This window comes from Ursus maritimus, unplaced genomic scaffold (assembly GCF_017311325.1).
Source record: "Ursus maritimus isolate PB19 unplaced genomic scaffold, ASM1731132v1 scaffold_15, whole genome shotgun sequence".
NCBI lineage: Eukaryota > Metazoa > Chordata > Mammalia > Carnivora > Ursidae > Ursus > Ursus maritimus.
Genome location: NW_024423897.1, coordinates 47,523,758 through 47,595,846, shown reverse-complemented (window position 1 = coordinate 47,595,846; position 72,089 = coordinate 47,523,758).

Genomic DNA, 72,089 nt, shown 5'->3' with positions numbered 1-72,089 from the left:
TCATTGACCATTATAGTTAGTTCGTAATCCAGATTTTATTCCTCTGCTTTATTTGAGGGAAAAAAAAAAAACACCTCAGGGTTTAAATGTTTAAGATTAATGGCAATATTAAGAAATAATAGCCCAATGCTGTTTTTACAAATTTAGGAAACCACATAATGATACTCTCCTCTAAATTCTTATTTTTATTCACACACATCGTTCTGAATGTATTAAGTTGAATTCTACAAACTAATATATAGTAACACACAGCAGTCAGTAACCATAATAATAATAAATTATTGTTAAAATCTAATAACGGTAAAATCTAATAATAACTAGATAAACTTGTAGAAAATGTTGAGAAATTTCTTGAAAAAATATTGAAAAACTATTTCACAAGGGTATTCTTCATGAGTAATGTCTATTCCCTTCACAAAGTAACATGAAACAGAATCATATGTACTTATGACAACAACCAGTTTGTTCATGCAAGCCATGAGTACTTATTTGATAAAAAAACACAACAAAACGAAACATATCACTTGTATATATACACAATGATTTTAATATATTCGGGAAAAAAACAAAAATTAACAACTAAAATTTAGAAGTCTTGATTTCTGCTTTACTTTACTTCTTTAGTTTTACTTGCATACCCCACCCCACGCAACTCTCTTAAAAACACCACCAGGTACCTAGTGTCTCAAGCCAAACACCTAGGAGGAGCCCATCTCCTTTGCTGTCACTGTCCGGGTTTCTGCTGGCTTCACACCCAAACTCTCTCTCCTTCCAACGTACTATACCCCACTTGACCACATTTTATTTCTCCAAAACAACATACGAATCTCATTCCCACCTTGCAGATTCTGCACCCGTGGTTCCTCGTGCTTGTAGCCCTCCTACACCGGATGTGATATCTTTTTATATTTCACATCCAAAGCAACTATCACGGGCACCTGGATGGCTCAGTTAGTTAAGCATAAGGCTCTTGGTTTCTGCTAGGGTCATGAACCCAGGGTTGTCAGATTGAGCCCCAGGCTAGGACTCAGCAGGGAGTCTGCTTCGGTTCTTCTCCATCTCCCTCTTTCTGCCACCCCCATCCCTCTGCTCATGTGATTGCCTAGGGGTGCATATGCGCATGCGCTCTCTTGCCCTCTCGCTCAAATAACTAAATAAATCTTCGAGCAACTATCATTTCCTCAGGGAGATTCCAGTACTATCACAGTTCCATCTCCCGAGCCTGTCTGTGTAGGCCCGCGCTCAGGACTTAACCACCCTAAACATTATGCTATTTTTTAGTCTGTTTACTGTCTCTGCCCCTGACAAGAATGTAATCTTAAATGCAGAAATTTGGGGGCTTCTGTTTGTTTGTTTTTGTTTTTGCTTGTTCGGTTTTTTTTTTGGTAATGACTATTCCCAGAGCTAAGAATATTGACTGACATATATTAGAGTCTCAAAAAATATTTGCTGAATGAATAAATAACACATAGATAAGCATGACAGGATTAAAACGATCTTTAGAAAGGAAGTCAATCAAATACTGACTCTTCTAACTAGCAGTGTGAAATTTGAGAAGACACGTAAACCCACAAGGAATTCAGTTTTGTTTTCAATCAAACAGGGTGAGCGAGTTAGACATTTTCAAGTTTTAATACATTTTCAATATATTATGATGGCCTTTCTTCTTGTGAAAATTATTTATTCCTTTAGCTTCAATATTATTTAATTTTTATTTGATTGGGAGTTTGTGAATTAATGCAAACATCAGTGAGGTGAATTCATGCAAATGGCCTAAAAAAGCTAGAAAATGGTTGATGTTAAGAAACAGCTGAAAGTAGTAATTTGAGTTCTCTTATCACACGATAGCCAGGTGATTAAGACATGTGGTTGTAAATAAATATCACAAAATCACACTGCCCAGATTACGCCAGTGCTGGCTAGTGTTATTTCATTGGGGAAAAAAACACAATTTTTTTTTTTTTGTGGAATACACATAATTATTCAAATTTAATGAAAAACATGGTGCTAATTTGAAGCAGTTCTTTCTCTGAATAGAAGCTGTCAAGTTTATTAAATTTGAATTAATTGGACATTCCTTGGCTTTGTAATGAGATAAGGTACTAATTAGAGCCCTACATTTAACTTGGAAATGTATACCTATTTTGACCTTGGAGATGAGAGAAGAGAAAGTTGATGACAGAAAAGTAATATGATAGCAAATAGAGACATAGAGAGAATAAAAAAGAGAGAGAGAGAACCAAGAGGAGTGAATAGTGAAAGAGAGAGAGAAAGCACTAATAACACTCCTTATTTTTTAATTTTTAATTTTTTTAGCATTTTATTTTGATTGTGTATTTGTGCTTTCCTTGAAGAGAAGATTTAAACAAGGTATACACTGTTCTACGTTTCCATTGTTGGATATTTTGTGCATTCATATTTTTTTTTCCTATTAAAGATTTGGTGAACAGTACAGAGTTTTTACAAAGACTAAAAATACCTTATGGTTGACATTAGCATGCAGCAACACATTTAATGACAAAGAATGAAAGCAATGTTTTGACAGCAAAATTAGTTTTCTATTAATTTTAGGAAACATAATAAATTATTAACCGACAATTTTTGTCTCATATATACCATCCTAAATCAATTAAACTTTTGTTTTTACATTTAGAATTTCATTATCTTTTTCTGAGAAGCATGTAATCATACAATAAATGTCCAGGAACATCTTTAAATTTCAGCAAATGTCAGAGCAGAATAAATTCTAAGTGAAGCGTAAGTCCTTGCTGACAGCTGTGTAAAGAAGCATTTATTTAAATGCAATTTCATATTCCCTGACTTGGAGGTACAATTGAGATTATTCCAAAATGAAGACACCTCTACTTAAAATTTTATATTATAGGATAAATCTTTTTATTTTTTCTCTACCTTAAAAAGGCATTATTTCTGTTTGGGCTTTTGCAAAAAACCAATTTAAGATGATACATTCAATAGTTAAATGTTAAATATTATACTTTTGTTAGTACAAATACCTATGAGTGCAAAATGATCTTCATTGTTTCATATAAATAATTCTCAAGAGAATGTAGTTGATTGAGATAGGCATATGGCTCAAATGACAAGCCTAACTGAACGTAAGCTCATTTTTTAGGCAAACATCAAAATGATACCCTTGGATGACAGCAACATATTTTATTTACAATAAAATATTATATAGTTGGGTTCATCATGTTGACATAGTCTGAATTTTGTAATTGATAATCATATAGCTACTCACGAATATAAATATCTTTTTGTATAAGGATGATGGGAATGTCAGCAAGTTTCCAAGGTAGGATTTCAAAAAATGTTCTGAGAATGTGTAGCCCCACGAAATGTTCTACTTAAAAACAAAACAAAATTACATTTATGTTCAAATAATTTTGGCAAATGCTGCATGGTATGTTCTCTGCTCAGACCTTAAAATGCAAAGTAGTTAATGGAATCTATTTAGTTTTTAACCCACAATTACCACAACTTTATTGACCAAGAAGCTGCTATCATTGTTGTACTTATTGTTTTGTTTGATTTATTTTATTCTGCAACACCTTTTAGCACCTGGTGGAATAGTAGTAGATCCCTGGGAAATGCTGGCCTAACTTTAAGTGAGAAAATGGAAAATTCAAGCTTACCAAGCACAACAGAAGGCAACATAAGAAAGAGAAGTTTCGGGGGTTTTATTTTTATTTTTTTTATCCTTTCTTTATTACTTGACTGAAATGGAAGTTTATTTACATAGTCCCCATAAAAATTACTGGCACGTCCTCATATAAGTGTGAATTAAAAAGACCATTATCTTGGGGCGCCTGGGTGCCTGGGTGGTGCAGCGGTTAAGCGTCTGCCTTCGGCTCAGGGCGTGATCCCAGCGTTATGGGATCGAGCCCCACATCAGGCTCCTCCATTGTGAGCCTGCTTCTTCCTCTCCCACTCCCCCTGCTTGTTCCCTCTCTCACTGGCTGTCTCTATCTCTGTCGAATAAATAAATAAAATCTTTAAAAAAATAAATAAATAAAAATAAATAAAAAGACCATTATCCGAGGGTCCCAGGCAAGAGTATAAAGCAAGAAAATGCATCTACAGTGCCTTTCCACAATCAGACTTTCTGCCTCTTTCCTCAGTTTCCTCTCTACACACTGCCTAGGGACCTTTGAGAAACTCTCGATAGTGCTTTAAGCCGCTTTATTTGGAATAGCACCTCACATTCTATGTCCCTCTCTACTTGTTCATCTCATGAAAACTCACCTGGTCCGTTCTCTTCCTCACGATCCTGCTCTGTTATTATGATTGCTAGCATCCTTTATTAAGGTACATAGCACTTGTTCTGTTATTCCTCTGCTAGAAATGCTCCAATTTTTCCTTTTTTTCTTTTCTTTTTTTTTCTTTTTTTTACCAGAAGATGTGCACATACCTAAAGCTGGAACTTGAAGCCCTCCATGTTTTACAAATGTTCTACTATTTGATTTTTGGGTATCTATAATCAAGTTAAAACCAAAGTACAAGTCGTCTTTTTTTTTTAAGTGTATTTTATTTTTTTAAATTTTTTAATTACTTTTTATTATTATATTCAATTAGCATAACACTGGGTGTTAACCACAACTATGAATCGTTGAACACTACATCAAAGTAAAAGTCTTCTTAATACACTTGTGTGTTTTCTTTTCTCTGTTCTTTGTTGATTCAATTTCAAACCCATATTTACTTCATCAAACACTACCCACACTCCAAGACTCAGTATGGATGTTGGCTCTTCTGTAAGCTCCCCTGTATTCACTACTTCTTTCCAGAACTGTGTTCTATTTTCTTCTATTTTTGTGTTTACCCCCAAATAAATTAAAGTCAATACATTGCTTGTTTTAGACACAATTGCATTTTTAGGGATTTGACTAAACTAAGATTAAAATACCTTAAATTTAATGATGAACCTTAAATTAAAATACCTTAAATTTAATGATAAATTTAATGATGAACTGTGATACGGTCACCAAAGAAGAACGGGGTTCAAATTTGAGGTCTATGTGAAAGATGTGAGGACATCTTTCAGCTTGTCCACCTAAATTTGGCGATACATAGGACTTTCTCAAAAACGGTCTCCAAATTGCACATCCACCTTCATAATATAGAAACTCTATATAGTGCTGGGAACAAAACAGAACATTATATAGGAACAGAGTCAGAGAACTAATTAATGTGGGTACAGTCAATGTGTATAGTCCTCTCTCTTGCTCCTGGTTTGATGTTCTAATCACTTATCTCATTCTACATCTTAATTATAATTTTAATTAACCTTGATAAAGACATGACAAAGCTGGACTCTTGATATACATGATGTGTATGACTGTTATATTCTCTCTAATTTCAAAGCCACTTACTAGTAATTCCTTGTATTAAATAAATGAAGACACCACGAAGACAGTACTGTGTTATTGTGAATTTGTGTCATATTAATATTGCCACATTTTTGTTGTTGTTATTCCATGGCATGTTTGTGTTAGTTTGTTCTCACATAAAGATCTGAATGTGGGGCACTTGGGTGGCTCAATTGGTTAAGCATCTGCCTTAGGCTCAGGTCATGATCGCAGGGTCCTGGAATCCAGTCCATCATTGGGCTCCTTGCTCTGTGGGGAGCCTGCTTCTCCCTCTGCCTCTCTCTTTGTCTCTCATGAATGAACAAAATCTTTACAAAAAATCTGAATGTGGTTGTTGGTAATGAGTGTTGATGGGGAAAGATATATATATAAGAATAATAAAATAAAACCAAGACCCAGGCAGACTTTAAAATTCTTTAGTCCTCTTTTAATCTACAGGTGCTTTTACATAGATAGACCTTGGTTTCCTCTAAGTAGAAGTCAAAGAATATGATCATTTCTGCATTCTCCCAGAGAAAGCACTATGTAGTACGTCGCTGAGGCGAGCCAAAAAGAAGTGATTGCATAAATGCAACAGAGATAGAGTTGAGGTGCACGGTCAGAAACCTAAAGCGCGAGACCTAAAACTGTTTCCTTAATGGGATCTTATCTTTTTGAAGCCCCCACTTCTGTCTGGGAGAGGAAAACTTCATGTTGCTCTTTTACGATATTCCAGTCCCTCTCATTTTAAAAGAGTTTCAGTCAGGTAAATAGTCATCCAACATCAAGTGTCTCTATCTCACTTACTCTCCAAGATTTCTCTCTGAGATTCTTCCTCCCCAGGGTCGTTCTCTACCTCACATGTGTGCGGGCAGCAAAGGGGCAGGCGTGCCTAGTCCCGTCTCCAGGGTTGCCCCTGTGTCTCTATTGCAGACATCTCTCACCTCTCTTCCCATGAGGCTGGCTCTCCTGTCTCCCTTCAGCAGTCTCTACTGCAGACAGCCTAGCAGCCAGTGCTCCACAAAGCCATGGAGGGGAATTTCTTTGTCCCCTGACAAGCCTCTTGGAGCTGTTTGGGATTCCACATGGGAAGCCAGCTGTGGCTTACAGCTGGCTTCCATGTACCCATGGAAACTTGCTGATGCTTGGTATAGATTTCATAGAAGTCCAGGCTGGGTTTTTTGTGCTTTTTTTGTTTTGTTTTTTTCTTCTTCTATTACCACCACCACCACCACCCCCGGGCTTTGTCTTTTGGCCTGGAAATGTTACACATTCTCCAGGTTCTATAGCTTAGCATACTTAACAATCGGTGTTAATTACTTATGTTTAGAATCACATTCTACTGTAAAGATTTTACCTGGAGATTTCACCAACCTGGGACTGGAGAAGGAGGGAATTTTGCCCGGGATTGTCAATAGCTTTCTCAAGCACAATTCCCTAAACGTCCGTCTTCTCCAGACTCAAAGTCCCTTGGATCCCTTGCTCATATACTGTTGTACATAACTTAATATATAAAAATCCATGCTTTGCTGTTCAAGCAGGTAAGAGAAGAGACTCAGCGCTGCAACTTCAAAATTGTAGGACTCTGAGAAATGCCCTGAAATCTCGAAGCTTCATTTCTTTTCTCCTCAGAACACGTTAACACCATGGCATAGTGTCACGGTCAAGATTAAATGGAATTGCTTATATAAAGTGCTAAGCCATGTCCTACACAAATATGCTCAATAAATTTCAACTATTTTAAGCAAGACTCCCTTGTAAATTTACAGCTAAGCTATTAATTAGAGATTCCAAAGTGAGACTGAAGCAAAAAATAACTCTTCAAAGAACACGATGAATTGACAAAAAAGTAGCTTGACAGAGTAATTCTAACTGTTCTGTTTTGGTTTTTATAGTGACCCTTTGAAATTATAATCTTCATAAAGAAATGTGTTTTGCTAACTATCTGAAGTAAATAGAATAATCAAGACAATTTGCAAGACATTTGCCCATGACTTTGATTCCCTTTGTAACATTGTATGTCAAAACATTAAAAGTAAGCTTTTATTTTAATTAACATAAAAATCGAGAAAGAACAGCGTTTGGTACAACAAAGAGTGTTATTAATGGAATAGGTCAAAAAGAAAAGCAGGCTGAAACGATACAACACAGATGATCTTTGTCATATGGTCTGCGTTCAGTCTCAGATGTGAATAAGGACTTAAAAGTAATTCATGTGGTGAATGAAAAGGATCAAGTACTTGAAACAAGCCAAGCATGAGAAAAATTAACATATTTTAAGACAAGCCACAGTCACTAAGATGACATATCTTAAATCCTGTGTTTGTTCACTGGAATATAACTACCCCACACAGCCTGCGGTCTATTCTAATATTAGGCCTCTGGTCTGTAGACCTAAGAATTATGTGAAATGTGCTATTTGTGAGTGTAATTTCAAGACTTATTTTTTCCTTAGTCCTTAACTTTGGTCCTTCATTTATCATTCATATGAATGACACAGTATTTGCCTTTAAGCAACGATATTATACATTTTTAAAAGCCAGCGATTCCATTCTGTTTCACAAGAATGCACTTGGCATTAAATAGTGCATGGGCTGCTTTTTCAGGAATAGTGTTTAGTTTGTTTTATATGCTTGAATTCCAGGACAGTACACAGAGAGTGAGATATGTTTTCTTTCTCAGTTTAAATTAAAAAAAAAAATCATTTCTAACTGACCACATTCTCACCCTTTGGTTTTTGGTATGCATTGCATCCAGACAGAAATCCTTCTTTTCAAAATCCAATAGATATTGTGGCAATAGACTAACACAGTTCTTTTGCATTTATGCATGTGGGATTTTTTTTTTCCTCTAAGACCTATAGTTTGCAACAGCTATTCTAAATACTTTTTGTTGTAATTATTTGCAAGCACTGAGGACTCTATTAAAAAATGTATAACACAGCTATAAGAATTCATTTTTCTTTCACAGTATCCACAATCCTAGTGCTCAAAAATCTTAATTCACTTGAACATTTATAATAGAAAGTTTTATGGAGATGCTTACATAGCTAAATTTATAGAAAGTAAGTCAATTAGTGCCGTTTGAATAACATGCTAATAAAATCAGGTGGCAGTTTCTCTCCTAATTTAGGCCTATTCGTTTTGCTCTGCCAAAAGTTCTCCAGCAAAAGGACTGCACATTTAAAACCAACTAACTACTGTCCAAATATATATCATTCATTTACAAAAAGAAATCCAACCCATTACCCTGCAATGTATAAGAGAGTGGATCAGTTCAAATCCAAGTATGAATCTATAGATTTTAAAATTTTAGGAGAAATGTTCAAATCATCTCCGATGCCTGAAAAAATCACTTAAAGGGGAAAAAACTGTGAGCTTCTAAATAAATCAAAATATCATTGAAAGTCTCCAATGCAAAGCAAATCATTGCCTAGCACTGTCTGCCAATGATCTGATTCTGCCTGGCACAGGGTAGGCAATCTATGCCATTCAAAGTCCAAAGATATACAAATTCTGTCTGTTGGAGGGACAATCAATCTTCCACCAAAAACGGCAATTTTTCCCAAACAAACACATAGATGCAATTTAGCATCTATGAAGACATTTATTTCAGTATTATCTATGTATATGTGCATAAAACTTTGAATTCTTTTTGAACAAGTTGTGACATCTTACCAGATCCCTCATTAAAGAGCGCAGTAAATCTTCACTTGCCAATTATTTAATATTTGTGTGAGAATCAAAAGTTACTGTTAAAAACTATGTCCTTTAATGATTACTTTCTCTGAGCCCAAGCTTCCTTCATCTGTAACTTGGGAATAATAATATCCACACCTCCTGGTGTTCAAAGAACTGAATGCTTGTGAGTTTTACAAAGTTCCTAGTTCCCTGTCAACAGGGACCAGACACTAAAAACTTGTTTGTAATATATGTGTTCTCCCTGATAAATGTCCTTATTCTATCTCTTTCTCCATTAATTCTGTCTTTAAGACTCTTTTCCTGTGTGGCCATTCTGGGCACCTCCTAGAATTGAATACTTCTGTCTCCTTGGTTTCTTTTATAACCTTTATTAAATCACAGTAATTTGTTCAGGTATCTGTCTTTTCAATATATTATATCCCACTTGAGGACTGGCATTTGACAATGCCTCATTTTTTTTCTTTTTATTTGTCCCTTAGTTTATCTACAGTCTGTCATATCGTAGATGTTCAATGAATGGGACTAAAATGGCAATAAATAATGATCAGAGCAAAATAAGTATTTCTCTATCTTCACCCTGTGCTTCCCTAGAAACGGTTGCAAAATTGTGCTTACCTTCCCTCTCCTGTATCTATTAGACTAGATTCCTGAGTTCAACATTTAAACACACTTGTCTTCTCTTTTTTTTTTTTAAGATTTTTTTATTTATTTCACAGAGAGAGAGAGAGAGAGCACTGGGGAAAGGAACAGAGGGAGAGAGAACCTCAAGCAGATTCTGTGCTGCGTGCAGAGCGCGAAGTGAGGCTTAATCTCATGACCCACGTGGTCATGACCTGAGCCGAAACCAAGACTCAGACCTTTAACTGACCGTGCCACCCAAGCACCCTTCTCTTTTCTATCTTAAAAACAAAAATCATCTTTTTGTATTTTTAAAGATTTATTTATTTATTTGAGAGAGAGAGAGAGACAAAGATAGCGAAAGACAGCACAAGGGAGATGAGCGGGCATGAGCAGGGAGGAGAGGGAAAGAAGGGAGAAGCAAGCAGGCTTCCCTCTGAGCAGGGAGCCTGATGTGGGGCTCGATCCCAGGACCCTGGGATCATGATCTGAGCTGAAGGCAGATGCTTAACCGACTGAGCCACCCAGGCGCCCCAAAAAAATCATCTTTCTTAAGACTCACAGTTTGTCTCCTTCCCGCTCTTTACAACCGACCTTCTCCATTGTCCACATTTGCTGTTCATCACTGTTTATATCCTTTGCAATCTGGTTTTTGCTCCCAACAATACAGCAATCCCAGACCATCTGTCATTTCTGTGTTAGCCCTCATTTTAATGGAGTTCACAGCAGCATTTAATACTGCTGCCATTGCGAAACACTCTCCTCTGTTTCCTGAATGCTCTTCTCAAGGATTTCCTCCTACTTCATTAGGAATCTCTTCTCAGTTTTTAGAACTGCTCATTCACGCCACCCATCCTGAAGCACTCGGCACATTCCTAAGATCCTCTTCACGTCCTACTCTTGATGCTCTTCTTAAGGGAGCTCACTCTGGAGTTGTAGCTTGCATTACCCTGTATAATCTCATCCCTGTCACTGGTTCTCAACTTTATCTACACGTTAGAATTATTTGGAATGTTTTTATATCATACTTATACATGGATCCCTTCAAGGCCAATTACATCACAAATCTATTTCACAGGGTAACTATTTTTTTTAAAGATTTATTTTATTTATTTGAGAGAAAGAGAGAGAGAGAGAGCGCATGTGTGCACAAGCAGGGGGAGGGGCAGAGAGAAAGAGAGAATTTCAAGGGGATTCCCTCTGAGTAGGGAGCCAGAGGCAGGGCTTGATCTCACGACCCGGAGATCAGGACCCCAGCAGAAATCAAGTCAGAAGCCCAACCTATTGAGCCACACAGGCACCCCAGTGTAAATCCATTTTTATAAAGTGCATCCAAATGATTCTATTATGCAAACAGATTTGAGAATCTTTAGCCTAAGCGATCAACTACTCTGAAGGCTTGAGTTACCGTTTATATGTTAAAGAGTCCCACTTGTCATTTCTAAATTAAACTATCTCCAATAGTCTTTAAATTTACTATTGGACATCACACTCAATTCTCCAAATTGAAAGTTAACTTAGGGGCGCCTGGGTGGCACAGCGGTTAAGCATCTGCCTTTGGCTCAGGGCGTGATCCTGGCGTTCTGGGATCAAGCCCCACATCAGGCTCTTCCGCTGGGAGCCTGCTTCTTCCTCTCCCACTCCCCCTGCTTGTGTTCCCTCTCTCTCTGGCTGTCTCTCTCTCTGTCAAATAAATAAATAAAATCTTTAAAAAAAAAAAAAAGAAAGTTAACTTAAGCTGCAAATGTGGTAGCACAAAAGATACAGGATTAGAGAAAGAAAATCTGAATGAATCAAATCATCTCATGATGTAAACAGAAAACGAAAATTATGCAGTAAAAAACACATTTGAATTATTTGGTTTTGAAACAGAACATAAAAGTATGCTGTTGTGTTAAAAAAAAAATGTATGATCAAATTAACTATTACTCCCTGTATATCTGGGACAATGGATGAGGTAATATATTCTGACCCATATGGATATACTATTTCATGTAGATTGGACAATTAATTACATGTATAAATGATATTATATTTGCAGATGCATAGTGATAGTTACTTCTTAAAATTAAAGTACAGAGAGCTATGAATATGCATGATGTACTTACATTTTTTGGTAAAAATAGGTCATATTAAACAAATTTTAGAGTTATGAAAAATTAATATTAGCCGTTTCTTCTAACCTCTAAATCATGTATATAAATATAAACATAAACTGCTTTAATAACCACTGCTCCATCCCAAAAAAGGAGCTAATAGACAAAACAAAATTCCTTAGGGCTATAGTGAAGATTTGCAAATGCACTGGGACTTGAATAACACCTATTAGAGAGACAGTGAACGCAGGAACACAGTGGATGAACAAAGGCACACAAATAACAGATCATTAGTGAGCCATTTCTTTTGAAGTCATATTGAATTTTAGGTAGTTCCAATATCTGCATTTTAAAACTTTCTACTTATGAAAGTTTCTGTTTGATTAAACTCTATATATGTGGTCAAAATATACAGAGAACATTAATAGGAACAAAATTGTTCCCGAATTAAACAAATATTTTCTTAAAAATTCTGCAAAATAATCTATAGGGAAAAATGCTGATAAAGAGTAAACCTCGAATTTTAGTCTGCTTATACACTGTAATATTTTCAGAGGAGTTACTAATACTTCGTAAACCTAATATATACATGTTTCAGATGAAATGTGCCATTGAAGCTACAGTAGATTCTGGATATTTTAGTGCAGTAATATTTGTGAAGATCAATATAATTTCTCATAAATAAGAAAATTACAACTAAAACTGAGTTATAAATAATAAAAAAAAAAGTTTTGTTTTAGCAACCCCCAAATCAAAGAGAATTTAAAGTGACAAATAGATTTTTTGTCATAAAAGAAATTTATGTTTTTGTGATACTATATCATAATTGTATTACCTCTTTATAAATGAAATGATTATTTCTAATGGTTTTTTACATTAATTATCAGTTTTTTCCAATGGAGACTTCTTGCTGAAGTAACTGTCTTGGGTAGTACAATTAAATAATCAAAAGGTACATATTTTGAGGATTATCAATACATTATTGAAGTAGAAATGGGCAATCAATTCACAAACAAAATAATAATTTTCTACAGAATTTTCCACCAGATGCTTTGTGAGAAGGTATTATTAATATTGGCATATCATAAAGCTCACAGTCCGCAAAGTACACTTTGGGAATTCTGGCCCAGTGTTACAAAAGTTTGTGCTAAGGCTAAAAATTAGAGTAGAGATAAGGTAAAGATCAAAGACAGAATTTTTTTTTTTTTTTAACATTTGTCTACCCTATGAGAAATTCAGATATAGCAGAAAGAAGATCTGTATCTAATTTGAATAATCCTCCTATTTATTTGTCCTTTTATGTATAATAACATGGTGAGTGTAGAAGAGGAAAACAATTTTTCCTCTACCCTTCCAAGGTTTTGGCTGCGACCTTGCCCCTTGTAATAAAAGATAGATTAATAAGAGAAAAATGAACAGAAGTTTAATAGGTATACCTCCTGTATACATGGTAAAGCCCAGGAAAAACTGAGTAACTCTCCCAAATGGCCCTCCTTCCTGCTGGAAGAGCCATATAGCCGAGCTCCCCTTCCCCAGGTCTCAAGGGCTTATGCTTTGGGTATTTTTAGTAACACATCTAAAGACTTACTATCCCAGTTCAGGGTGTTTGGTGCCTAAATGCATATTGTTTTTAGTTGGCTTCTGAAAACACTCTCAAACTTGCCTTATAAAAATAAAAATGTGAAGTATTTCTGCTGGAAGAGAAGCCTGCAGAGTGTCCAGCCCTTCAATGTTTTCCAGTTACGCTGCAGATTAAGCATGCACCTCCACAGGGGTTCTAGAGAATGAGGACCCCAGGCACTTGCAAGCCCTTCCGCCCAGGAGTTCTGGTCTGCGATGGATGAAGATTGCTTTTGTTTAGTCAAGCCCTTTACATGGCATTCTTATTACCGGAGTTTATTTCCAAACATGACTATTTGACTTGTAAACAAAAGATTCGATCTCCATCATTTCTAGAACTATCCCATATTTAAGTTCGAAAATTTAACTTGGATTCTTTTTTTTTTTTTTTTAATTTATTTATTCAACAGAGATAGAGACAGCCAGCGAGAGAGGGAACACAAGCAGGGGGAGTAGGAGAGGAAGAAGCAGGCTCCTAGCAGAGGAGCCTGATGTGGGGCTCGATCCCATAACACCGGGATCACGCCCTGAGCCGAAGGCAGACACTTAACCGCTGTGCCACCCAGGCACCCCTTAACTTGGATTCTTATTCAAAGGTTATATGCTTCTTCAAATTTAGTCCTAGTAACATTTAAAACTGCAGGACATTTGATATGTTTTGCTCCCAGAATTAACGCAGCCTGTTTCCATCTTCCCCAAATGCACCAACTATACCATCTACGTTGTCTTTTCACCATCCTTAAATGGACTTATTGATTTTTACTCCTTTCAGACTAAGTCATTAGTGACAAGAATAGACGCTTAAAATAATTCTTGCAATAAAAGGTCATTCCTGGGAAACACTTAAGTATATGCTTCCCTTTGACCATGGAGCTTATTACCAAAAGAAAATAAGGCACTAACAAAATTGGCTTTATAAATAGGTATGAGAATTTGTCTCCAGACATATAACCATAATAACACTGATAGGAAATTTATTGTTTATGGATACACATCGAAATGCATGAGATTAAAATATCTTTCCTGTTGTTTTCTTTTAAGATTTATGTATTTATTTGAGAGAGAGAGCATGGGTGAGTGGGGGGAGAGGTAGAGTGAGAGAATCTCAAGCCTACTCTCCACTGAGCTCAGAGCCCCAGGCGGCTCAATCTTATGACCCTGAGATCACGACCTGATGGAAATCCCAAGTCAGACGCTTCACCGACTGAGCCATGCAGGAGCCTCTATCTTTCCTGTTTTAAAGGTAATTCTTTTCTTGTTGTTGATATAAAGCAATTTCATTTCTTCAATTCAAAGGAGGCAAGTGAGATTAAAAGACAAATGCACTCAATATTTTAAGACTGTAACCCATCAGTTGCACTGGTATGACTATACTGGCCTTATGGGCCATTATCTGTTACAGCGTTATGCACCAATTTGTATGACTTCACCCTAAAAGGGTCCATCTCCACCTGGAAGTATTATCTTTTCTAGACAAGCAAGATCTTCTCTGAAAGAATCACTTTGTAGGGGCACGTTGGTAGCTCAGTCAGTTAAGCATCTGCCTTCAGCTCAGGTCATGATCTCAGGGTCCTGGGATTGAGACCCACTTCTCAGTGAGTCAGCAAAGAGTCTGCTCAGCAAAGAGTCTGCTTCTACCTTTTCCTCTGCCTCTGCTCCTCCCCCCTGCTTGTGCTCTCTCTCTCTCTTTCTCTTTCAAATAATAAACAAATACAATCTTTAAAAAAAAATCACTTTGTAAGGCAGGACACAATTTAAAAGTTATAATTAGACAGTTACTTTGAAAAAAACTTTCAAAAATTAGAGTTTGAGTACAGATCAATTATTCCTCATTGGTGGTGGGCATTGAGAATGTCTTTAACGAGAGAGAATTAGAATTATATCTTAATGAAAAGGAGTTTGATCAAATGAATGTGGGTTGAAGGGTACGGAGGAAGTCAGTCACTCCCGTCATAAGGAATAATTTAATTTATAGAATTGTAATTTGTTATGAACAAGGATGTCAAATGAATTACAAAGATGAACGTTTGGGGTCAGATTTTGGAATATCTTAAATACCAGGATAGGAAATGGGTGGAGAAAGAGAAAGGTAGTCTTTGAACACTTTGGGGATGGATAGTGACATAAGGGTTACTACACTTCAAAAGTATTAATCTGACTCCAGTGCTTGAAGAGACATTGGATAGAGGAAAGAAGAGCAGCAGAGAAATGATTCAGAGACTGTTTTCATAACTTAGCCAAGGACTGAAGAGTAATGTCAGTTAATGAGACTAGGAAGCAGACATGTATTCCAGAGAGATGACAAATATAGAATCACAAAAAGCTGATAAATAAGTATTTATGGGGTGATGGAAGACAGTAGTTTAGATTACAGAACTTGATCTAATAATTATAATAAAGATATCTTTTTTTTTTTTTTTTGAGAGAGAGAGAGTGAGTGGGCACAGGGTAGGAAGGGGCAAAAGGAGAGGAGGAGAATCTTAAGCAGACTCCATGCCCAGTGCCTGGTAATCTAGATGGTGGTAGTTGAGATTATAGAACTTGATCTAATAATTAATAAATTTAGCATTTTTTTTTTGAGAGAGAGAACATGCACACAGGGTGGGGAGGGGAGGAAGGAGAGGGAGAGAGAGAACCTTAGGCAGGCTCCACACCCAGCGCGTAGCCCCAGGCAGGAACAGATTTCACCACTGTGAGATTATAACCTGAGCCAAACTCAAGAGTCAGATTATGCTTAACAGAATGAGTCACCCAGGCACCCCAATAAATTTATCATTAAAAGAAACTCTACCAGGGGCACCTGGGTGGCTCAGTCGGGTTAAACATCTGCCTTAGGCTCAGGTCATGATTCTGGAGTCCAGGGATCAAGCCCCACATCTGGCTCCCTGCTCAGCAGGAGACTGCTTCTCCTTCTGCTCCTCCCCCTGCTTGTGTTCTCTCTCACTCTCTCTCTCTCTCTCAAATAAATAAATAAATAAAATCTTGGGAAAAAAAAAGAAGAAGAAAGAAAAGAAACTACCAATCTCCCTCACCCCCAACACACACACACACAAATAACCATCGTCATACACATAAATAGCTCTTCCTACATCTCAATGAAAGACAAAGCCAATTTTCCATCTTTTCAGACTTGAAGCCTTATAGATGTTCCAGGCCCCTCTCACCAACATTAAATCCAGGAGTACATATTGTGATCTCTGACTTAAAAACACACTGAGAATTTGCCATTCTCACAACTGCCATACAATCAATATCCTCATCCTGATAGAGTAGGCAGTTAGCTAGACATTAGCAGGGAACAAGTGTTTTCCAAGTGATGAAAGGGCAGAAGCCAAGCTCCAAACAGCCAGGACAGATCCCACAGGATATGCCTGTGTTCTTCCCTATGACCACTGCCCTATAATAACCTCTAGTTTCACTGTAACACATTTATATTGTGATTTTAACTCTCCTCCTCCAACGCAGTGAATGGTCGCTATGACAGTTCTGAGAAGGACCATATATGGGCCCCAGACTCCTCTCTCTCCTGGTAGGAGGAGTTCTTTAGGGGATTGGCTGCAACCTTATTCAGACACCAGCCTTGCTATGACAAGTAATCTATCCAAACATAAAGAGAAAAGACAACTCTGAGCCTGCCAGCTGTCCCATCTCAAGAGCGTACTTTAAGTTAAACTGCTATAAAACCTTTGCTTGCTGAAGAGTTTGGCTCTGACTTCTTTCTTGGACAAACTCCAGAACTGAGGCCTGGGAATGGGACTTGCCATTGATGATCCTTTCTCACCTGGCTGATGAGTGATAGCTTCCTACCTGGTCTTCTTGATTCCTTCTGTTCCTCTTTGGTTTCCTTATCTTACAGTAGGCAGCATGAACCTTGTTCAAACACCTTCCAGGGCTTCCCATCATATCCCAAATCCCACAGAGCCCCTACAGGACTCTCTCATTACACCTGCCATGCCCCACTACTCTTCCCTTTAGCAAAGGCGGCCTTCTTATTGTTCTTCAAGGATGTCAAGTACCGTATTTCCTCAGGATATTTGCATTTGTTGTTTCATTTGCCAGGTATAATTTTCTCATATATTCACATAGTCATCACCCTTATTTCAGACCTTTACTTTGAGGCCATTTTCCAGTGAGAACTTTTGTGACCTTCTTATTAAAAATTGAAAACTTCATCTTATCACACCCTAAGACTCAGAGCCACTTTCTTTTTCTTTCTCTTATCATTATTTGATATATACATGTTTCAACTTATTTCTTTAATTATTTTTCTGAGGCTTACCACCAAAATAAACAGGATTTTTTATATGTATTGTTCACTACTATATTCCCAGCACCCAGAAGAGTCTCTGGAACACTGCAGAATGTCAGTAAAAATTTGTTCAGCAAACTTAGGTGAATTAAAGTATGTAACCAAGCAATTAAAATATGTAGGAAAAACATTAAAGCACACTTGCAAAAAATATTAATAGCAGTTTTCATTCATATATTACTTTACATCATGAAAGAATATTTTAAAAAGTGATTACATTTACTTTTAATAAACTCCCATCTTAGAAATGAGAAAGCTGAGGCACACTGCTTTACAAGAGCTGTATTAGACCAGGGTGCTTTTTAGAGAAGAAAAATTAGACATAATCACAAAATAATGTTGAGCATATTGAATAAACTAATGCATTACCAACTGTTTCCTTGAACAAAACATATTGCTGGTAAATGACAAAAAAAGGGCCCCCTCCCCATTTAGTGTAGCTCTTCTAAGAAAATGTGTGACTATGAGATTATATAATCTTTTTCCTTCATCTAACCTCTCTCTCACGCATGTTTAGATATGAAATGAGACCACATAGTATAGAGCAACAAACTCATTAACAATGACAGACATCTATTAATTGCTTAATTGCAATGTTCAAAGATAAACATGTAGGCAATCTTTGCCTTGTAGACAATTACATTGTAAGAAAAATACAATCCAAAATGTAGGTCAGCAGGAAGACATCAGAATGAAATCATCAAACTAATTAATGAAAGATGAGTGAGATCTTAGTGCCTATGAGCAATAAAGCAAGACATTTTCTCTTTCCTCATCAGTTTATGCTGGCTGTTAGGGGTGACACTACTTGCCCTGTGTGTAGGAGATCATTTGTTGCCCTTAGAGGAAAGGAAAAACCCTGACTTCAAATAAGCCCCAAAGAGGGAAACTTTTTGTGACCGAAGTAGAGTGAAAGAAACAAGGGAATTTGTATCACACTGAAAAACAGCTTTAAAAAAATTATGAATTCACAACGGAAGATAAGACAATGCAACATGGGTGGAAAAGATGAGACATTGCTAGCCACCACACTATTGAAAACCAACATTTAACTGATTTTAATGATCTAATTGGCTTCATTAAAGGATTCACAAATCAGGCAGTATACTATCTCACAAATAGAGGGAAGCTCTGAGTTGTATAAAATGGGAGATTTCTATAGGAGGAAGTGTCTTCAAGAAAGTTATTAAAAAAAGAAAAGGATAGTTCAGGAAAGAACACCTTCCCTTAGGGGGAAGAGCCTGAGGTCTTATCATGCAGATTACCTCATCTTTCTTTTGAGGATGGAGAGGGCCCATGTGACAGACCATCTCATTGGCACTGACCAGAAAATTCCAGACTGACCAGGCTGAAGCTGCAATTAGACTGGATATTAAACCCCAGGTTTGGAAACTTGGCCTAAGTAACACCACTTTTGGTCTGTGCTTTTCTTTTTTAACAAGACTTAAACACTTTTCTAGGAAAATTAAATCTGACATACTTTCTCAGGCCCTCTTTTGTCCGGAAGAAAGAATGAAAATCATTCGTCCTGGCCCTTCATCCTCAAAAAACAAAAACAAAACAACACACTTCTTACACATACCCTGAAGCTTTTACTTTTTTCTGATATAAGATCCACAAACTATATATATTTTTCCTTAAATTAGTTGAATTATTTTTCAGAAGATATTTGATCTCTACTAATGTCAGATTCTGTTTTGGAGATTTATATTAATATTTTAAAGGAAAATAATATTCACTGAAATTGGCTATCATGTAATTATAGCCAGCATGCAGGGGCACAAGGGCACCAAGCTCCAGGGTCCAAATCAACCAGGTTCGGCCACTCACCTCTGAAAAAATCCAAAGGCGGAGAAATGAGTGGTGGTGAAACAAGAAAGGAATTTATTACAGTGAGGCCAACACTGGAAGACAGCAGACTAGCATCTCAAAGATTGTCTCCAAAGTGCTGACAATACCTCCAGATTTATATAAGGAAACTGTGGATGGGGCAAGGGTGGGGCAAGGATGGGGCAAGGGTGGGGCAAGAGTGGGTACAGGCAGGTGGGCAGTGCAAGTCAAATCCATCCTGGTCTTGGAGTCAGCTATAGGGGGGAAGGTCTTGCTGGCTCAGGACAGTCCTTATTGCTTAAGGGGGTAGTAGTTTCAGTTTCCTTCAGGGGATGCTTTGCCCTTAGGGTCTTCCACCCGAGCCAAGAGACAAGTTGGAAAGAACCCAACTAGAAAGTTTGAGGTTGATGGGGCGCCTGGGTGGCACAGTGGTTAAGCGTCTGCCTTCGGCTCAGGGCGTGATCCCGGCGTTGTGAGATCGAGCCCCACATCAGGCTCCTCCACTATGAGCCTGCTTCTTCCTCTCCCACTCCCCCTGCTTGTGTTCCCTCTCTCGCTGGCTGTCTCTATCTCTGTCGAATAAATAAATAAAATCTTTAAAAAAAAAAAAAGAAAGTTTGAGGTTGAAATGGAGGCAACTGAAGTCCTCTTTCATAATTATCAGAAATGAAGGTACTTAGAAGTTCTGTTTTCATAGACTATGATTTCACACCTTGTGCCATACATAGTAGGATAGAAGTAAGGGTTTGGTAGTGTCATAAAGAGCAAAAAATAAATTCTAAAAGTCATATTGAATTTCTTTTACTCCCATACTATCACTAAACTTTTAGATGTCTATACCAATCAGCACTACTTTGGGGATAAGTTTTTTTGTTTTGTTTTGTTTTGTTTTGTTTTGTTTTGTTTTGTTTTGTTTTACATCCTATTCTGCCTTTCCCAAGACAAAAGATCTTGCAAAATTTTAGTGTAATGTGATTCAAGCTCATATGCAATATACATCCCTGATAAATATGCAGAACTCATTGAATACACTGGAATCTCTGCCTTTTTTTTTTTTTTGCCTTTAATCTTCAGATATACTGGTTTATTTTTTTAAATTGAGAATAATACATGGAAAATCTTTTCATCTTATTGATGAAAGAAAGTGTTTGATCCGGCAGGCATTGGAGTTCAAATGCACAGATAAAAGATAAAACAGCAGATTATTGAAGAGAAGTTCTTGGGCTATTTATTCATAATAAGTAAAGACATGAAAAGGATGTAATATCAGTATATCAAGGATCGAGAATACACAAAGATTACAAGATACAGTGTTTTTGCTGCTCATCTATAAATTTAATGGATGTTATTCTTTCATATGTAACACTCCATTGCAGATGTCCAATTTTCAAAAGATATGTCAGAATACATTTTCTCAAAGCTAGGAAGAAATCATTTTAGATAACTATTAGCATAGAACAAATAGTAGGGCATATTTTCAACTCAATTTCTGATCCTTTAAGAAGAAATGAGCTAGAGCCAATATAATAAGCCTTGAAATTGTGGTACGTAAAAATACATTCTCACATTTTTAGATATAGCACCAGGGACAACAGTTTTCATAGTTTTAAAGAAAGTGCCATAGTTGGCCAAGGTCAAGCAAGCAAGCCTAACATATCCTTCCAATGTAGATCACACAGCTGGGGAGAAGAAACGGTCTGGCTCCAAAGGAAAATTAAGCTCTTATGTAAAGTTTTTGTATTTAGAAAAGTGATTTTCAAAGGGCATGATAAGGACCCACTAAGGTTCTCTTTGCTTACTGATGTCTTCTAATGTTGAGTCTTCTATTAGAAACCAATTTCTTTTTAAGTCGAAACATCTGTCTACTAGTAATACCTCTTACTAGTTAAAGGCAGACCAGACTTTTCACTTTGGTATACACAATGAAAAACAAACAAACAAAAAACAAAGCAAAAAAAAGAAAGATAAGACTCGGTGATTTTTAGTACATACATTTTTTGATATGTTTCATTTAATTTAATCCAGAGAAATCAAAGTCCCAGAGATTTTATTCCTAACAATATTGTTGATAGTTAATTATAAAAACAGAAAAACATTCCGTTTTCCTATGCAAAATGATTTTATATTCTGGTCATCAGGGCCAATGAAATCATTATCTACAATATCACTTTGTAAAGGTACTTGTATTTTGTTAAAATATCCTCCCCAGCTTGGGGTGCCGGGGTGGCACAGTCAGTTAAACATCTGACTCTTGATTTTGGCTCAGGTCATGTCAAGTTGCTCACAATAAGCACAGCTGAGCGTGAAGTCTGCTTGAAAGATTCTTTCTCTTTCTCCCTCTGACCCTCCCCACTGCATTCTAGGGCAAGTGCACACACTTTCTCTCTTTCTATCAAATAAATAAATCTGAAAAAAAGAACCATCCCAAGCTCGCAGATATATACAGACCCAATCATAGATTACGTGTCTTATGCTGCTTTTATGTTATGGGTATTCTTTTTGCATTGATGAATTGGCATTGCCAAATTTCATGACTTCCATGGGTTTACCTATAGAAGGAGATTACTTTAAGAATCTATATGATCATTCATGGGCCCTCTGGAGACAGGCATTTCAAAACTCTGACGGAAGAATAATATATAAGGACATAGCTTAGAATTTGGAAAAGGAAGAAGAAGAAGAAGAAGAAGAAGAAGAAGAAGAAGAAGAAGAAGAAGAAGAAGAAGGAGAAGAAGGAGAAGGAGAAGAAGAAGAAGGAGGAGGAGGAGGAGGAGGAGGAGGAGGAGGGGGAGGAGAAGGAGGAGGAGGAGGAAGAATGAATAGTTTTTAAAACTAAGAACTATCTGCCTGAACCATTCAGAATAGTATTATGCTCAGAGGTACTCTTTCTTTGCAAAATTTTAGCATCTTTATAATGAAAGAAGATAAAAGAACAGGAAAAGGAATTATACTACCTCAAAGGACTTCTAAGTCTTTTCATTTAGGAAAAGCAAAAAAGGAGAGTTTTAAAGATCATTTCTATCAAGATCATTCTATCTTTGCTCAAACGTCAATTTAATGAGACTTGCCCTTACCATCGTATTTAAAGATTGCAACTGTCAACACAAACTTAACCCTGATTACCTCTTTTTTTTTTTGATATGTATGTCCTCTAACATATTATGTGAATTCTTTATATTACTGTGTGTGTGGGATCGTATCTGTGCTGTTTTGCCTCCTTCAACTAGAACGTGAACTCCATAGGGGCAGAGATCTTGTCTGTTATGTTCACTGATGTTCCAACTACTTAGACCCGTGCCTACCACATAGGCCGTAGCCAATAAACATTTACTAAATGAATTAGTGACAAAGTGTACAAAATGCTTTCCTAGCAAATATTTTATTTTCAGTATTAGCAACATCAATAGCAGCCTGTGGTTAATTTAAGGGTTAAAGTGATGTTACAAAGACTGAGCCTTCATCTACAATGTTTCTGAGCCCTTCTTACAGCTATCTGTATAACTAATGTAACATCTGGCTTTCGGGAAATAAAATTTCTACTTGAAGTGCCTGAAGAGATGGAAGCAGAGACCAAAATATTTGGCTTTTTCAGTACACCTAATTATTGCTTCATATCTTTTTACTTTCAATATTGCAAACTTTATGAGATCTATGTTGTCTGGATGATATCACTAGGAAATAGCTCAAACTACTATTTTTGACCAGCTGATACATAAAAATACAACTTTGTCAAATGAAAGATAAGATTTAGTAATGTCAACATATTGTGGTCATGGTATCAAAGTCTATTGTGAAAATGTAGGCGGCAATGACGATGGCTTGCCATCTAGTTATGCCGCCAGTAGGTGGCTATTAGTGAGATACGATCTCTATTTTTTGGTGTTATTTTGCTATGGCACTGCAGTTTATTATGCAGCACTGGAAAGTATGGAATACAGCAAGACCACTAAAGCAAACTTCCCTGAAGGTAAACTGGCAGTGAGAGAGTTAGAAATCAGAATTCCTCACTGCTTTCGTAAAGCTGAAGCTCAGCAGCTTAAGTTAAGTCGAGTAACTAAAATAAGCTTACAGAGCAGCATGTAAACTTATTCAGCCATAGAGAGGGAAAAAAAAAATGTTGGGTACTTATTACATGACTGCCCATATTTTCAAAAATTGACCTGAATTTTCCCCAAATTTTTACAATCATAGTATCATTATTCCCATACCATAGATGGGCAAGTAGAAACTCAGATAGAACAACAGAGACTTTTGAAAAGCTCCAGATTAAGAATATATGGTAAATAGCGGACTTCACTGCACATTAGTGTTCCTTCAACACACATGCTCTTTCTATAGCATCCCAATGCATTCAGCTACCAAAAATACACAGTGAAAATCTATAGTGATCATTCATCCAAGTGGGTAGATGCATATACTTATCTTGATTTAGTAGGACAATTTTTTATATACAATTAGGAACCTATTCTTCCTTATATTGAGCTAATGATCCAATTCATACTTTTGTATTGTTCAGACATTTTTCTTGCAATGCGTCTTCTTATAACATTACATGGAATTAAAAGTTGGATAATACTAAGAAAATTGCTCCATTTATGAACACTAGTAGGAAGGAATCTTTTTATGTAAGCACTCATGGCTTTTTTTTTTTCTCTAAATATACCACCAACCGTAATGAGATTATTTTTCACTTTGATTCTTCTCCCCCAACCCTCCCAATCATTGAAAGAAGGTCAGATACACATAAACAAAAATGTGATTTATCCTGGCCTTGTATGTCTCCAGTGGAATAAATTCATCTGTATTAGCTAGTAAAAGCTTCTGCATTGCTTCTCTATTTAACAATTTAGGTTTCATTTTCCTCTTTTTCTTTCGTCAGCTCCCTCCTAAGTACCCAGATACACGTATGTGTTCAACATCCCAGTTTGCAAACATGTGTTTGCTAGTTTTTCAGAGATTGCTTTTTGGTAAGACAGATATCTGACCTCATCATGTTTTAAGTTATTAATAGGGTGTTACACACATTTCTTTTGTGTTAATTAAAACATATTAATGAATTAAGTGAACTCAAAATTAATAAAGAACAACCATAACTCCCCCTAGAACAAAGTTAATAAGGAAATTACAACACATACACAGCATATTCATTTAAAATCCTATTTAACCTGTCATCCTAATTGTGCACAGTCTTTTATTAGAATGTTCTCTTCTGACTCACCTGAAATCCAGGCTGTCAGTCAGACATTCTTCCTGAAGCTCTGTCCTCACCCTTCGGGCTCTCAGCAACAAAGTCTCTCTGGAATTGCTTAACCAGCAGCAATCAGCCATTACCACCTGAGCAAGGGTGATTCATTTCTGTGACTATGTCCCAGCTCTTCAACGCTCTAATTTGTCTTTTCTGGCACTCTGGATCAGCTGTGCCCCAAGAGTTCCTGCTTCCTTTCATCCTTTCTCCCACAGGGCTGAAGAATGGGAAACGAACTAGACAGGCTTCCCTATCCTGGAAGCTTAAAGAGTCCCCTGCCCACCATGATTAGAACTCCCTAGTTCTTTAAGGTTTTTCAGTGAATTTGCTTTTTTAAAAAATTCATTCTTTTTCAAAAGCACTTTTAGCTTTCTGCTTCCATCAGCTATAAAGTTAAGTTCTTATTTTTTTTAAGTGTAACTGTATTATTTTCATCAGAACTTAAAACAGCTCATCAACTTTGGACACAGAATTTCCAGAAATGTTTTTGAGATAGTTTTAAATCCTCAATAAAGAATACAAATTATAAATAATACATTAAAAAGAAAGGTTTTGAAACTTAACATGTAAGTGGTTAGTGGTACTTTGCTATCCAATTATATAAAGAGCTTTTACTTTTAAATTTCACATTAACTGATTTAAATTGAGAGGATCCTCCTTAGTTGGATTTTTTTTTTCTTTTACACATCTATGTCAAATTTATCTGAACTACATACTATGTTATTCACCCTGCGGATGCACTTTAATCATAGAAGATCACCTATTCATTCTCTCACTTCACTCCTGAACTTTTTAATATATCCCTTAGTAAAGAATCAGAAATTTTGTGCAGAAGAGACTTAGTGGTGGCCTGCTGGTTGGAAGGACAAACATAGGAAGTCAGGTGATTTGGGTGCCATGAAAAAACACATCACACTTTTGACAAAATCGACCAATGGCCTCAGTTGATGCCCTATGAGATGCAGAATCTATTTTCATGAAGTTAAGCTTCTCACAGCTGTTCCTAGGCAACGACTGAGCATGGGTCATTCCTGGGAAAAACTACTGTAAGTGGCAATAGTGGCTCAAGGACTGCCTGATAGCCTTGCTAGAATTTTCTTAAGACCATGTGGCACTTCCTTCCTTTCCTCTCTTCTGCAAGGGGCCAGACCTCCATCATGATCTAAAGGCTCTTCCAGATTTCCTCAATTCATTTCCCTTTTCTCTGAATAAGTGTCCTTCTCATGTAATTCTTTATTAATGCCTACATCTTATAGAATCCAGGCTAATACAAATGAAACTGTCCTCTGTCAAAAATGAGGGAGTGCAGTCTGTCTCTCCCCACAAGAATCTGGCAACTCCACTGGCATTCTCTATGAAAGCAACTATATGCCCTTGATCGTTTCATTTTTTGTTCCCTGGACTTTTCCAAACCTTACTTATCTTCTTTGAAATGTTGCATACATCTGCAAGCAGCATCTCATATGTGAATTTAATACAGCCTGCATGAATGGGAGGTAATTTTCTCTTTCACTTTTAATATCCTTGCTTGAAAAATATGGGTCAGCCGCACAAATCTTAACACTTGTTTGGTTTGACATAAAATCATTTTGTAAGATCCCTTAGTCTGGGACTGATATAGAAGGCTTTGGAAAATGTATATATCTCATTAACTACAATTAAGATTACTTTCTCTGTGTGAAAAAAAAAGAGAAAAATCTACCTTGTGATACATTTTCTTAATTGGAAAACAATATCTTAAGTTAAGGGAAAAATATTTGTAGGTATTTGTAGCTAAATGTTTATGCATCTGAAATTTTACTTAACTATATGTGGACATTCAGTAAGCCTAATAATTCCATATGAATCACTGCTGATGTGTCTTTCATTATAATGTAGTATGCACATAGGAAACTGAGAAAACACAAGAGCAACGGTGGCCCCATGGCATTCTCTATCTTTTGGCATTCAAATAGTGAAACTTGAGTACAACACAGCACAACAGATATGGAGTTAATTTCCTACCCCAAATAGAAAATACACTTTATTTGCAAAATGTGTCCTTTATTGATTTGAAATAGGAACATCAACACATTCAGTTTCTAACCAAACCATTAAAATGTGTTTAAAAAATGAGTTAAGGGATTAAAAACACTCCCTCCAAAATAAATCTCAAATGCATATGGAATAAAAGGTGGTTAGGATGATGTATTTAATGATAAATAAGGTGGACAATTCATTCGTAGTGACTATTTATTAAACATTTTAATAATTTAGATAGTATGTAGATAAAATCAAGATAAACAAGTTTCTTTATCAGATATTGATACATGTTATCAATGGAGTTAAAACCACACAGTATAGGGGTAAAATGGTCATGTCAATAGAACAGAGCAAGAACTAGAGAAATGGATCCAAAGATACCTAGATATATAATATTATATAATAAATATATAACTCAATTTCAGGGAAAATGAGCTAATTTGTAGTGTTAAGATAACAGGCTAGAATTAAGAGAAAATGCAACCATTTACCCAAAGCACTCTGATAAAAATAATTTCAGGAGGATTAAATATGTATATACACACGAAAAGATGGCAGGTTGATGACCTTAAGGAAAGGTTCTAGATATATAATATTATATAATAAATATATAACTCAATTTCAGGGAAAATGAGCTAATTTGTAGTGTTAAGATAACAGGCTAGAATTAAGAGAAAATGCAACCATTTACCCAAAGCACTCTGATAAAAATAATTTCAGGAGGATTAAATATGTATATACACACGAAAAGATGGCAGGTTGATGACCTTAAGGAAAGGTGATCAGCTTAAGAAAAATGATAGATCTTTAAGCATGACTCCACAGGTAGAAAGAAAGAGAATAAGTTATTTAACAGTATATATTAAAAAAATAAAAATTGGAAAGAAAAGGAAGAGCAAGAAAAATGCGATATATGCATTTCAGGTAATTGAGAGAAATAGTGTACTATTATGGCAGACAAGAGGTTAATAGCTTTACAGTTAGAAAGAAAGAAAGAAAGAAAGAAAGAAAGAAAGAAAGAAAGAAAGAAAGAAAGAGAAAGAAAGAAACCCCAAAACACAAATCAGCACAGGCATATGTCAAATACTCAGAAAGAAAAGTGTACAAAGAACAAGAAATAATGATCCCCAAAATTGTTAATTTACACGAAACAGTTGAAGATAAGTGCCTCCTATGTCACAGAAAATGTTCTAGGTACTGGGATAAAAATCGAACACAACAAAATAAATTTCTACCATTGGAGCTTATATTCAAATAGAGAATTCACATAATATAAATTTGTTCTATGAAATACAGGCCAAAAAAGTCAAAGTCATTTATAACCAGAGTAAAAAAATATTTCAAATGACATTTCAGTTATTTCTCATCAAATAGCAAATGATAAAAAAATTATAATTATAGCTAGCATTTTTTATTTAGTAGGGGAACTCAACCTCTACATTGTTGGTAGGAGTTTTATTAGGGTTAAATTTCTGGAAGGCATTAGAAAATGCCTAGAAAGATGTGTAACCTTTGTCCAGGCAATACCACTTACAGGGTCAGAACCTCAGAAAACACTCATCTGTGCCCCAAGCTATATGTTAAGGAATTTACACAGTACTTTTTTTTTTTTTTAAGGTGCAAAGTTGCAAACAACTTAAATGTCCTAAAATATAGTGTTAATTTGAAATGAATGCAGTAAGTTCATATTTTTGTTTTAAATTAAAAGATGGTCACAATATATTTTTAAGTGAAAAAAAAGAGCAGATTTCAATACCATTTAGTGTGATCTCACTTTAATGCATAAACACATATGCAAATAATTATAAAATATTTGCATTTGTTAAGCCTGATGTTACATTGGGAGTGATTTATTAGCCATTTTTAGTGTACATTTATATTGTCTAATCTTTCTATAATTAACATGCTTCACTTAATAAAATCATAAAGGTGTACTTAAGAATTGTGTCTTATGCTGAGACAATCTTGTAATACAAACTAGAGATTAGAATTTGGCTTTCATATGGAATATCAAGCATTTGAAAGCTCTATTTTTATAACATTTGTACGTTTTGAGAGTTCATGTTGTTCTCACACTACAAATAGCTAAAAGAATAATCTTCCTCTTAGCACACATTTTCTTTGTAAACTGTGGCCTTTAAATGCTTAACATTCTCTGAAGTTTGTGCCCCTGTCATTTGCTAAATTATGTGACAAGAATACCAGTGTCTGTTTTAACTACTTTTGTGAGTCAGACTCAGAATCAGCAGGTTTTATTATACATCCATTAAACTTCAACTAGGGATACTTATTAGTCTATTTTAGTAAACACAGTAATAGTTTTCCAATAGTTTTCTCTGAAACATTTCCTAGTTATGTATTTTTAAAAAGTAACCTCAAATCTTTTAAGAGCCATAACACTGAGTCTTTCAATAAAATATCTGCAACTTATTTTTTTTACACTTTTTCATCAAAGTCATCTGTGGCTGGCATGACCCAATAAAATATTCACTTTTACTCTCTTGTAAAGTTCAAATGTATGCTATTATTTATAGCCTTATTTACAGCTTTTGGTAAATATTGTTGGAATATTAAGGAAATCAGGATTCATCTCCTTTAAAAATCCACCCTCTATGTTCTACCAATTTATCATTAATAAACAATAGTTTAAAAAAATACAAGAATTTAGCATGAATGAATGCAATCAATATAAAATTTTGAATTAATGGTATTTCAATTATTGTAACTACAATAAACCACTGGATGAACAACAGAGGACGGATTGGGCAATTAAATGTATAAACCCGGAATTAACAATTCTTTCTCCAGCTTAAAAAGATAAGAGACCTTTGTGGCTAAGGTGCCTCTCTAAAAATAAATTCAAGGTTAATCCTTGCTCTAGATGGATTAAAGGCAGGGCATCATCCTCATGTTGGCACAATTTTCTGAACATGTTTGAAGATTTATAACTGGGAATCCTGCCCTAAGTAAACACACTTGATATGTGAACATGGACTCTTGGCTTTGGTACCTTCTGCTCATCTGTTAGGTTGGCATCATTCCTGCTTACAATTTGGTTGGAATTCTGCGTCAGGGCTTAGGTGCCAAATGGCAAGATTTTAAATAAGACAGTGCATATAATGCCTCCCTGCTCTGGGTGGAATATCCCTTATAACCTGATCCAAGCAATAGAATAAAGCCTGGTTTGATCTTTTATCACAGCAGTTGGGCATGTGTTCAAGATGACACAATTAGCAGATTAAATACGCTAACATCCTACTTCTCTCAATGAAGTTTGTCTTTATAGATATGATTATTTTGAAAGTTACATTGTCACTATTCCCATTGTTATTATTTTATAATTTATATAGCTAAAGCTTTTATATAGACCTACTTAGTGTTATTATTTTTTTAATTAGGAAATATGCAGCAAGAACTACAGAGATTTCACACCGAAGAATTTGAAAACTAAGATACATATTCAAAGACAGAATGCTTTTAAACTGCAATAAAGTATTTAATCATAAATGAAGATATTTCAATATATGAACACACAATGAAATACCATGAGACTTCAAAGTGCATGTGTAGGTAGGGTATATATTTAAAGAAGAATAAAAAGTAAGTATTAATAGAAGAGAATAGAGAAATTGCTTCAAATTTTAGGTCTGCAATTGTCTTCATTAGTATAACTTAGATTACAAATTGTTCATTTATTCATTTTTTTCTTTCTTAAAACAAATATGTCTGACTTATCGATGCTATTGAATCAAAAGAAAAACATTAGCATGAAATTGAATATTTAGTAATGTTTAGTGAGAACCTCCAGAAATGTTTTGTGCTAGTATAACATAGAAGACATAAATTAATATGTTGAACTTAGAACTGAAAAACTGAAACATTAATTAATTACTAAAGATCAACTAATCAGAAAGAAGTCATTTCAAATTTTAAAAAATGCCAAGTGCCATCTTGCATTAAGTACGATATGGTCAAATTCAATGTCCTCAAGTAGATTATTGTTACAACTGGTTTATAAAATATTAAACTAATTATAGATTATACACACATTTATTAGAACCATGAAAACCATGAATGAATATATTGAGGGTGCTTATCCTTGCCAAGAATGTGATTTAATTTGGAAATATTTTGCCATTCATATACTGAAAAAGAGAACTACATTAACATTATTTTATATTAGCTACATAAAACTAACTAATTGAGAAAACAAATATATTAAAAACAAAGACCTAAGTTGGTGTATTTTGGCTTTTTATACTGGAGCTATTTTGCCTAGTTTGTTATTAACCTTCTCAGTGTATAGTTGTTGTTGTTGTTGTTGCTGTTGTTTTCAACTAGCAAAGCCTTTCTAAATTATTTTAAAGTGCACTATTTCAGGTTATTGATGTATGATCAAGCTAGTTTAAATGAGAAAAATTTTAAATATGGCATATAGTATATGCTCAATAAACATTACTAGAATTAATAAATCAGAATAAGAAAAAATACCAGCAAAACATTTATCCAGTGCAAATATAGCTCAAAGACATCGACTGTAAACCAATAATATGAGGAAAATAAATTACTATTTGCATTCATGCCAAAACCAATCATGCATGTTTGATCATCTAAAACTGAGGGAAATATACCAATGTATTCTTCCCTGAAGGTAAATTAGCAAATAAATATCCAGGAATATAACTGAGTTAGACAAAAATCATAAACATTTACATGAACTTCAATGTTTTTGCTTGGTCTATGGATACGATTCCCTTTAGAGGAAGATACATATAACTCATAGTATCATACAAAACAAAAACAAGAGTAAACACACCAGAATACATAGTACACTGCTGCACAATTTCTAATGTTAAATGGGATTGAGGACATGGAAAGGAACTTTTAGGTGAGAAATTACTAGGAGTGAAGACTAATCAAAGATACCGTTGATACAGTGCTAAGGAAGGACTTGAACCAAATACTAAGCTACAAAATTATTCTCCTCTTTCCCTCTTGGTCAAGCTTTCCCAGATAGTAGACCTTAGTCATTTCCTTTTCTCTGGCCCTATATCAACAAGAGGCTTCCAATTGCATGTGAAAGCTATACATTGAAGGTGACTCCATTGCTTTCAACTTGGGTTAGGTGGATGGATACATCATTGACAAGGGATAAACAAGGGAATTTTTGTATTGGGAGAAAAGATAATTAGTTCTTTTTAAGTCACTTTGAGTTGAACATGTCTGTGGGACAGTCAATAGTGATTCCTGGCAAGAAATTAGAAATATAGATCTGAGGAAGAATTACAGATCTGAAGAAGTTTTTGTGTTTTATTTGTTTTTCTCTTGTAATCAACAAACAACTCTATATGCAGTATTATAATTTTTTAGGTTTGGCCCAAAATGTTCCCTTGAACCCAGATGTTCCTTTTTATTTTACATTCTCCACACAGGATTGGGAAAAGATATTGCTGGATTGAATGTAAATTGGATTTTAGTAAGATGTACAAAGCAAAAAAGAAGAGAGCGTGAAGGGAGCTTGGAGTACTATGAGATGGTAATTATAGTACCAGACTATGTGGTTTTAAGGTGGAAATGTGATCAAGGAAAAAATGTCATTTTGTGTCTCAACACTCTGTGCCTATGTCACCTTTCATTGATTCTGAATGCTATCCCCATGGGTAAGGCCATTATCCTCTCTAGTCTAGATTATTGTTTCAGTTGCCTTCTATTCCAACACTTCCAATTGATCTCAGTGTCACTGTGAAAATAAATCCAAATGCATTTAGATTATGTCACTGTCCTCTTTAAAAATCTGCATCATGTCTCTTACCTCACAGATAAATGCCAAAAATTCAACTTTCCTGGTATCATCCCCACCCCCTCATCCCCACTCCCTCTGCTTCCTAGCCTTTCATACTTGTGTATATAATGGTGCTTAAAGGGCTCTCTGTCCTTTGTCTGTCTGCTGAACTCTGACTAATTCAAGACAGATCCTTCTTTATTCTAGTCAGATATAAATGTTTCTTTTCTTTTCTTTTCTTTTCTTTTCTTTTTTTCCAATTTTGGAAGTATTGGTTGAGTATCTACATTGCCACATTCATCATTCACTGCGGCCTCATTCATAATGCAATGAACAGGACGGAGTTACTGCTTTGTACCAATTACTGTGACAGACACTTGAAAAATAATCTTGAGTTAGGCATTACCATTTCCATTTTGCAAATTAGAACACTAAGATCCCAAAAAAGTAAGTGACTTTACAAAGGTGATACAACTCCTATTTGACAGTACTGAAGGCCGAACACAGCTTTGCCAAAGCCTTTCAAGATTCCATTGTCTTGTCCTATTCTCCCAGAATAGAGAAATAAAGCCCATTAAAGTCAGGAGATATTTTTTGTTATTTTTTTAGTATTTTTTTAAAAGATTTATTTATTTATTTTTAGAGAGAGAGAGAAAGAGTGTGCAAGCAGGGGGAGGGGCAGAGGGAGAGAGAGAGAGAGAGAGAGAGAGAAGCAGACTCCTTGTTGAGTGGACAGCCAACAGGGCTCAGTCTCAGAACCCCTGAGATCATGACTCTTGGAAATCAAGAGTCTGTTGCTTAACTCACTGAGCCACCCAGGTTCCTTTTTAAAATATTTCTTATAACAAACAAAATCATCTATTTTTGGGCCTCAATGAATAATTGCTGAATTGATCTAACCAGCTAATCTAATCATCCCCACCTAATGAAAAGAGAAATAATTAGACCTAGAAAGATTTCTATAGATCATCTGGCTCAACTATTTACCTTTAAAGATAATTAAAAATAGAATAGGGGTGCCTGGGTGGCTCAGTCGTTAAGCGTCTGCCTTCGGCTCAGGGCGTGATCCCGGAGTTCTGGGATCAAGCCCCACATCGGGCTCCTTGCTCTGCTGGGAGCCTGCTCTTCTCCCACTCCCCCTGCTTGTGTTCCCTCTCTCACTGGCTGTCTCTCTCTCTGTCAAATAAACAAATAAAATCTTTAAAAAAAAATAGAAAAAAGACATTGTATAAGTATACATAATTTATATATGGAAATACATATTTTAAGGAATGGTTGAGTTACCGTATGGATTTTGTGAAGGAACAGAAAATAAAGAAGAGAGAATGGTTTTCCCTAAGGGACTTAGAGTTAGTCTAGACATTAGAACATGTGTTTTCACATTCTCAATTCAATGTCTTTTAAATAACAAATATTAGACAATAATTATGTATAGCCATCTTGTAACTGTAGTTACACTACATCTACATCCATTTATCTAGATTTTATTCCTGTAGTGATTAACATGTACTATGTAGCTATTTTTTTTAAAGACTTTATTTATTCATTTCGCAGAGAAAGAGAGCATAAGCAGGGGGAGTGGCAGGCAGAAAGAGAGGGAGAAGCAGGCTCACCGCTGAGCAGAGACCCCGACATGCGGCTTCATACCAGGACACTGGGATCATGACTGAGCTGAAGGCAGACACTTAATGAACTGAACCACCCAGTTGCCCCTGTAACTATATTCTAATAAGAATTTTATAATAGTTGCAACAATATGAATGCATAAGTAGAACAATTTTTGGGGAGACCTACTAAACATTAAATGTTCAACAAAGAATAATACATTGGTAGCTATTTAATGACTCAAGGGCACATGGGAATGTTTTCTGAGGATAAACTAGGCAGATATTTAGATAAGGGTCTTTCTAAAATGGAACAAGATTTATAAAATTTATTCAAGGGTATCTGCAGTGACCCAATTAATTTTGGTTGGTAGCTAAGATAAGTTGATGCCTGATCTCCTGTGGAAAGACTTATATAACACAACATTATTTCCGAATATTTAGATACACTGTTTCTTTTCCTAATCCTAGTTTTAGATATATTAAAATTATCAGATCATAGATATATGTTTAGCTGCCAAAATTTGTTTTCCCAAGCTTCATGTCATAGTTAATTATCAATAGTAATTGATTCTTTTTGATAAAAGATGTAAAAATGAATTGTTCCTAGCAATTAAGTCAAAATTAATCTTTCCCAATCCCCTGGCTTATAAAATTGACAATCACTTCTGTACTGTTTCCTAAAACATTCAGACTATAAATCATGTCAGTATCTTTGAATTCTGTATTGAGGTCTAGCCACAATCCCAGCAATGATCAAGCTTTCTGTTTCATTTAATTTTTTATTTCTCTGTATTGAAAATATATTCTGCATTTCTTCCATCTCAGTTGCATTGAGAATTACAGAATTAGAGATTTCCTAATTCTAGGCATCATTCTGCTACTACGGTAGACCATCTTCTCAATATGATGTGTAGGTCGCCCTTCCATTGCCTGGGTTCCAAATGACAAGTTGCCTAGGATGCTCTCTGAACACATTTTCTCAATTTTCCTTTTCTTTGTAAATTATTTGCCTCCCATAGATTTGCTGAATACCCAGTTCAAAATTCCAGCCAAAACAACTTCTTATATCATGATCATCAAAGGAAATGTAAATAATACATTCAACAATTTATTTGATTATTCCAATGGAAATATTGTAGTCTTTGTCAAATTTATCATGTCCAAACTGAATTTATGATCTTCCAGACACACACCTTCTTATCTCCAGTGCTCCTTATCTCATTCCACAAGATAGAAAACCCTAGAATAGTGATTGATAGGTCTCTCTTGCTTACCCATTACAATCACTCAATCACCAACTCTTGCTGATTCAACCAACTAAATATCCCTTGAATCTGTCCACCTTTTTTTTTTTCCTATTCCAATGACATATCCTCATCTAGGTCACATCAACTATTACAATAACATCCTCTAACTAGTTTCCCCACTGTTATTAATGAAACTTGACAATTCGTTGTCCACAAAATGTAGTCCAATCATGCCTCTGACAAGCAGTGGTAGAAAGTTTGGATCCAGACTGCATAACTTGAAATCAAATTCAACCACTTACTTGTCTCATAATATTTGGCTAGTGACTTAACCTCCATGCTACGATCCCCTCCTCTAAAAATAGGATAATCATAATAACATTGACAGGGTTGTTGTAATGAATAAAGGATAACACTTAGAATGGTTTCCAACTCATATTAAGTGCTCAATAAATATTGGCATTATTTCATTGAGTCTATGTATTTTAATTTAATGCCTGCCATGTAGAAGTTATTGAACTAGTACCAATGGCTTAGCAAGTGGTGTAGAATGGTTCCTCCTTCCTCTAGATGACTTGGGATCCCTGGAATTAGCAGAACAGTTGGAGAATGGCTGTAGGTAGTGATTTGCCTAGAAGACCACCCTTGTTATACCTTATAGACCAGATGATTCATGTCCTTAGGCTTTTCTTAAAAATTACCCTTCTTTATCGGTCCCAGGTATATATGGTTTGTACTAACAGTATGAGGCTCAGCTATTACCAGTTTCTTGTGTTTTTTAGGATGCTGATGATTAGCTTGATAGTCCTCATGACCTATATAGTATGGGTTACTGACACAATGGATATAATGCTGTCCTTTAAATGAGAGGAGTAGACTGAGTGATAGTGTAAGCTTGTTCAAGATTGATCTCCTACTGGTTAGCCTCCCAGGAAAATATTTGGCCTCTAGCAAAGCCCTGGAGCAAAATAGGCAATGCCTCTCATTTTAATGCAATCAATCTTAGCCAAGGCTCAAAAATCCCAGGCCCTATAACACAGAAGAGGGGCTTGGGCATCTCCTCATCATGAATGCTGATATAGCCAACACTGCCATTTAGCTTGCCAGATCACGTAACTGTGATCACAAGGATTAGATCCTAGTATTTGATCATACCAAAGGAAAGGTTGGTATTATACCCAATTTCCAATGCTGGGATGTCAGTATAGAGTTAGAGCCAAGCTTCTACTATGTCATATTTCTCTGTTCCATAGCCCTGATCATACCAGAGAAGCCTACATCCCTATTTGTGCAGTTTAACAGTCCTACAGCTCAAGAGAAGGCTCTCTCAGAGTCAGAAATGACTATAAGATCTCTGTATGCTGTCCCAGAAGGGGTCATGGGGATGCACACACCTGCCATTGCTTTATGTTTCCCCTATGAATGTTTCTCTAGCAGACTTCAAGTGAGTGCTGTTTCCCATTTGCCCTTGTTTGCACAACAGGGAGAGAAGGCATTTTACAGTCCATTTTTGAATAGCAAACTCACTGTGGACAGAGCTTATAGGACAATATTCATTCACAACTGTGCATTCCCTTTCCACATACTAGTAACTCCTATACGCTTATATTGTTTATATGGTAATCTTCTTAAGAAAAATATGCATAAAAGAAATGCAAAGTAAAGTAAAAACAAAATTAGGTGATTCTTTATAGCATCCATAATTCTCATCTTGCTAAATATTGGCAAGTAGAAAGGGGATGTATACTCTTTTCTTTTAGGATCACTAATTTAGACCACTTCCCAGCCTTCTGGCTAAGATCAAGTGTAGGATCACTGATTTAGAATTACTCTTAACTTGGTTGTACTTCCTCAATACATCCTTGCTTTGCTTCCATAAGACATAGAATATTCCTTAAGTTAAAAGAGTGTTTCCAACTCTAACTGTACATTACAATCAACGGGGGAACTTTAAAAAGCATTGACGTTTAAGCCCTACTTGTAGAGATTCTGATTTAATTGGTCTGGAGTGGGGCTAGGGCAAAGGTATATTTTTATATTATTCCTTAGATAATTCTACGGTAGAAAAAGGGATGAGAACAGCTGACACAGAGTTTAGGGCTTCAAGAATACAATACAAAACACTTAATAAGCACTTCTTATTATAGAGAATATTGGAAGTTTCTATGGCCTTTCATATTATTAGCATGATAAATCCAGAAAAGGATGTGTAAGAGGTTCAATATTATAAAGTAAGAAGAATTTTGTGCCCCCAAGATGAAATGGAATAGTGAGCTGTGACTTATAATGGAACCACATTTTTTTTTTAATTGGCTGGGGACTATTTCATTAAATATGATCATTGTAATTTCTTTGAAAGAATTATTATTTGTGTTTAAGCAGTTCTTAAGTTCAAGAAATATGACTAGTGTCTAGGACAGAGAAAAGAAATGTAATCTAACTCTAAAAGCCAGAAGAAATTGGCACAAGGCCATACTACCCAATGGAAAACAGAAGTAGTCAGAAAAAGCTTTCTAGCATCTTTTAGATGAGCTCATTGACAAGGAAATGTTTCATATCTGAATTATTTGAGGAGAGTGAATTTATTTTAATGCAGCAGTTCTACTTTTAAATTGAAATTTAAAAAATGTACCTTTTTATACCATTATCATTTGGCTTTGGAGAGGCAGTGCTAAAACTTGATAAATTTTAGCTTTCAAATCTGAGCATCTAACTTTGGCACCAAAAGCAGAGTGTGAGCATTCAGTACTGGCATTAGAGCAAACAAAACCCCAATTCTAGTGCCAACAGCAAGTGTACATTTCAAGCCCTATCCTGGGAGCTGGCACATAATTCCATAAATTCATTGCCCTCCATCTGTGTATTGTCACTCAGCTCTCTAGTCAAGCAATAGATAGAGCTTCAATGACACAGATGATGTCCTATGTTCTCTTATAATTTGTTATTCTTTGGATTTTTCAGAACAAAGGTCATATTCAGTATGGACCTAAAGGAGTGTGCTTTCTTTTACTTTCCCTTTTTCTCATTATGCTTGGCTTCTTCTTTTATCTTGGGAGTAGGCTTTCGCTAGAGTTGGAAATAAATCTTTTTTTTTTCCCCTCCTTCTTCTTAGCTTGCCCTTGACTGCTATGGAAACCAAAAAAGCTATAGAAATCCCAGAAAATTGATTTTTTTTTTCCCCTTGGAAGGAGGTGGGGGACTTACTGAAGGTCTTTAAAACCCTAACATAGGCTTAAATGGCTGAAAAAAAAGAAAAGACATGTAGCCTCTATTGAATTGGCTCCAAATTATTTTGGCTGTTATCCACAGAGGGGAAAAAAAGAGAGAGAGAGAAGCTGGTAACATTTGTCTCTCAAATATCAGTATAAATATCCTACACTAATTGCAACCAGCAAACAGAAAGAAAGAAAATTTAGAAAGAAAAAAGACGTTAACTCAAAAAAAAAGGACAATTCAATTGACAACTTTACAAAGGAGAATTGTTCTGTTTTAAGAAAATGTTAGCTTTCAAAGTCAGACCTCAGCTTCTTTCTTCATTTGTTTCTTTTGCTATGAAATTCTGTGTGACTACGCCATCTTTTCTGATGGTTAGGTGCACTCATGCACCTATTCCACTGTGGAAAGGAGTGCAGTGAGGAAGAATTCCTGGGGGAGATGGATAATCAAAAAAACCTGCTTGTTTTTGTTTTGAGAGTATCCCACCCAGTGCTCCACTTTGCCCTTTTCTGCCACCTGTGAGTTGCCGAGAGGTTCGTGTATTGACTGCTTGTCTGGTTGTTAATGAACAATGTGGTCGTCACTGATTTGGAAATCATTTGGTGTTAGAAGCAAGAAACTGATAAGTGTATTAGAGGAATTCATGAAAAATGAAATATTCTTTTAATATTGAAATTCCAGTTTTTATTAATGCCTTTTATTTCTAGAGATGTATAGGCTTCAAAAATTCCCCCCAATATGTAATTAATGCTATCTCCTTTTTAGGCAAAATGGATAGAAGTTGTATATTTAGATAAATTAGTTGATCATCAATATTATTATCGCCATCATATGTCACAAGCATGCTTCTAATGGATGTGTCTATTAACACATATAATTTATCAACTTATGCCATAATTACTAGTATTACTTTAGAGATTAGGAAACTGAAGCCCAGAGTATTGAACCATCAGCAGATAGAAGAGCTGGGATTCATAACTAGCATTCGGGGACCATCACACGCAGTCTTACCTCTAATGGTGATGTTAAAATAATTGAAATTATTCATTCCTTTGCTCATAAATTATCTACTTGACTAAATGCTATACTAAGTATTGAGTATAAAATGTTGAAAAGTCACATGCGAAGATTATGTAAATTATTGTTATGATAGATATGAGAATGTTATACTCAAATGCGTATTTTCAGATCAGTCTTGTAACTTTGTGGAGAATGTTTTGAGAGGTCAATGAGATTAGCGGGTGTTACAGATTAGAAGACTGTATCATCAGTCCACGATCTAGAAGATGGAAGTAGTGATCAGAAGAGGTTTGTGTTCTGGGGAGTAGATAGGGAGAAGGAAAATTTCTGAAAGATGTAGGGGTGGTGGAGTGAGAGGTGGGCGTGGTGAAGAAAATAGGATCAAGAACAACGACTGAGAATGTTGCTTGAGCAACTGTGCGGTGGGTAGAGCAATTTATAAGTTAGCAGATGAAGTAGATTGTGGATCAGCGGTTCCGTATTGCAGAAGGTTAGCATTTTGAGACATCTTTCCAAGTAGAGCCAGCTTTTAAGTAAGCATGAACACCAGACAGATGGTAAAGCCTATATTCCTATTTGCTAGTCTCAAAAAAATATGGAACAATGGAAGGCAATCTTTGAATTTTGCAAAATGGAAAACGACAAGAACATGTTTTGATGCGTGGTGGATGAAGATGCCTGATTGAAGTACCACAGTTTGTAACTGGGATTCAAGAACATGAGGAATACTCTACTAACCGTGCTTTCTGGAAATGTGTCTGTAATGGAGAATAAAAAAATAAGAACGTAACTAGAGAATGTCAAGATTATGTCTTTCATGTTATCAGATGGAGGAGAAAAAGCATGCTTACATGTTAATGAAAAGAAGATTTCATAAAATGGGGGGGGGGGTTCAGACAACAGAAGATTCCTAATGAAGCGGAGCCTTTGAGAACCAGAAAGGTAATGAGTTCCCAGGACTGAGTTCACACAAGGCATTTGACAGAAGGAATTCACCTCCAGGGTAAGAGAACAATGGGGAAAGGGGCTTGAATGAGAGTACTTTTGAAGCTTTGGTGATAGAAATATGAGAAGGACTTTTATTTTGATCCCAGCTGTCACCTTTCCACTGAACCAAAAATCTGAATCCTACTTTTGAATACTCTACATCAAAAAACAAGATCTGTCTGACTCAGTACTCTGTGACCCCATTACTACACCTAGACTGCCTCAACTCAGGCTCAATTCTTTAGACATCTGCGGAAGAGACAAAGCCAAGTTAATGTCGAATAGATGATTCAGAGGTAACTTTGGAAGGAGGTAAATATCTACTGAGTAAATATCTGTCTATTACAGAATTCAGTAGGGCTGAAAATTATTGATTGGGGTCTCTCACTATCCGAGGTAATTAGGTCTCTGTAGGGAAAGTTCTGCAAAGATCTGAGGATACCCTGGGGCTTGAATTCAATCTAAGGAATTCTCTCTGTTTTACAAAGTAGCACAATGACTGAAACTTCTCACTTATTTTACAGAGGAATCGCTGAAGACACTCCTGAGTTTTCTAGCTCTTTGCAATATTCTTTAGACAAGTTCAGTATAAACCAGCTTTTACAAAACTAAGAATCATCAATGCGGATGATGTTAAACTGAACAAACCTCCAGGGAAAAAAGCGACTATATGAAAAATTAACTTCTGAATGTTCCTTCATAAATCATAGTAAGAATAACAGCAATCAAAATGGCAGTTAATATAAAAATCTATCCAAAGCAAAACTGGTAACGTGTTAATCTGAAATAAGACTCAAATTTCTTTTATTGTTTTATTCTGTTAAATATCCTAAAATTGGGTAAATTTAATTAGTAACATCAGCTTTGAGGTAAACTTCTTGGACTGATTATAATTTAGAATTGCTTTTCTTGGTATTAGCATAAAATGAGTACAATGGGGTTATGTGACTGAGGAACTTAATTTTAAGTTTTGCTTAATTAATCTTAATTTCAGTTGCTATGTGAGACTTGTGGCTACCATATCGGACAGTGCAGGTCAATGTTGGTCTTTGTAGTATCATCAATTACGTAGGTAGGTATTCATATCCTGACCCTCTTTCTCAGCTTTCCTGAGTTTCATTTGTCTCAGTTACTCTGGCTTTATAACTGAATCCAACTCTCTTTACATCTGTTTTATGAAACTCATTTAGCCTTTCCCTTTTGCATTTCCTGAACCCAGGCCCTGGGGACAATCATGCCTATTGTCAGATCTGCTCTTGTTTACCTCATGGGGAACCATTCAGGTTAATCTTATGGTGTTTGGCAAGCAGAGTTGAGATGAGACAGGCAATAAAACTGACAACTGATCATAGTAAGCTAAAGGATTCCACACTGTTATTATTTTCCTAGACTAGTATTACTTAGAAAATTAAATAAAAACTGTTTGCAACATGTTAGAGACCACCCAAAAAACCTAACACTAGTTTATTACTCTTTATTCAAAGGGGACCCCGGTGCTTTGATCTATGTATGTATGTGAATGTGAATGTGAATGCTCTCTACAAACGGAATAGTCTTGTCCTCCAGTAGAGACTGTGTCCTTCATGTCAATTTCCAGAGGCAAAGAATTTGCTAGTTTTTTAGTACATAGACCATAATCTCCTCCTTACTGGATATAAATTAAGGTAATTGTCCTTATACTTCCCTTCCTTCCTCCCTCCCTTCCTCCCTCCCTTCCTCCCTCCCTTCCTTCCTTCCTTCCTTCCTTCCTTCCTTCCTTCCTTCCTTCCTTCTTCTTTTGAGCCAGTCTAGATATTTTAAGATTTCCATGGAAATACACCCAATGAGAAAGCATGATACATGGAGCTGGAAGTTACCCACCTTGTGGAAAGAAGAGAGGGTGTTATGCTGGCTTTAGTGGAAATAGGAATCGACATCAACATCTATAATTGCATTCATAAGTAGCTTGTAAAACTCATACTTCTTAAATTCATTTAACAATATTATCTAAATATCCACTGTGATTCAGCGGGTTGATAGGTACTATGTATAAAATTGTGATTAAAACACGCAAGAACTTATCATCTAATCTAGTGAATCGTATAGTAAACAATTAAAAAAAACAAATTTACACAGAAAAATTATCTTGAAAACATTTTGCTCACTCCCTCCCCCTTCTTCTTTCTTTCCTTTGCTCTCATTTTAGTTTTTTCCTGATTTCCTTTCTTACCTTTTTTTGTTCTATTGAAATGTAGTCAGTGCTCTGTTTAAAAATCTCTGTTTAAATACCTGTTATTCCTTATATCTTAAATCAGTGAAAATGTGGGATGCCTGGGTGGTTCAGTCAGTTAAGCGTTTGTCTTTGGCTCAATTCATGATCCCAGGGTTCTGGGATGGAGTTCCGCGTCGGACTCCTTGCTCAACAGAGAGCCTGCTTCTCCCTCTGCCTGCCGTTCCCCCTGCTTGTGTGCTCTCTCCCTCTCTCTCTCTCTAATAAATAAATAAAATAAAATTTTAAAAAACAGTGAAAATGTGATAAACATTGTGCCTGAGATCACAAACTTTTTTCATCCCTTTGCAGAAAGCTAAGGTACTCCTCAGATAACTTAATTAACAGACAATTGTCCTTATATATTAATATTTTAATTAATTTAAATAAACTAAAGTTAAAAATTCTGTTTCTTAGTTGCACCAGCCACATTTTAAGCATTCAATCAACACACGTGCCTATGACATGCAGCCTTGAAAGGCGCAAGCACTGACTTAGGTAGACATTATGCAATTTAACATATATTATCTTCTTTCACTTTTTCATAGCAATCTTATCAGGTCTGCATCCTTATGTCAATTTTAGAGACAGGAAAGCAATTGTATACAATATCCAATTAGTATTTGCAAAGCCATAAAAATACTGGGAATTAAATCCAAGTGTCTAATTCTAAAAACTTTCTGACATTAGTGACACCAAAACCCATATGCTGTAGAATCTGATAATAAGGTCTTCACTGCAGTTGAACTGAAATCCTAAAACAATCACGGGCAGTTAGTTAGACCATTAGCACAGCAGCAGATCTCTGAATGGATACCACTCTGCTCTCAGAACCTGGGGGTCTTATTTAGCCTAAGGCTGTCCTAGGCAAAATTCAATAAATAAGGAGTTGAGATAACCTTGTAATACACATAAAAACAAACAAAAAAAAACTTTCACAGCTCTTAAGCTTACAGTGTCCGGAAATATTAACCTACAAAGAACTTCCTAGACAAGTGGATGAATGTCAATAATGTTTATTTAAGCAAGTGAGTATGTGGTTATACACTGTAGGCCACAGCTTTGGGACTTTCTGCATAAACTGGCTAGTATTAAATGCTATTAACTCTGGGGGCATGTCTAGTAATTTTACTTAAAAAATTTCAGTGTTGAGGTGCCTGGCTGGCTCAGTCAGTTAGAGCATATGACTCTTGATCTCGGAGTTGTAAGTTCAAGCCCCACATTGGGTATAGAGATTACTTAAAAATAAAATCTTTAAAAAAACATATCCGTGTTGATTTCTTGAGTAAAAACTAAAGAACTGTAAAATATAAATCGCCTCTCAAACATAGGATGGTAGTAACTACTGGGCTAGTTTTCTTATACTTTATGGCTTTTTAAAAAAAATAATTATCATGTATAGATTTCTTTTTAACATTGTTAGATCTCATGATTATAGATGCCGCTGATTTATTCTGTGCTATGTTACATGTTACAAACATATGTCATTTGTTACAAAGCCATACTGTGGTAATTTTAAATGAAGTCATTTCTAATAGAGACAAACATCAATTTCAGTTTATGCTGAGTAGCTACTATATTATCAATATCTATCTATCATCTATCTATATCTATCTATCTATCTATCTATCTATCTATCTATCTATCTATCTATCTCCACAACAGAATATTATGAACACACCAAAAAGCAATAAAACCTTTCTCTCTCATTTCAAGTAATGCTATATACAGCTAGCCCTTGGATAATATGACAGCTGTATAAACCAAATATATACTCAGCAAAAACATGAGTAGATATGTTCATTTAACATATAATTGGAATTAAAACAAAATTAATTGTATGCATAATACAAATTTGAAATGATTATTTTAAAGTGTCTTGAAAATTACTTTCATGCCTGCATTTAGGATTTTATCTTAGAGACCAGAGTCAGCATATACCTGTTAAATCTTAGTGAATAAGAATGCTAAAGTTGGATTTATTAATGGCATTTATAAATGACAAATATGGGAAAATCAGCACTAAATTATCCCTGACTATTGAAAAATCAGTATGAAGAAAGGAGAGAGAAAAAGAGGGAGGGAACCAGCCAGCCCTGGGTGGTGACCCCAATCACTGAGGCAAAATTGGCCTCTTGAATGGATACTGAAGAAAACAAGGTGATATGATGGCGCAATTGCAAAATGTTCCAACATCTGAATTCCAGAAAGTATCTCAAGTGTTTTTATTGTTTTCTTTCTGTGAAAGATGGACTGTGGCTTCTAATGATTGATGGCCAAAGGCACAGAATGGATATCTTTGCAAAATGAGGGAAGAAATAACACAAAGGGAACAGCTGGATCTAAAATGTAGCAGCTCTTAAAAATATATTTGTCAATTTAATAGCATTTTGATGGATGAACCGAAATTGTATCAGAAATTAATCTTTGAACTCATTTTTGCACCACATCTAAGTATTGAGACTTTGGAGTAAGGCAAGTCTGGGTTCAGATTCATTTCCAAGAATCTAAAGTTAAAATACTTTGCGGAGGTATTTAAACATCCTATACTTCACGTCCCTCTTTAAACTGGAATAATAATATCGATCCCAGTAGGCTATTTGATAGATAAATAACACATCCGTTTAAAAATAATTCTTACAGTTATCGTGAAGATTAAAACTATTTACATGTATATTATTAGCTCACTATCGGCACAGAGTAAAACCTTAATACATGTTTATTCATGTTCTTAACTACAGTGTTCAGCACTTAATTTTACCTAATATTGTAGTAGCCTCATTTTTACCCAAAGCATGAAAACAACCTTCAAGACAGAAACTATTGAGTTAGTTGTATCCACTCAAAAATAATCACTATTAGTTGAAAGGTTAAGGGTTTTTTGTTTTTTGTTTTTTTTTTTATCATACTGTTTTTCTTTTGTCTGGATGGTATCATTTCCAGTCCTCCACCCAATTTCTAGTGCTTGGTACAAATTCATCCACTTTCTAAGATAACAGAAATACATTATTTTTAACAAAACTCAAAATGGGATAAAAAGACATAATATTTTAGCTCAGAAAGGCAGAGGGATTATGCTGATTTTCATGTAAATAATTAACTCTGGGCAATTATTCTACATTAGCGAAGATAAATTCTCTATGGCTATATGCCAAAGAGACCTGTTACGGGCTAAATTGTGTTCTTTCAAAATTTCATATGTTAAAGCCCTAACCACCAGGACCTCTAATAGCGACCACATTTGGAGATAGGGCCTTTAAAGAGATGATGACATTAAAATGAGGGCATTAGGACAGTTCCTAAACCTGACTGCTGTCCTTGTAAGAAGAGAAAATTTAGATGCACAAAGGGACACTAGGGATATACACACAGAGAGGAAAAACCATTTGAGGACAGTGAGAGGGTGACAATTTACAAGCTAAGCAGAGAGGCCTCGGAGGAAGCCAAACCTGCTGACACCTTTATCTTGGATGTCCAGCCTCCAAAAACGTGAGAAAATAAATTTCTGTTGTGGAAGCCACCCAGCCTATGGTATTTTCTTCTAGAAACCTCAGCAAACTAACGCATAGCCCATCTGAATAATTACAGCAGATCAGAAGAAGAAAGAGGTGGGACCTGCTGGGGCAGAGCTGCCTGTGTTGGGAGAACAGGAACGTGTTTCTGTGCAGGTGGGAGTAGAGGCTCTAAAGATGGAATTTAAATTCAGTGAATTTAAATAACACCCCTTCTGTCTGCGTGGTGCTCCCAACCCTCCTCCTTCTGTCATGCCTTTTCCACATCATTGGCCCCTTTCAACTTATAATCAGTTTATGTTCATCTTTATTTTTTCCCAATCCCAATAACAGGGAGGGTCTGGATTTATTTTGCTTTTCTAATTCCCTTTTTTCATGATATGTGTTCAGCCTCCAGAAGAGTGCCTGGCACTTAATAGTAGGTCCAAAATATAAGGAACAAATGAGTAGGTCCAGAAAGAAAAGACAAGGTCATGGGAGGTCCTGAAAGGCAGAAATAATTTGATTGAGCTGTATAGTATGGAAGAAACCCTTCCCATTCCACCAAGATAGAATCAACATCAACTGTAACAAAGAGTGGCTTGTCCTGAAGTAAACAATTATTCTGCAAATTATTTCTACTGATTACCTAGCAGAAAGAAAAATTTTACTCTTACTCTTTATGATGTTAAGGATTTAAATGGGAGTTTGTATTAAAGTAATAAAAAAGATATAAAACATAAAAAATAAAATTAAAAATGTATCAATTGAAACATTATTACTTTAATATTTTGCAAGTTTATACATTTCAATATTGAGAACTTAAGCTATGCTAGGATGAAATACATTATTTTGCACGCTCACTGACTTCCAAAATGCATTCCGGATAAGATAACAAAAAAAGCAAACAATTTACTAGAGTCTGACCAAGTAGTCAGCCAATTATTAGAGAGTGTAAAACTGTTTGCAGGCAACATAAAATTTCAGAAAGTGTCTCATCAGAGAAAGGAGACAATACCTTCTGTATCATCAGAGAAGTGAGACTGAAGGGTTTTTTTTTTTACACTAGCAAAGAGGAAGAACTCCTAGGACAAGACCATATAGAAGAGAATAGACTTGGAGTCTTGGAGTCTATGTAGCAAATCGATTGAAGGGTTTTTATTGGAGAACAGTGGTATGAAATGCTGGATAGTCACTGGCCAAGTCAAGGAAGAATAGGAATCATGGTAGACTCTTATTTAAAGGATGCCACTCGTGGTTATTCATTATAAGAAGATCAATATCATTATTGTATGACCAACAGGAAGAGATAGTGTAGAGGAAATAGGTAAGAACATACATCATCCTCACTTACGAGGAAGTGAATGGGAGGAACAGATTTAATGGACAGGATCAGGAACACCTAGTGAGAAAAATAATAACAGCAATGTCCTTGAGTATCATCAAGATCAAGCGATAAAAACAAAACACTTCAAACAGCGCTGGTTCTGCTCTCTTTTTACAATTACATGCCAGGATACTTCTGGGTGGCTCAGTCTGTTAAGCGTCTGCCTTCAGCTCAGGTCATGATCCCAGGGTCCTGGGATTGAGTCTGCCACGCCCCCTGCTTGTGCTCTCTCTCTCTTTGACAAATAAATAAAATCTTAAAAAAATAAATATCAAATCAAATCAAATCACGTTCTAGTCATGTGTGGATGCCCCGTGAGCTATATTATAACCACAGCCTGAACTGTTCTTTTCCCCACTACTATCAACACACTAGCAAGCAGTTTTCTTTCACTTCCCATTCTCCTACAAGCCATTCAATTCTGTCCCCCTCAAAACTACAGTGACCATTTAATTTGCCATGCAAACAGGGACATTTTTATTAATAATTATATGGAGCCAGCAGGTATAAATTGGATTATCCCATCCAAAGTAGAAGGTGTATATGTTGACCTCTCATTCTGGACGGAAGCTGCCATTTGCCTATAAAAACCACTTGTTAAACACACAGATACGGTTAAGTTAATGATATTTCCTCTTCTATATTTGGTTGCATTAATCCTCCCCTACATTACAGCCAATATTCTCAAGTGGACTTGGGTTTTAAATGTTTTATGACAGAAAATATTTTATCCCTGTGATATTTTTGTGTCTAGATATGCTGAGTTAGCGCTGCTGAGTCTATTTAGAAAGATAAAATGTTCAAACCAAAATCGTATCTAAACACCGGCCAGCGAGGTACTTTAAAGATTAAAATTTAACCATTATTTGTAACTACCCATATGTTGTGGAAACATCCTGAGTATACATCAAAGAAAGAATTTTTCCAGCAATGTTTTTCAGAGATTTCAAAGGCTGACAAAAAATCTCTGCTTCACTTGGAAATTGCTGAAGAGATCCTCTGGAACTATTGAAATATGTATTATATGGCATTGGTGTTTTGTGTGGGGTTTTTTTGTTTTGTTTTGTCTCAGCTTTCCAGACGCCTTTAGAATCTGCATGAATGGAGAATAGTTCTAGCTGATCAATTGACGTAAAATGCTTTGCTTAATTTGTTATTGTATTGCAATGTTATTTTGGATATATTTTTAATTTGTTATTGTATTGCAATGTTATTTTGGATATATTTTTAATTTGTTGTTGTATTGCAATGTTATTTTGGATCTGTTTTTTCCTGGAGACCAATGAAAAATGACAAGGTATTGAAAATACGTTGGTAAGCCACATAATTACAGAATGTAATTTGTAATAACAAATACACGTCCGAGCAGAGTAAATAATATGAAAACTTTAACTGCTATGTAGAAATGGTAATGTCTTTTCATGATTAGGTAGAGTAAGAATAGTAATAATGTCATTATCAACAGGATTATGTTACTGAAATCAATACGTAAGTGATAGTATCACTATGTGGCAAGAGTGGTCCATGAAATAATAGACCTAAAATTTAAATGAAAGTTAATTGAAAATTTAAATAACAACGATGTGGAGAGAAAATTGTTTGATTTAAAATGTTTAACAATCAAATGATTTTTTTTTTAATTTTAAAAGCTTTAAAAGTTTTTTTAAACCTACTATTATGAAGAGAACTGATAGAATTTACATATATATATTTTAATTTAAAGATTTTATTTATTTATTTGACAGGGGGAGAGAGAGAGAGTACAGGAGACCACAAGCACGGGGAGCAGCAGAGGGAGAGGGAGAAGCAGGCTCCCCACTGAGCAGGGCTCCCAACTCAGGGCTCATGTCCTGAGCCAAAGACAGATGCTTAACCAACTGAGCCACCCAGGTGTCCTGCATATATTTTTATATTGCTTGTATGACCGTGTCAAATGGTGTTATGCTTGACTAGATGTAATTTAATATATACTCCATTAAGGTTTTTTTGGATTGCATGTAATCAGAAAACTCAGAAAACACCAGAAGTTGTATATAGTATATGCCACTGACATTTATAAACTGGAGAGTTCCCCTAGATCAGTGTGTTATGGGCGAACCTGATAGAAGGAAAATATGCACAGACCCTTCTGAAAAATGTAAGGGACTATCCTTGATTGTTCTGAATAATTCCGGTCTAAGAGTTCTGAGCTCCAGCATCCACCTCTCTCTCCCCAAAGACCGAGGGTGAATAATTTCCAAAACCTTCATAACAAGGACTGTGTCAGCATGAGGATCCTGGGGCCTCTTTAGGCTAAGCTGGCAGGCTTTGGAGGATCTGGATGCTAACTAGGATCTTGGGCTTTGCAGAATGAGCAACAAAATGATTTGTGTTGTCACTCTCTCTGCTAATACAGATGGGAAAATTCTATCATTCACCAGGTTTTACAAACTTTGACTTGCCCACAGTCACCTGATCAAACTAGTGATAAATGAAAGATCAAGAGTGGGCTATTTTAGATAAATGTAGAGAGGAATCCTTTTAATTTTCTCTCTATCTGGTGTGTGTGTGTGTCTGTGTGTGTGTGTGCGTGTGCGGATTATTTCCCATAGAACCCAGTAAAGACATTATGTAAATTTTGTAAAAATGTAACTATAATTATAGCTATGCAGTAGACAGCATAACGATAAGCATATCTCAGTAAACCCGGTCTGCGCAATCTACTTTTTTCCAAAGTAGAAGTTGTGCTTTTGCGTTTGATTATAAAAATAACACATCTTACCATTTAAAAATACATGAGAATATTGAAGGGAAAATAAGTCTCACTTCCATAATTGTTGTTTCTATATGTAATTTTAAAACATTTTACATACATGTTTGTGTGTTTCTGAATCTGTCATGTTCCCTTCATAAGAAGAGACTTCCATTTGTATCATATTCCCAGAGTTTGTTTGCTTCTCATCCATCCATCCCCAAGTGAGGAGAATGTAACTTGATTGACTGGAGGGTTGGAACAAAAAAAAAAGGAAGCTGAGTTGGTCGACCCCTCACTCTTCCTTCCTGGAGTTAGCTGGTCTACGGTGAGCATATTTTTACTCTCAGCTCAGGCTGTTAGTTTAGGGGTGATTGAGCTGTTTCCAGTTGGGAAAGTATTGACATTTACCACAGAACTCGTAGGTCTCTCTACATTGGAAACTCAATATTCCCAATTTAACCTGACTACGAAATAAGCCTCACTTCTGCAATGTCACTATCAGCAGAAATGACCAGATTATTTTGGCCTCAATTTTGCCTTCCATGTACGTGGCAACTGGTTTACATTCTGAGGCAGAATGAGAAGTATTATTTTTGGATCCTGAAAGCCATGTGATGAACTTACCAATATACCCACCCACCCCTCATACAGATGAGAAAATGAGGCACAGAGAGCTTAACTATGTCCAAGGACATACAGGTAATAAGTGGAAGAAATTGGATTCAACTTGGTTGGATATAACCTACTTTTTTTAACCAATCACCTTCTTTTGTGATACTCAATTTTTTCCTGTACTTTGACCATACAGATGACCATATATAATATGCTAGCTGAAGACAGCTATTTAAGTCTTCCTGACTTACACTTTGACATTTTACGCACTACTGAAAACTATAGTTGTCCCAGCAGCTTTTCTTACTTACAGAGAAAACAAAAATTCTAGATTGTGTATTTTTGAGGGCATGCTTACTACTATCATTCTTCCCTTTAAAAAAAATTACATATATATATTAACCTTACTTATGCATCATATGTTTTGGTATGTCAGAGGGTTTTGTTTTTCTCTTTTGCATTAGTTAGATGCATAATTGTTCTTACTTTGAAGCCTCCGGTTCAGGAATCAAAAAACTTTTTTTTTTGTAAGGGGCCTGATGGTAAATATTTTTGGCTTTGTGGGGCACAGCCTCTGTTGTAGCCATCACAGGCAGCCACAGCCATAAATGACTGGATGTGTGAGAATTTGGCCCACTGGGCATAGTTTACCAACCCTGCCATAATTCTGCAATGATCCCAGCTCACATATGATCAAGAGACTCATGTTGCAGACAGTTTCTAAATCATGGTGAGATACTTAGGTGAATAGACTTTGGAGCCCCAGTGTCTGGATTTATCTCCTGGTTTTATCTAAAAAATGAAAATACTAATAATTCTACACAGTAAAATTGTTGTGAGGATAAAAATGAACCAGTATATATGAAATACTTATAGTAGTTTACACACATGTGAGTGCATGCAGCTATAAATATTATTGTAATCAATTATTATTTATGTATATATTTCATGCTTAATACTCTTTTGATGTCAAGTATAATGAGCTGTTGAATTTCCACTATCAAATATCATAGATTTAATCACCGTGTATTAATTCATAGAGTTTTGCTTTATTTATTTATTTATTTATTTATTTAATTTTTTATTTTTATTTTATTTTATTTTTTTTTTAAGAGAGAGAGCACGAGTTGGGGGAGGCACAGAGGGAGAGGGAGAAGCAGGCTCCTGGCTAAATAGGGAGCCCTGATGCGGGCCTCAGGCCCAGGACCCTGGGATCATGACCTGAGCCGAAGGCAGAGGCTTAGCCAATTGAGCCACCCAGGCGCCCTGCTTTGCCTAATTTAAATTTGGTTTACATTGTAGGGAGACAAGCACATTTAAATCCGTCATGGATAATAATTGCACGGTTTTCTCTGTTACACTGATGAGTAAAATCCAGGGTTTCTCTGTTAGTTTTCCTCTCCTTACTCACAGTAGGAACAAACTTGAATTTATAAACTTTCCATCACCGAGCCATTTTTTACAGCCAATCTCCCTCGAATGTGAAGTAGTTTCATTTATAATGACTATCTTTTTAACACTCTGCAATGATACACAACCGCATCAATTTCCAGGGACAGAGAGTCGCAAAAACTATTAATTATTACCATAGTAACGAACAAATAGCCAATATATTTGGTTCCAAATAAAAGTGCCACTTATTATATAAAATCTAAACCAACTCCTAATCCATTTATTTTTCAAAAGTATAGTGACAAAATTTATTGTAGAGAAATGTGATACTTATATTTGCCAAAACATTCTTACAGAAAAAATATTCTCCTGAGAGTAGAAAATAACACGATCATATACAGAAATTGTGCTTTATATTCATTGTCTCCTTTCGTATACTTCATTCAATACAACCCAGAGAAGTTAAGGTGGCATCAAATAACTAGCTGTTGATTTATTGATTAATTAGAAAGTTGAAAAAAATGTTAAAGAAAAAATACAGAAAATATAACCATGACTTTTCAGGACAGGTGACTAGAGCACTTTAACACTGTTACACAGGCAGGATTTTATAAGAAAAAATAATATTTATTTTACCACATTGAAACAATTATCTATGATTCCACAATACAGCTTGCCTATCACTTACACAGCAAGAACTTTTATTTTCTATTGTACTTTATATGCTTGGAAACTCATTTCATGCAGATTTATAGTATATAGGTAGAATTTCCTCAGATCTCGGTATCTTCTGCATATAAATGAAGAGATAATGAAGACTATTTTTTTTTTCTTTTTATAGGGGAAGATGCTAAAATCTAGACAAATTAAGTAACATGCTCAAGGAGAACACGGGTCTTATAGGTGACAAGAAAGGACCTGATATATGTGTTTGATTCCAATGCACTTGCTTTCGACTATTACACTGAATTTATTCTTAGAGAAAAATAGAGAGCTTATATCATTTCAAAGGAAAAAATTCACAATGATAACATATTTACTTATAACTATGATTAAAAACAAATCACTATAATTGTAAGCCTGTGAATTTACTCAATTTTGGTTCAGGACTTTTCTGATTTCTGACAATTTTTGATTTCATGTTCAATTTCAAAACAAAATTCACTATACTGTCACGGAAGAGATTACATACAGCAGCAACATATACCCAGTATTTGATGTATGCTTCTCCAACAAATTCACCTATAGACTATCTCAGTCATAATAAGCATCAAGAATGATATCCATGCAGTGATGACACAGAACATTTTAACGCACATACGTACACCCACATGAACATATATTCATGCATGTCAGATCTAGTATGTCTCTCTGCAGGTGCCTCACCATCTTCCACTAACATAGTTTACGAGTAACATGGAATAAAGATAGTTTGGCAAGGTAGTTGTTTGGTGACTCATAATACATAAACTTCTAAAATTGAATGCTTTTTCAGTGGGTAAAATTGAAGAGCCCTCATCTTTGACCTACTCAATGATTCATTTATAAAACTAAGCACTGCATTTTAGAAGAATGTACATATATTAAAATGAGGTCCACTGTGGCATGTCATTTACTAATGAAAGGTCTTTACAACTGAAGGGTTTCTAGCATTAGGTCTAGCTGAGTCATTGTGTCTTCCCTCTTAGCTCATTGCAATTCACCACCTTCCTGAGGCACTAAGTTGATTTATTGTCATAGTAAGTGAGTTGTCAAACCTGAATATCTAGTAGAGCTGTCAGTTTTACTCATCTCATTTCATGTAAAAATTAAATATCATTTGTTATATTAAAGTTACAATCTGTCAATTTGAAATTTAGGTTTGAAGGATATTTATCAAAACTACTAAGTTTTCCCTGTTTTAAGGTGAAATGATACATATAGTCATGTTCATAAAGCCAAAAAAATTGCTTCCTCCGTGTGATTGCCACAATAATTATTTAATGAAGTTACTACTTACAAAAAAAATCATAATAAATTGTGATTAAGGCAAAGATATTAATCTCTAAATGCTATTGCCCCACTAACAATTTGTCGAAAAAGCAATGAAATCAGGCATATTAATTATTTTATTCACAAACATATTAGAGGTAAGATTAATGAATAGCTTTACCTTATGAATTCATTAAACATCCTTGAGATGCACTGAAGTTTCTTAAAAAATGGATATAAAGCCACCATAATCTATTTGAAAATAATTTCAAATTTGAGTATAACTTTTGTTTCTTTCTATTTACAGCAATACCATATTATAATTTAATACTTAATTTGAATCAAAATATGTCTTGAAATACTTAAGCATGCTTGTTTCTGATACTACAGTGAATATACGCATGCATTATTTTTCAATACTAATTTTAAAAAGTTCATTCATTACACGAATTAAAAAGTTGTCCAACCTTGATATCCATGGGGTGCCTGTGTTTCTGAAGATGGACACCTGCTGGTAATAATGAACAGGACACTTAGCTCACATTCCTCATATTATTCAAGCAAAGATAGAGGGAAAGACTCAACCCACATGACAAAGGAAATATTAATTATTGTATACCTTTTTTTTTTTACTATAGGCTTTTGATTTTTTTTTTTTTTTTACTAAATTACTCACAGAGGAAGTGGCTAAAAGATAATTTTCAGATAATACATTTTTTCCATATAAATGTATAGCCTTAAAGAGTCCAACTAAGGCAAGTTGAGGAATGACTTATCAATGTTCTCTTGATGCTGATAGTAGGTGCCAGATAGAAAGATAATGCAAATCATACTTGCAATTTTAAATTTTCTAGCAGCCACACTATAAAAATATGACAGGTAAAATTAATCATGATATTACAGTTAAACAATTATATAGAAACCATTATCATTTCAACATACAGTCAATACAAAAATTGTTAATGAGAATTTTCATTCTGTTTTTCATACTCAGAATTGAAAATCATTGTTATGTTTTAAATTTACATGCATTTCAGTTTAAACATTAAATTCTCAACAGAGTGAAATATACTCCTAGCAAAACAATACAGTTGTCTTCAATGGAAAAAATATTGCATTGCTTCAGCTTATATATTAATATTTAAATTACTTTAAATGAACTAAAGTTAAAAAATCTGTTTCTCTCTTTTTTTTTTAAGGTTTTATTTATTTATTTGACAGAGAGACAGCCAGTGAGAGAGGGAACACAAGCAGGGGGAGTGGGAGAGGAAGAAGCAGGCTCCTAGCGGTGGAGCCTGATGTGGGGCTCAATCCCAGAACACTGGGATCACGCCCTGAGCTGAAGGCAGATGCTTAACGACTGAGCCACCCAGGCGTCCCTAAAAAATCTGTTTCTTAGTTGCACTAGCCATATTTCAAGTATTCAGTAGACACACGTGCCTATTATGTTATATGCTATCATACTGGACAGTATAGTTCTCAACCAGGTAACAAATCAGAAAACTAGAGCCTTTTTTGAAATTTATTTATTTATTTGAGAGAGAGTGTGAGCATGTGCACACAACCTTGTGTATGATGGGTGTAGGGGCAGAGGGAGAGAGAGACACTCAAGCCGATTCCCAGCTGAGCACAGATGGAGTCCAGCCTGGGGCTGGATCTCATGACCGTGGGATCATGACCTCAGCCAAAATCAAGAGTCAGACGCTTAACCAACTGAGTCACCCAAGCACCTGGAGCCTATTTCTTGAATAATGTATCGTCTTTAGTAAAATACAGCCATAAGTATAATGTTTTTAAGTTCATGAAGTATACGACTTTTCTATAATGTTGGTTTCTAAAAATGAATTAATATTCACCATAAACCATAATGATAATCCTGTGATAACTACAGAAATTATTCTTTCTTAAAATATACACACATACGTAAGTACTATTTTTGAAATGACTGATTTAGTTAACTCTGAAAGAATTTAGTTTAAATTTTATTAATATAAAATGTTTTAGAGATTCAATGTATAAAATGGTCACATACAATGAACAAGACAGCACCATTTCAATAGTGCTGTGTGACAGAAGCAGAGAACATAACCAAGAGCCTTGCTTTGTATAGCAAGAAGATTAGTAGATTCTCAGAAGGGAAAAGCATGGCAGCTAGCATAAAAAGCAATTAAACAAACCACACAAAACTCACTGATCACAGCATCCCTGCTTCACCCACACAATACAACCATCTTGCATAAACTCTGCACTTGAAAGAAAAATGAATTTGAAGATTAAGGAAACAATTAATAATAATACATGAAGATTAAAATATTTGTTTACCTTCTATTATTAATTGTTTTTCTGAATTCAATAAAACTTCTTGTCAAAAGACACAAAATTGATGATAAATATAAAATTAAGTCCACACTAAAAAAAAAAAACTACTAAGGAAAGGGAAGTTGGAAACAACAATACAAGAGAAAAAATAGGAAGTTCCTGGAGGAAATAATGGAAATGGATTTCTCAAGCCCAAGTTAGAATCAATAAAAATGTGAAAGAACACATGCAGATATACTACTGTCAGTAAATTAAATTACACGGAAGAAAGAACAATTCTGTAGTTCAAATCAAAGATTTTGATTTGAATACCACTTCATATAGCTACAGAAAAGCTGTTCCATCTCTCTCAACCTCAATCTCTTCTTTTATAAAATGGGATTAATTGAAGGTTGGGATGCTAGGAACAGAAACAATATAAGGCGAATCATTCAGAGCCATTCAATAAAGAGTAGGTCTTGTTAATAGTAACAGTAAGAACCAAGGATTGAACTCTGATTACATATCTTTCTATGCTTACTGTGCCTCCTTATATCCTTTCATAGAGCTCATGAAAATGAAATTATTGTCCACGTTTAAGACATGGAAATCTACCTTCAGTGATATTAAGCACCAAACAAAATTAGCTAACTAGTATGTTGTAGAACAAAGGTTCAAACACAGGTAATCCAGAAACCCTGCTCTGAAATGAACGTCATGATATAATTTAGTGCAAACTCATACATCAGGAGAAATGTTTAATTTAAAAATTTAATAATCAAATCTCCCTAGCCATCCATAGTGTACAATGAATCTATCATAGAACAACTTCTTTGTAGTACCCAGTTGAAGCAGGAGAGGGGTGGTCACCATTTTTGATATTGTAATAATATCTATTCATCTATATTCTTAAGTAGATCACTATAGGTATTATATCTATGATGTAGGATTACAATGCCAGTACAAGTGGTATTTACCAAGTAAATTCTATATTAACAGCAATTTTGGTAAAGAGATGCATTACATTTGTATAGGTTTTTTTTTTTTCTTGTTTAAGCAACAGATTTTTTTCCTTATAGAATATTCATAATCAAATTACTTGTATTCATAATAAAACTTTTAAATTTCAGAGACTCATTCTGGAAAACGCTGGTTTCTAAAAATAGAAATCTTACTGAGAACAGTCAATAAAGCTATTTTTGTTTATCAAGTTGTAAAGACAGAAATTAATGTGAAAGTACAGTTACTCAATTTGTCTTCCCTAAGCCTCTATTAGTTTCCAATCTTTCAGATTTAGTACCCATAATGCCATATAAATTTTATATTTCAGCAAGTTGCCAAAGTACGGCAAGAGTAGAGGTGCTAAAATTAAGTAGATATAAAGGTTTTTGGCGTTTAGAACACCAAAGAACGGAAATTGTGATTGGTGGGCCATTTTATATGGACATTGGAAATTCATTCATTTACTCATTCAACTTACTCAGCAAATATTTACCAAACAATTTCTTCTTGTTAGGCACTGTGGTAGTTTTGCTGTACTTCACAAAACAGATAAGCTCATTGCCTGGAAAAAGACTGTATTTCCGGTTCTAAGAGATCATGGGACATGGGGGAAGGACCACAGTCCATTCCATAGAGGGAATGATAACTTTGTAGGAGTCTAAAGGAGAAAAGTAGTTTAAAATGGAACATAGTTTGCATTAGAAAAGCCTGGGAGGATAATTTGGCAACAGATAAATGCGGTGTTCAGGCAAGTGATTATTTCTTTCCTTTGTATTGACTGAAGAATCCAAGAGTAAATTGTGCATGAAATAAACTATCATAAAATTTTTAAAATAAATATTTTGCAAATGTTCATTTTGAGATTCCCAGGTTGGATTTTTTTGGGGGGTGAGGGCGGAAGGAGCACCTGAATTTCAAGTATTAAAGCTTCAATTTAGTTACTCGACACTCAGTACTGGGAACTTAATCTCAAACCTGAACCTAACTATTCAATGCGGTCTCCTGTCCCATATCTCAAACTTCTGGTAGAATATTTCCACATAGATGCCTCCTAGTCAACACGTGCAAAACTAAGCCTTTTATCTTTTTTATTGCCCAAAAGCAGCTTGCCTACAAACCTCCATTTCTGTCAAAGCAAGTAAACAAACAAAAACCAACCGACCGCTTCAATCACTTAGACTAAAATTCTGGTTCTTTTCATTTTTCAATCACCATATCTCTCCAGACAGTACTTTGTCCTTATTCTCTATTCATACCAATTTTTCAGCTATGTAACTCATGAATTTATTTAAATTTCCCAACAAAAAATCATGATAAAATTCTGAGGGGAAAAAAAAGTGGGAGAAATTATCTAAGATATACTTTCTTTTTTTTTTTTTTAAGATTTTATTTATTTATTTGACAGAGACAGCCAGCGAGAGAGGGAACACAAGCAGGGGGAGTGGGAGAGGAAGAAGCAGGCTCCCAGAGGAGGAGCCTGATGTGGGGCTTGATCCCAGGACTCTGGGATCACGCCCTGAGCCGAAGGCAGATGCTTAACGATTGAGCCACCCAGGTGCCCCTAAGATGTACTTTCAAAATTCCTCACAGTATTTATGAATTATATTATGAAATATATTATGAATATATCCATATATTCAGGATACAAGTGTTGATTTAAAAGAGTATTTTTGAAAATGTTCATAAAAGGCTATGTTTTTATGATAACTATTTTGTTGAACATGTGATTTAGAATATATTTACACTTATTTTTTTTTTTTAAGATTTTATTTATTTGACAGAGATAGAAACAGCCAGCGAGAAAGGGAACACAAGCAGGGGGAGTGGGAAAGGAAGAAGCAGGCTTCCAGCAGAGGAGCCTAATGTGGGGCTTGATCCCAGAACGCCAGGATCATACCCTGAGCCAAAGGCAGACACTTAATGACTGAGCCACCCAGGCGCCCCTACGCTTATTCTTTAATGGTTGAATAATAACACTACAATTAATTGGATGCATACCATGTGTACAATACATGTAATTTCTCATGTATTCACTTAACAAATTTATAAGATCGGCATATTTATTGCATATAAAACTTATAGAATTTGAATAAATTGCCCAAGATTATATAACTGGTAAGTTTCTTTTTTTTTTTTTTTAAAGATTTTATTCATTTATTTGACAGAGAGAGACACAGCCAGTGAGAGATGGAACACAAGCAGGGGGAGTGGGAGAGGAAGAAGCAGGATCCCAGCAGAGCAGGGAACCTGATGCGGGGCTCAATCCCAGGACCCTGGGATCATTCCCTGGGCCGAAGGCAGACGCTTAAGGACTGAGCCACCCAGGCGCCCCAACTGGTAAGTTTAGAGCTAAGTGTTTCCATACTTCAATACCTGTGCTTTCCACCTAGAGTAGCATGAATGTCAGCATGGTTCAGTGGGTCTCTATTGCTGGCTGTGTCTCACCAGGATTTTAAATGTTTATGTGCTAAGTGAAAACTCTCAATTCCCAGGTCTGCAAAACATGCTCCTTTTTCAATCTTTCTCACATGAAGAATTTACACAAACAGGTACCTGGTTGATCAAATTACACAACTAGGAAACTTGTTTTCTGTTCTTCTTCACCCCCACACACAGTCTTTCAGCAAGTTCTGATCAATCTATCTACAAATCTCCATGCTCCTATTTTTTTTTTTCTCACTACTAAGACAGGAAGCCAAACTCCCATCATTTATTAAGTGGACTATTTTACTGCCCTTCTAACTGGTCTGCAAACTTCCAGTAATTCGCCCACAAAATTCATATGCTTATATTGGCCAAAGTGATAGTTTAATTCATAAATTATGTCATATTACTCCTTTGCTTAAAATCCTGTGTCCTCTCATTGCACTGCAAGAAATGCTCACATCTTCCTTTGATCTAAGCTTTCTGATCAGGTCGGCAGCTAAATAGGCATATTTATCCCATCTTCACCTTGCACTACTCTCTTTATCACCTTAAATGTTCTACTTTCACATGATTTCTGTTCTTAGAACTTGGCAACCTCTGTCTCATCTCATGACTTGCACTTACTTCTCATATGTCTGGAAAATTACTTTCCTAGCTCTCTGCATGTTCAAGCCCTTCCTTAATGTTCAGCTCTCCACTATGTGCCATTTACTCAGAAATTATTTGCCAGCTTGACCTTACTGATCTTTCCAGAGTTCCACCTGTTTCCTTCACAAAACATATCTCATTGTGAAATGACTTCTTTGTATATTTGTTCATCGTCTGCTTTCTCTACTGGTTTGAATATAAACCCTAAGTTCACTTTATCCCTGGCCTTTGGAGCAGGGTCTGACTCATAGTAGGCTATCTGTTAATACTCGTTGAAATCGTGGATGAAGGACAAATTTAGTCAGAGCATAACATCTTTTTCTGTACAGGAAAACACATATATTCGCACACACACAAAAACATACAGAAGTACTGCTACAAATGGAAGTACATATTTTAAATATAACACATAGTACTGAGTTATTAATTTTTAGTTGATATTTTTAAATAGATAAATGTATTCATAAAACCTTATATTAATGGTTTGTTTAGTTCTTGATGTAAAGCTTCATATTTGATTTTATATTTGAAATTGATATTCCATTCATTAGCAAAGCAAGTAACTTATACTTGTAAGTGGGACAAAAGCATGCAAAAGTAACAAACGCTTGGGCAATCATGAGCATTTTCTTTAGTTATTTAACATTCAGACAGAGTTTTCTGCTATCTGACTCACACGGCAGTAATTCCAAGGATATATACTTTTAAATCTATTCCTAAGAGAAAGGATCATTTATTTTTATTTTCAAAACCTCACTCAATGTCTAAAAATGATTTCTGGGGGATTTCACAAATTAGTGGTTTATCATATGCATACTCAAAAACGCCACATAATAACACAGTATTAAAAAAGGGGGAACAGAGTCAAAAAGTAAGTAATTCATTTCAAAAAGGTGAAGTTCCAAAAATGTAGTAAAAATAGTTAGAACAAGAAATGATGTTGAAAGTCATAATCTTATCCAGAAACAGTGTTATAAAACTGCCTCTCATTATATGTGCTTTTATGCATTTTATCACAGTTCTTACTAAAATAATATTTACTACTGAAAAAACTCTGTTATTTTGTCAAAAAGAGTGGCTTGAGATAAAAAAATTCAAAACTTTCTGAATATACTCAGATACACACACAAATATACATCCCTTGTAGAATAACTGAAATTCAATATATCATTTCATTGGCATTTGCAGATTTTTTTTTTAACATAACTGGTATTATGGCCCTGCTTCTTAAATTCACATTCCACACAGATAATTTTCTTATGGCTTCTACAATAAAACACCTGTGAGTTACATGGCTTCTCCCACCCATTTGTGGTTATAATGAAGCTTGATGTCAAATAAAGACATATAAAAGAGATAAACAATACGATTCAGAGAGAGTTGTTTTGTAAATAACAGATCATTTTAAAAAGAAAAGCTACGTTACCAAAGAATAATGAAACTATAATTTATATGAAGAAGAAACAATCAACTAACAAAACAAAACAGACCCAAAGAGTCCAATGAAATTAATCATCATACATTCTGGAATAAAATATCAAGAAGATTGCCCCATCCCCACTTTATTAAACTTGTCACAAATGAAATATGTTACAATAGAGATTTGGAATTACTTTTTTAAATGATTATTCTGTCAAGTATTTTCCTCAAAACTGGTACAAAAATCATTAGAGAAAAATAATTTGAGAAGTCAAAAGTCCAAGTAGAAAAAGATAATGCAACCGGTTATTAAAAATAAAAGGAACTATCAAAAATTAGATGAAGTTTAAAGAAGAACACTACCATCTCTAAAGTTCATACACATGTGCTGAGGTGTCTTATAAAGGATTAATCCTTGAATATTATGCCAACGTTTGTGGAATAGAAACATGGACTTGGTCTTATTGAAGTGAATAGCAAATTCTATGAGAAAATAAATCATACTGGCATCATAAAAAGTGAAATTACAAATACATAAATGATCCCAAGCTTGTCACCAGATTTGGTGAAAAACAACTCAGTCTGATTTATCTTTTTTTTTTTTTTTTAAGATTTTATTTATGTATTTGACAGAGAGAGAGACAGCCAGAGAGAGAGGGAACACAAACAGGGGGAGTGGGAGAGGAAGAAGCAGGCTCCCAGTGGAGGAGCCTGTTGTGGGGCTCGATCCCAGAACGCTGGGATCACGCCCTGAGCCGAAGGCAGACGCTTAACGACTGCGCCACCCAGGCGCCCCCAGTCTGATTTATCTTTAGAGAGATTAGTTTTTCAGATGATGAAAACATTACATAATTTTGCCTTTCTCTTAGGAAATCATAAGATCCTGAAATTTCGGGGCGCCTGGGTGGCTCAGTCGTTAAGCGTCTGTCTTGGGCTCAGGGCGTGATCCCGGTGTTCTGGGATCGATCCCCACGTCAGGCTCCTCCTCTGGGAGCCTGGTTCTTCCTCTCCCATTCCCCCTGATTGTGTTCCCTCTCTCGCTGGCTGTCTCTCTCCATCAAATAAATAAACAAAATCTTTAAAAAAAAAAAAGATCCTGAAATTTCAAAAATCTAATGAAAACACATGACATAATAATGAGGTCGGAGGGAAAGAGCAAATTGAAGGGAAGGCATGTATAATTAGTAGAGAGTTTCTATATTCAGAAAGATCATATCACATGCAAAACTCAGTCTGAGAGAATGCAAGTGAGATTAGGATTTCATTTAAATAGTATAAATAAATAGAATAAAGTTAAATAGTCACAGACTTTGGTAGTATATTTAGTCACTAAACTATATACAAAGAAAAATACCGTCTCAATGGAAATACACCCACCCCACCCCATCCCTGCCAAATGCACAGGTAAGAGCAGATCACATGGCAAATATTCACGCCTCAAGAACTAGGATGAAAAGGTCTGCAGTCATTTGAGTTTTGTTAGAAAGTAGTATGAACACAATGTTCATAGCATGAGAAAACTTAAGAGATGATTTGGAGGTATGCCCTGAAACATGAATAAATGATTCTAGGGCCAGCTGAAGGGATTCAGGTAATTTAGAGGGAAGGACAGAAAATGCACTTTTCTCAATAATGTATACATTTTCTCAATAATGTATACATTTTCTCAATAATGTATACATCATGGTAAAATGACGTACCTGGCAAAAACCTACAGAAGAGAAGAATAATATTCAATTCTGGATGAAAGCTTCTAGTTCAGACCTTAAGTGAGTTACTCAGAAGTGTGTGGATAACAAACCATTTGATTTGCAATATTGAAAGGCCTACATTTACAGTTAAAAAGCTATACTAAAAATTGAAAAAGATACTGAAGAATTATTGTTGTTAGAGATTTTTCTTTCATGGTATAATTTGCTGATTGTTTACAAACCATGGTATATATTTAATAATTTAGCTATTTTGTTGCTGCAAAGTATATATTATAAATGTATTAGGAGGGCTATAGACTTAAACTTTCCTAGCAAAAATGGTCATATTGTTTCCTAGATATTTATTTTCCTGAAATTATTTAGCAATTCCCTTTTACTCATATTGATAGCAAGTCTTTACAATAAAATAAGCTTAGTTCAGCAAATATTGGACATATGGCTCATAAAACGAACATATACTTGTGCTGTTAACACAGGTATACGGTTTCCAACAGTCCATTTCCATCATTACGAAATCTGAATTAGGTAGTATGCATTCCAGTAGTAAATAATGAGGTGAATCCACATTTTGGTCTTTGGGTCTGACAAGCAAGAGGAAGGTATTGCTTTAGTAAACACACTCTAAAATGTGCAGCTTATTTTGTTCTTCACAAAAAATCTGTGGCTGAAAAAGTTGAAGATAATGAGGGGCGACAGCAGTAAGCACTTTTTCCTTTACGTCCCCAAGTCACATGAATTTAGGGAGAACTGTTATGTCACCAGTCATAGTATTTCCTGCAAATGGGAAAGAAGGGCCAATGCTGAAGTTTGGTAATCAAACATACATTCATCAAAGGACACGCTAGGGATATCCAACTTAGAGACAGATACCAGAGCTCCACTTCTCTCAGATCATAATAACTATATAAAAATAGTAATCATAGCTGATTTATATGTAGTTCTGATGATGTGCCAGGCTCTCCTCTAAGCCCTTTTCACGTATGATCTCATTTAGTCTCCACAACAACGGACTGAGGAACGTGATCTTCTAGAAGCCTATTAGAGACAGGTACAAGGATATTAGGAATTTTCCTCAGATGATGCAGCTAGTGTTTATTATTAACCCAGAGATTCTGACTTAGCCTCTGGGTTACATTATCTCCTCCCACATATTTCCTCCTGGGGAGATTCTGTTAAACACACACATTTATGCATGTGCACAGCTACATTTTCCTGTGAATAACTGGTTTGAAGTCTTCATTTCTTCCTATAGGAATTCTGACTAAAACATTTAGATGAGTTTTTTGTTGTTGTTTTTGTTTTTTGTAATTTTATTCTTCTTAATTAGCCTACAAAAACACAAGGAATATCTTCAGAACAAATGAAGATTTCAGTAATATACTGTATAAAAAATAACTAATTGTAAAAATGAGTTCAGCTTAACTGGGTGTATATGTGCATATATACATATGTGTATATATGTGTGTGTGCGTGCCCACATGTAGACATCATGTATGCATTGACATGTTCTATCCACTTCCATGACTTATATTTTAAATTCACAATTCTAACAACTTTTATTGTTTTTCATTTATAGAGTTTTTTTAAATGTATGCATTCACTTTCTTTCTAAAAAGGGATAATTAATTAAGAATTTTTTTGGGTAATGTATAACTTTATTTTATCCAAAAACACCAATTGCTTTCTCGGTCCAATCACTTTCTTGGGATTTTTGGATACGGAGAGTAACACTGAATATTAACCAAGATAGCAGATTAGATCAGCCTGCAGATTCTCACCTCTAATGTCTGCAATTTGTTTAACCCTAAAACAATGATGGTGGTGCTGAAATCAGTGGCTACCTTGTGACTCCTTTGAAGATGTTTTTAAATAGACTTGGTTGTCAATATATCAAACTTGCTGACCCTCTGGCTCCCTGCAAGCACCTAGTGGTCAATAGCATCTCACTATCTTTTTTTACACACTATTAGAACTTGCTTCTGTAAAAGCTAAATTTGACTGTTAGAATTGACAAGAACTTGGGACTTACTCTTTATAAAATATCTATTGTTAATTAAAAAATAAGCAACAATCCAACCATTAGAAAAATCATTACCTTTATGTTCTTTTATATATTTGATAGATGCTAAAGTACTAAAAAGAAGTCAACTTAAAGTTTTATTTCCTTAGGACCTTTTAATGTAAAAAGAAAAAAGTACATTTGCTGATAAATACTTGGAAAACTACTCTCAGTTACAATTCCTCAATAAAAGACATCACTTGTAATAATTTATTTTCACAAAACATAAGTAGAATCTTTTGTATTTTCTTCTACTCTTGGTCATAAACTAAAATAAAAATTGCTTGAAATTTCTATGTCATTTAAACAGTCCACAAGCAACTCTTGAATCTTCATACCTTGTAAAAATCTTAGACTATTTTATTATCTCTTTCTAATTTAGTGTACTTTAGTTCAGAACCAGGATAACTTATTTGGCATTTTATTTAATAGTAGTAAGTCAGAAAAAAACCAACAAAAAACAAACAAAAAATAAACTAAAAGAAAATGTTCCTCTTCTTTCTCTACATGACGCATCAATCATTCTGTGTTGTTACTAACTGCTTTTCATGAAAACAGAAATTTTAACCCCTAACATTTATCCTATAAACACTTGCCTAACAATTCATTTTTCTTTTTTGTGCATGTTTTTTAATGAAGCATGATTGCTCTTTCTTCTAAGATGTGTTTTCCAGCAAGTGACAGAAAATCCATCAATACTGTCTTCTAAAAAACTCCTTTTTTCCCCTACATAACAAAGAACATAGGGAGAGCTTACACTGCTTAATGCTGTTATCAAGCACTCAGATCCCTTCCAGTGATGTGTGGTAGCAACCTCAGGTCTTCAGTTTGACCCACCTACCGCCATGTGACAAGCACAGACTGCTGATGTTGTTTCGTGTACCACAACCATATTCAAGAGCAAGGAGAAATAGCCAAAAGCTTCTCTCACTTCTGCTATCAGACAAAGACCTGCTTTTCCAGACGTCTCCAACAGAGTCACATTGATCTGAATGAGAAAAACATACAACTTTCACTGCAGTGGGGATGGAGGGAGCAATCACTTGGTTTTGTATTTTCTACTCTTAAGGTGGGAGGAAACATGGGGAAAGTGGTTGAGATATGACTTTGGATGACAGCACTGTCAACTACACTAAGGTCGTTTACATAAAAATGATTTTCTTTGAAACTGAATACTGAAACAAACACAATACACAGAGTATTCCTAGATATGAGGTGAACTTCTGTGAAAGGCTACCCTAAGATTTATATATTTTATTAAAGTATTAAAAATAAAAAAAATATTAAAATTTATTATCACTCTTTAATGATTAAATATTTAAAAAGGGATTGAAAGGATTTGGATGTTCTAATTGAAAAAGTGGCAGAATCATGTGCTACCACAAGGGGTCTCACAGATAAATACATCAGTGCAAAAAGAAAGTGAAACATACATGTATTTTATTAAATCAAACTGAAGTTCAATTACTGAAATACACTAAAATAATGAAATAGGGCAAATACAACAAAACAGAGTACAAATTAATATATATAAACTTAAATATATATTATATATTTACATATTTGAATATAATACACACATACACACACACACATATATTGAATATATATATAATATATACATATATTATATATATATATATATATATTCACCAAACACAAAAACTATAATGATAAATATTTGAGGTTATCTACCTTATACCCACACACACATATTTAAACACTTATTTTATATGGTTTCTATGATTGAAAATTATCTAGCTCTCCTTTTATGGACAAGTTCAGAATGGAGACATTCTCATAGTAATGACATATCACTCTAACAGATTTCCTGTAAAATATATCTTAATTTCTAAATGTGTGTGGTATTAAAATTCTAGGAAAAATACAGCTTTTATTTCTTTGTTGGACAAAAAACCAAATTTTTGTTGTTCCAGATGTATTTACCAATTCCAAATAGTCAAATTGATTGAAAAAAAATAGCCCATTAATTAAGGTTAAGAATCAGGTACCATTCATAATACAAGTCAGGAGGTTGGTGGGAATGATAAGTCTAAAACAAGGTGTTGGTTTAAAAGTTACTTTATGGAGCAGTAGACCTCAAATCCTTACCAGCACCACTATTCTCCAGTTTTTCTATCTTTGGAAGAAGACATTATATCCCCAAAGGATGGAAGAGTTGAGTGAATGAAACTCTAGACTTGAAAATACCAAACACACATAAAGGGAGCAGTGATATTCCAAATGAAAAACAGAGAGATTGAATGGAAGTTTATACAGTGATAATGGAACTCCTAGCCCCTTTCTCCAGTTTGGCTCTGGAAAGCCTACATTCAGGCTTCTATCTGCTAGGTGAGAGGTTGAATGATCCTCTAACAGAGAAGCTAAAACATCTGAGAGGAAAGACCATAGATGATGATAATTGGGGGTTTCCAACAAAAAGCCTACCTTGCCAGCTGGTCACCCTATAGGTCACCACCATTTACTATCCTTTCTTATTTGCAACAATATCCATTTTTATCCATGTACATACTCACAATACACATATATAGGATTTATGAAGTCTTCATTAAATTGAAATAGACAGCCAAATATCACCAGATACTTGTGGGAAATTTCTGTCATGAAAGACAATAACCAAAATAAACACAAAATTAAATGCAGAAGAAATAGCAACAATACTGAGAATAGAAGAATCAAAGGAATTATAAGGAGTATACTCAAAGAAATGTGCAAAGATATCACATCCATAAAATAAAAATAGTGAGCTGTGAAAACCTAGAACCAAAAATTATCCTGGAATTGAAAAATAATAACAGAAATTAAAAAATCAGTAAACAGATTGGAAGATAACATTAAGGTCACAGAAATTAGAAAACAAAACATGAAGATTACATTAGGCAAGAGATTTGAAGAACAATCCAGGAGGACTATAAAAAGAACTATTAGTAAAAGTTGTAGGAAGAGAAAAAAGATGAACTATTGTTTCTAAACAATGATACAGTTTTTCAGATAAACATCCCCTGCCAAGTTTACTACTCAGAAATTTCAGAACTTTATAGATTAAAAACAAGATTCTGATTATAGATTAAAAAGATTCTGAGAGCAGTTCTGAGAAAAACATTACTCTCATCCAAAGGATCTGGCATAGCAAGGCCATGTGCTCTTCAGTCACTCACTATGATGCAAATTTGAAAGGAAGAACAAGGACATTTCAGAGCTGCAGAGTTCCGAATGACCTCTTTATTCCATTTCTAAGAAAAATATTATGAGTTCTACTACATCAAAATGAGGAAATAAATCAAGATGGAGGAAAACATGAGTTCCAGACTAGGGGAAAACAAGACAAAATAAAATAGAAAGAAAGCAGAGGAGATTCTTAGCAAATCAGTATCCTAGGACTCTACCATGCATTGTCCTGGATGGAGCAGGAGGTAGAACGCCATTGGAAAGGGTGTCCTATGGCACACAACCTTGAGAATTGGATGAACCTGATCATCTGACAAAGTTCACTATCTAGAAAGTTCCACTGACATTTTTCTTAGAAACTGGAGGGTATGAAAGACTTAGCAATAGGCTGAAACAAACAAACACAAAGTAAAAAACAACAACAAACAAATACAATATGAAGCAAAAATTAACTCCAGAAAAAAATGGGGAAAAAAATGATGAAGCGTGCTACAAGTCTCATTCATGTAAATTAAAAATTTGAATATAGATTTAACCAAAAATTTAGGAGGAGGATATGGAAGCTGGAAATATATGGGCTAAGATAGCTAGTATCCCCATTCACCACATGAAGTTGGTAAGTAAAATTGACACATCAATAGATAAAATTGTTAAAAGTATATAAAAATAAAGTTTTTGGTGTTTAGCATCCTGGAGATGGGGCATAAAACTGATTTTTGCTATTCTTATTATAATTCTTAACTCTTAGTTGTTGCATTTTACATGGCACATTTCTATGATACATTGATCTACAAAAATTGATGCAATCTCTCAAATTTAGCTTGAAATCGAGCTGTATCTACTAATATTTTGAATTCTGGTATATTATATTTTAAGGAAATAACTGATTTATTTTTATATTTACTTTTGTTTTTAAATAGTTAGATAAAACAGATGGTTTTAGGCTGCTATTTACAAGCATTCTCCTCCAAATAACACATTTTGCTGTAGACAGACTTTATGCCAAATAGATGAAAATTAAAATTGGATACAATTATTGCAATTTCTTTTTTGTCTTCATTTTTGGAAAACATACTGACGTGCTACACAATAATTTTAATTAAATGTTAGACAATATATGAGAGTGGCAATAAACTTTGCTCTAAATTTAGACTACATTGGTGTGACCTTGGCCAAGTTACATGACCTCTTTGTGCCTTGTTTCTCTCATATTTAATAATACAAAATTAATAAACCAGAATCATAGTTTTGTGGGAATTAAATTAGGTAATTCACAGTAGTAACTCAGCACGGCACTTAGCAGTAGTAAGAGCTCTGTAATTATGAGCCATGTTATCATCGTTCTCAGGACAAAGTGTTTTATGAGTCTGATGAAGAGCAACTTGAGAAAATTAGAGAAATTATTGCACTTTTTATCCTTTTCACTTTCTTTCTGTATTTTGTCATTATATTTTTATTTCATTTTTCAATTCATTATAAATATGTATTTATATTTTTGTTAACAAAATAAAACCTTTTTAAAAGGTAAGTTTTCTTAAGTCTTCAATCTCTTAGTCAACTGTATCACAATGTACTAATTTTACACACATATACGCATTGACATATATATTCTCAATAAGATTTGTAGTAACTGAAAATCATAAGTCAAAAGCATTCCAATTGCATGTCACTCTGAAGGATTAATTAGCCAATCAAATGAGTCCTGAGCACATACCCAGAAAAACCAACTGTGGTTTTTATGGTCTAACTCCTGGTAGGATCTCCATCACATCTGCTTTAAAGTGATATATAGGATTTTTATTGTAACATTTTCAAATGTTACTAAATAAACTAAAAAATATATGACTTTTACCATTATGGATTCCCTACCTTTTATGGAAAGATAAGCTGAGAACATTTTGCATCACTTTGAAGGGTATGAGTTCTTATGGGAAATCTCCTAGCCAAGGATCTCATCACCTTATTCCACTCACTTAAGTCACATCTTCCTGATCTGGACAACTGAGATTATCATGAACTGGATCTCATCATATTGGAGAAGTAATTACATGAAATAGTGCTTGACATGCTTAACATACTGCTCAGACAATATTAAATACTTGTTAATTGGGAGAGGAAAGTACATTAACCAGAAAACGACATCAGTGAAAATTCTGGATAAGCTTTTCACTATTTTCATTTGATATTCAAGTTTATATTCAGTCAGGAAAGGAAGTTACAAATCATTTCAAATATTTTGGTACAATCACTAAAAATGATCCTGAATTTGTTCTATTTATACTGAGTTCAACAGATTTACCCAAGAGTTTAGAATAATTACACGTAGAGAAAAAAGTGTTTTAGAAAGTATTTAATTTCCTCCTTTTACAAAGGAAAAAAGTCTCTGAAGACAACCAAAGCAAATAGAATAAACACAGCATATCATTTTGCAAAGTCTATTTTACTTCAAGAAATATTGGGAAACGAGAGGAAATGTATTTCTTATTGGAACATGTTTGATACATTATATTAAACTTGTAATTCAAGAAAATGTTCAAATATGATCAAGAATTTTAAGACTTTCTGTTTTTAGCTGTGTTAACATGTATTCATTCTGTGATTACTAATTCTTGGCGATTCTTTTTTTTTTTTTTTTTTGAGAAGAACTAATATGAGTTGTTAGTAAAATTGGTTACACAATAGGAATAGAATGGACATTGTTCTAAATTCTAATTCTGACAACTTTCTCCATAAGAATATTTCCACTTTATTCTTTCTCCTGAGTTCCTATGTAGAAATGAGAATCATTTAAGTCCATTTCTTGGGTAAGGTACATCTAAAAACAGGACAAGATT